This window comes from Perca flavescens, chromosome 1 (assembly GCF_004354835.1).
Source record: "Perca flavescens isolate YP-PL-M2 chromosome 1, PFLA_1.0, whole genome shotgun sequence".
Lineage (NCBI taxonomy): Eukaryota > Metazoa > Chordata > Actinopteri > Perciformes > Percidae > Perca > Perca flavescens.
In genome coordinates this window covers 24246489-24318577 of record NC_041331.1, presented here as the reverse complement: position 1 = coordinate 24318577, position 72089 = coordinate 24246489, and the positions used below count along the sequence as shown (strand labels likewise).

The following is a 72089-nucleotide window of genomic DNA, read 5'->3' as shown; positions in this document are numbered from 1 at the left end:
TCATGGTATAGTATGTTGAAAAAAGTGAAAAGTGTCATAGTAAAGCATGTTCAAAAAAGTAACAGTGTAGTATGTTGTAAAAAGTGATAAAAAAAGTCAGTATAGTATGTCAAAAAAAGTCATAGTATATTATGTTGAAAAACTGAAAAAGACAGTATAGCATGTCGAAAAAAATCATAGTGTAGTATGTCGAAAAAAGTCATAGTATAGTATGAGAAAAAAGTGATGAAAAGACAGTATAGTATGTCAAAAAAAGTGAAAAGCCATAGTATAGCATGCTGAAAAAAGTCATAGTGTAGTATGTCGAAAAAAGTGATATAAAAGTCATAGTATAGTATGTCGAAAAAAGTGATATAAAAGTCAGTATAGTATGTCGAAAAAAAAAATCATAAAAAAGTCATAGTATAGTATGAGAAAAAAGTGATGAAAAGACAGTATAGTATGTCAAAAAAAGTCATAGTATATTATGTTGAAAAACTGAAAAAGATAGTATAGCATGCTGAAAAAAGTCATAGTATAGTATGTTGAAAAAAGTGATATAAAAGTCACAGTATAGTATGTCAAAAAAGTGAAAAAAGTCTTAATACAATATGTCAAAAAAAGGCATAGTATAGTATGTCGAAAAAAGTCATAAAAAAGTCATATTATAGTATGTTTAAAAAAGTTAAAAAAATCAGAGGCATGTTGGAAAATAGTATATATATAGTACTAAATATAGATTATGTTGAAAAAAGTCATAGTATAGTATGTCGAAAAAAGTGATCAAAAAGTCATAGTATAGTACGTCGAAAAAGTGAAAAAGGTAATAGTATAGTATGTCGAATTAGTGTAGTATGTCGGGAAAAGAATCATAGTAAAGTATGTCGAAAAAAGTCATAGTATAGCATGTCAAAAAAATCATTATTATAGTATTGAAAAAAGTGATAAAAAGTCATGGTATAGTATGTTGAAAAAAGTGAAAAGTGTCATAGTAAAGCATGTTCAAAAAAGTAACAGTGTAGTATGTTGTAAAAAGTGATAAAAAAAAAGTCATAGTATAGTATGTCAAAAAAAGTCATAGTATATTATGTTGAAAAACTGAAAAAGACAGTATAGCATGTCGAAAAAAATCATAGTGTAGTATGTCGAAAAAAGTCATCGTATAGTATGAGAAAAAAGTGATGAAAAGACAGTATAGTATGTCAAAAAAAGTGAAAAGCCATAGTATAGCATGCTGAAAAAGTCATAGTGTAGTATGTCGAAAAAAAAATCATAAAAAAGTCATAGTATAGTATGTCAAAAAATTTGAAAAGAGTCATGGTATATCATGTCCAAAAAAGTCACAGTATAGTATGTTGAAAAAGTGAAAAAAGTCTTTATACAATATGTCGAAAAAAGGCATAGTATAGTATGTCGAAAAAAAGTCATAAAAAAGTCATATTATAGTTTGTTTAAATTGTGAACCTAAACTGATATGCCTGCCGGATCAAAATCAGCGAGGGGCCGGATTTGGCCTGCGGGCCTTGAGTTTGACACATGTGGTATAGTATCTCGAAAAAAGTGATAAAAAAGTACTATTATAGTATGTTAAAAAAAAGTGATGAAAAGTCATTGTATAGCATGTCAAAAATAAGTCATAATATAGTATATTGAAAAAAGTCACAGTATAGTACGTTGTAAAAAGTGATAAAGAAGTCATAGTATAGTTGGAATACAACCTTTAGACTACCAGTCCCTTAGAACTTTTCTCTTTATCCCTGTAAAGTAGGTCTTGAAACTAATTGCACCCTATAAGATTTGAACACTTAACCTTCTGTCTTCTAATCATGCTCTTATCACCGTAAGCTATCTGACCTGACACACAAGTTCACGTTTTTTGTCATATTTGGACCTCAAAACTTAATGAAATAATGTAACATTTAAACACTCAATCATCTGTCTTCCAATTGTACTTTTATCACCCTAAGCTGACTGACAAAGTTTATGTTTTTGTCATATTTGTCTCTTTTGTTTAGTATATTGGACCTCAAAATTTACTTAAACATATAGTATCTGACACTCAACCTTTCACCTTCCAATCATGCTCTTATCACCCTATGCTATCTAACCTGACAGAGAATTGTATGTTTTTGGCATATTCGTCTTTTTTACGTAGTACATTGGACCTTAAAAGCTAAAGGTCCAATGTGTATGAATTTCCTTAGCGTTGAGATCATATATCGCAATCAACTCTCTCGCACCACGCAGTTCAAAGTACGTATTACAGCTACGCTAGACTTCAGGTTTCAAAAAGCCGGTCTCTTGCTCTTTTCAATATCCGAAAAAGGGTGAAGAAGAAGACTCCTGTTCCTGAAATTTGGATTTTGAATACGTGTGGTCCTCCATGTTTCCTTCTTCAAACTTGCCGGGGCTGGGAAGCTACAATACCCGTTAGCAGCATTAGCAGCACCTGTGATAGATGTGACAGTGAAAACGCGAAAGGCGGAGCAGTATGTCCTGTATGTCCCTTACCGGCTAACGTATTTCAAGATGGCGCATGAATATGGAGCGTCTACCCCAGTTCATGCGAATGCAAATGTAAAATTTCAAGCCAAATGGAAAACTTGGAATTGATGGTGGTGGTAAATATTCATGAAAAAAGGAAGTTTGTGAACGGGCAGCACAGATCTTGATAATGAACAACTAAACAGGTTACACACTGGACCTTTAATAAAGATGTAAGATTTAAACACTCAACCTTCTATCTTCCAATAATTTTATTATCCCTCTAAGTTATCTGACCTGACGCACAAGTTCATGTTTTTGGCATACTTATTTCTTTCACTTAGTATATTGGACCTCAAAACTTTCTGAAAAGTATCAGATTTGAACACTCAACCTTCAGTCTTCCACTCACGCTCTTATCACCCCAAGCTAAGTGACCTGATGCAAACTTTATGTTTTTGTCATATTTGTCTCTTTTGTTTAGTGTATTGGACCTCAAAACTTAGTGAAACATATAGGATTTAAAACATATAGGATTTGAACACTCGACCTCTTATCTACCACTCATTTTCTTATCACCCTATGATATCTGACCTGACAGAAAATGTTATGATTTAGGTGCCACCCCAATCCAAGGAGAACTGCGAGCCGAGAAAACATCCTTTGGTTGAAGTTATCAGTATGCTGCAGTGACGTAGAGGTACATCACTGTTGACCACAACCATCAGTATTGCTGGGTGTGGTCAGAGGTGCAACAGACACAAACAAACAATGCTTTCCAGCTTGATAAGCTACTCTTTAATATACAGGACGCACTAGATACGAAATATATTGCAGTGAATATTGTGTGATGTGTTTGTTTAGCAGCAACTGTGCTCCATAAAAACACAAATCAAGACGCAAAACATTTTTATCAGCATGCACAACTACCTTTTTGTTTGGCCTCTGAAGCCAGTTTAAAAGACCAGTGCAGGATTCTTGCCAATGTATGTGTTCATTTGATCAAAAGTAAATTATTATAACTGATTCCTACCATAGACACAGTAAATATCATCCTTAGTAGTGGTGTGGCAACATCGTAGACTCTGACCTGAGCCAGTACATGATTTGGTGACTTTGGCTCTGATCATTCTACTCTGTTAAACTATCATAGGCCGAAGACTTCACTTCTCCTCCAAAGGAGGCTGCAAATCTATACAAGCCTGTGACTCCATGTTCTCTGCTTTTGCTCTGGCCAACTCCAGAGGCCGTGTCAGTGACAAAGCAGTGAGCTTTCAGACAGAGCGTGAGTGTTTCTGGAGTGGCTCATCTGAAACACGGGTCAATACAAACACTCACCAGCACATCACAGACAGTATCACTGAAAAGCAAAGCTGCTGCATAACTTCCAGGATTTTATCGGCTGTCATGTTGATTTTGCTTGTTGTGGGATTAGCATAGGCCTTAGTGTGTTTGTGTGACTAATGGTCTGTGTTTTCTGGCTGTGAAATCAGTAGCCTGAGAGCCCTGAACAGCATGCACATCAGTGTTTGAAGTGTCCCCCCCGGGTTGTGCCTCTGGGTCCTTCTGCTAATGCAGCCCCAGCACATTTTGTCTCTCTATCTCACAGAACAGAACCTCTCCTTTACATAGAACCATGTTTAGCATTCTCTCCTCCTGCACCCAGGATGACCCCCACTGTAATCTGCTCGACTCTGCACTTGTCGGCTTGTCATCCCGGTCATCCCGACCTGTGTGGCCCAGCCTCTACTGATGGCTTAACCTTGTTAACACATTTGTGCAGTTAGCTGGGAGATGTTGCGGGTGGCAAAGGGAGTTTGTGATCAAAGAACATGGTGCAGCAAAGGAAGAGGTCTCACCTGCCTTGCACAGTTTAAGTTGGCAAACTTTTCACCCAACTGACCCAAGGACATGCTCTCCTCTGGCCAGACAGACAGATACATGTTACTTGCTGTTAGTGTTCACCTAGACCACACAGGGCACTTTTAAGTAAGCATGTCACTCAAGAACCACCATGGAAACTTCTAAAGTTGTTTTAAATAAAAGGTGGATTTTATGTGTTGCTTGAGAAAGGGTTATTTGCTGGTGGATTGGTGTCCTACAGTGGAAGCCATCTCATTTTTCTCAGCCAATACCACCTCGCCTCAAAGTAAGCCAGATTTGTGTTACCTGGCATTTGCCTGCAACACATTCCTATCTGAGATCCTCTCAGATTGAAAGCAGGGAAATTGGGGCTGATTGAGGGGATAAGTTTTGGTGGTGGAAGGACAGAGGCAGAGCGAGAGCAAGGGGGAAAGGATGTGAACCCAATCTGCCATGTGTTGACTGTACTGATTAGGGGCTTGTGCTAAGAAGAGCCTCTCTATCCCCTCATTCCTTCTGTTTACTTTGAGCCTCACCCCCCTTCTCAACACAGGCATCGCTGCAACCAAAGTGCCCTCCTCACCCTTCTCTTCTCTTCTCAGCTTCAGCCGTATCACCTGCATCACTAGAGGCACAAGTGCTCCTTTGTATGCCACACCAGTCCAATTGAAAAGATGACAGCTTAACTAGGGCTAGAAGGGGTTTAGTCAAGTTTGTTAATCCATTAGAGGAAGTGGAGTAAGCAGTGTGATTGCTAATTAGAGGATATCTGACATATCTAAATATTTGCTGGATTTACAGTGTTCCGACAGCTCTTTGTGTATGTATATTCGTGGAGACCAGTGTAGAGCTGATGCAAACTCAGCCCATTAAGGGTTGCAGGGTGACTGGAGCAAAGTCAAGCTAATGTTTTGGGACATTGAAAAACCTGCAGGAAGCCAGGAATACAGAGGTGGGCTGAAAGCAAACCAGAGACCCAGGGAATAATAATAAATAGATAAATAAGTGCATGAAATGGCATGAGAGAAGCTAGGGAAATGGCACATTTATTCTCATGCAGTACGTTTGTTTATTTATGGCATCTGATGGCCTGGTCTGGATGCCGGGTGGGGGCTGGCGGAGCACAAGCACAGGCTTTCCCTCTGAGAGCTCAGCTCCCTAGCTTTCATTAAGTGTCATTACCAGTACTTTCAGAAATCTGGCCAGGCTGGGACCTGACATCTCCTCTACAGATAGTTGGCCATGCATATGGATGGATTTCTGATCCCTCTTATCCACCGCTGAAGAGGGGGGAATTAGGCCAGCGAGAAGGAGAGCGGGGGGCTTAAAGGGTGCGTCCGTATCTGACTTAAATGCCAAAGATGGAGCTATTACTTCAATCGAAGGACAGTGTTCATGCTTGGTTTGTTGCTGTATATATGTCAGGTTATCAACATTGTGAGTGTTTCACTTAAGATTTTCCTTTTTTTGAACGGGTCATGGACACCCATGTCTATATCATCAAATTAATTTTACGCTCTTGTGAACCACTTTTACATCATGCCCACAATGCCATTTTTAAATGTGCATTTTTAGCAGCATGGTGTTCATTAGCAATTTGCTCTACCAGTTCACTTACTTTGAGAACATCCCCTGATGGATGGGGGTGTGGTCTTGTTCTGTTTATTTGTCAGTGAATGACATATTCATATTGTATGCTTTTCTGAACAGAAGTTATCTAGATTCAGTGTATGGTTTGGGATTAGATTTTCTCAGCAGATTGCTGTTATTAAGGGGAAAAAGCCAACTCCTTTGAGCAGTCATCTTCCTGGGAGGCAATCTATTTCTCTTTCACGCAGCAAGAGTGCTGGACCAGGCTCTTAATGCGCTGAAGCAAAAGTGCTTCGGTCCGCAACCTTTCACGCCTTCAGCTCTCCTTTATGTGATTGAATAGTTAATAACTATGAGTCGCCTTTGAAAGCTCTGTGCAGTTAGTCCTTGTGAGGCACTTTTCTTCTTTTTGTCTGTTTGGCTGCTGTACCTGCCCATTGCTCTGCCTGCATGTCTACTTGCCCCAGATGCCAAGCCGACTGATAGCCAACCTCTTCTTCACCAGCCCCTCTTACTTTTGTCTTTGTCTCTCGCCTGACTTGCCGCTTGTGTGTCTGTCTGTCTGGCTGTCTTAGTCTGTACATCAGAATTTTGAGGGTTTAGGGATCAGTTCTTCATCTCATACTTCCTCTTTCTCTTTCTATACACATTCACACAAACAGACAGACACACACTCTCGCTCACACAACTCATTAGCCCATCCCTCGCTCACAGCTCTGGCAGAATGTGACCCTGCCTAATTGTGTACCGTGCTCATTTGTTCTCCCTGCATGATGTGACGATTGCTTATTTATTCTCCTCAGGGCTTCCATCTCACATTAAAATGATTGACTCATTTCATTCACTGCACATTTTCAAGCTTTATTTGATAAGCTCATTTCCCTTGGCATTCAAATCCCTCCTTTTCCCATGCTTAAAAGTTATAATGTTACAGAGGCACATTATTATTCATACTCTGGATTGTTTCTTTCATCTAATTATCTGTGTTAGAAAATAATTTTGCACATGTGATTCTGTTTATTCCGGTGGAATTGAGCAGCGCAAAAGGGCAGACATTAACAATGCTGTTGGAATTGCTAAGAAGCCAATTGTTTACACCACGCTGGCAGACGCGGTCAACAAGAAGCTTAAGAGAGATTGGTAAACTGTGGAAGCTTGGCCAGAATAAGCAGAGCAAATTTGCATTCTGTTAGAATTTACATCTGGTTAGAGACCTGTTTTACAAATAAAAAAGCCATCAATCATGTAATAAGGGAGTGTTTTGACACAGAAAAGAGCATAACAAGCAATTGCTGATTGGGGATTTGGTCAGCATTGTTATAGCAGGATTTTAGCCCTTGTGGTTTTGCCAGCTGACAGTCGATGTTTTCTCCCCCCAGCTACTGTATATCGACTAGGCCTCAGTGACACAGCAGCTGCTGGAAACCTGCTCAGTGCACTGGTAGGTCAATTCAAAAGGTGTGATTGGCTGAAGACACTAACCTCATACATATGAGGCATCATTAGGGCTGGGTATTGGAACTTGGTACAGACGGAAATGCCTAAGTTCATAAACAGAGCAAACCTAATTGTGTTTGGTTATACTTCACTTAATCTTGTACTGATGCAGGTTAACAGCATTTAACATTTTTTGGATTATTTTGATTAAGTGGGACTCCAGCAATTTAGTTTTGCACACCCATAAGTTTGGATGAGAGAAAAATGGTCAATTAAAGCAAAGGCTTTGAGTATGGGTCAAGCTCCAGAAACACTGGATCCTGCTTTTTCCATAATACAACTTAATTGCATCTTTCATTAGACGCTTGATGGCATCATCAGGGTTATTTTGTCAAATTTTGGGAAGCTACCTTCAGAGAATTCAAAAGAACTCTAACCGTCAGCAGTCTAAGCATCATCTTGTTGCTTTATAACAAAAATAATGATTAAGTGCATTGTAACGTCCCTTGTTTGTAGCATTTTTAATGCTCTTTGATCATCAATTCATTGCATGTATTGTCTGAATGAAGTCTCTTGTGCTTTAGCTGCGCTCTGTGCTGATTAGTCAAGCAGAGAGCTAACAGATGAGGAGTCTTGGTTGCCGACAAGCCTGTGTGTCCCAGCAGCCACACGTTTAGAGTTGGAGAGTTTCTGCAGGCCCATGAAAGAGCACCTGAGCAAATTTGGAAGTCACTTTGATTGGGCGGATGCCACCTTTCCCGATCCCAGGGACGGACATTTAACTGTTAATGATATTAATTAATATGAATATGAATGAACCACTTAAGACACATATAAGGAGGATTTGTTAAACCTCACCAAGTTTCATGAGTAATTTTACTGTACTTTACTCCATAACTGTAGTGTGTAGATTACAGTTTTGTTATTTTGTGTCTTTGTTGAGTTTGGAGTCACATTCGATGATTTAACAGATGTGTAAGTGCTTAGATGGCCAGATTTGACTGTAATTACACTTTCAGAATGTAGGAATATTAATCTATATTTTATAATTAAGTTTCTTTTTCGTTGATTTATGCAAAATAAAAGTAGAGCACTTGATTTGTTTTGAGTCACATACAGTAACTACTGCTAGTCCCAAAATCTTAATGAATATGGGCAGATAGACAAGAAATTGCAGCCAAATAAAAGAATAATAAAGGCATCTAAACCCTAACAAGTCTGCCTTTGTTCTTCCGCTCCACCCACCACAAGTTGGCTGTGTGAAAGCAAGCATTGTTGCAGCTTTGAGGGCAGCTCTGAGAGTTCCATGCCCATCGGCCTTCAATCACATGGGATGTCTGAGTTTGACAGTATAAAGTCTTTCTTCTAGAACAAAATAAGACCCCTAAGCAATAGTGGATGAGCTGTTAGTAACTGTACAGTCCACAGGGAGGTAGACAAGCATGGTAGTACAGTATACACAAAGTGTTGGTTAGGGATAAGACAATGGGCCAGTAAGAATGCTGCAACCCTCTTAAATTTGTTGCATTTACTAACAGAAGTAAACTCTATCTGTTTTGTTTGGTAAAATTCCATTTTACTTTATACAAACCAAAAACAAAGTCCATGAAAACGTTTTTAAAAACTCAATTTAATTGTTGTTTTATTCAAATGCTATTGAAAGTATTCTCTTGCAGGAGTTGAAGTGAATGATACATTTTGGAGCAGCTATTGTCTTTTCTCTTTTTCTTGCACCATGCTGTAATTCAATGCATTCGGTTGTGCCCATCCCTTGTTTTTCTTTTTCTTTTCAGAAAACATCACTGAGAATATACCGTGAGCTCACAGAGAGGCAATGAGGTGGCTCTCGAGTCATGGGATCCTAGTACATGAGTTATTTACTCACTGGCAGCATGTAAGAATTAATTCCAGACTTACAGGAAGAATCGGTTTAAGCCTTGACCAGATCAATAGGAAAAAAAAAATGTCAGCATAGCAGTCAATACGCCAAACTTAAGGTGTCTGAGGAGACTAAAGAACACCAATAATTGTTATTAATGCCTTGGATGTCCCCAAGCATTACATTCAGAGGCATTCCCCATCTAAAAGACATTCAGCCATCACATACTGTACATATCCCACAAAGGCCTCCTAGGCTCTAGGAATATATCTGTGAATGCTCTGTACAAGAATGTTAACACAAATCATTTGTTTTCCAAAATGCCTGATATGCCAGCAGTGTCATTCAGGGAGATTTTTTGTCACGCTAATTGGATGGCAATGTTGCTTGGTCCAAAATAAAACATCGTAGATGGATTACCATGAAATCTTGTAGGGACATTCATGGTCCCCAGAGGATGAATCCTACTGACTTTAGTGATCCCGTGACTTTTCCTCTAGTGCCACCGTGAGGTTTGGTTTTACTGAAATCTCTCAACTATTCAATTGATTACCATTACATTTGAACAGAATTGTACACTTTGGTTCATGACCATTTTAACAAGTATTTTTAAATGACAACTGCTTTTTAGACTTTGGAGGAGGTTGTGTTGGTTGTGACTTATTGGCATTACATTTGATTTAAAGTGGTGGCACCTGTCCATGTGTCCTTGACAAACTGACTTTTTCCCAGAAAAAATATTTTTTTTTTTTGTGTTTTAACAAGAAAGTGTTAATGATCAACCATAGAGTTTGCCTTCAGTACAAAATCGATTAAAATAAATATCCCATCAGTGTTTATTCCGTCCAAAAACCCCACTATTAACTGATTCTAATCTCCTTTCACAAGTCCTCACAATAATATGCTGCATGTTGCAGGGTCACAACACACAAAGATGCTTTAGTGCACCAATTCATGCCACCCATTACACGTTTTATACAAAGCCACTCTATCAGTGTAAGCAGTGAAGGACAGCCAACAACAAGCATACATTGCCTCCTGCTTCCATCATAAACAACATGTGGGTTCAGAACTGGTGAAGGTAGGAGACTACAGAAGTGTGTGTGTGTGTGTGTGTGTGTGTGTGTGTGTGTGTGTGTGTGTGTGTGTGTGTGTGTGTGTGTGTGTGTGTGTGTGTGTGGCACGATTGTGTGGGGGGGTGTAACATTCAAAATTCAATCAAGTGAAGGCCATCTCCAGCAGGGTAACAGGGAGTGGAGGCAGGGGGGAGATAAGGGGAAACTCAGCTGAAGTTTCCACTGGGCCTGCTGTGCTCCTAATGCAGCCTTGGATGTAATTGGGTCCCAGAAGGCTGTTCATTATCGGGGGTGAACGAGGCAACAAAACAGAAAGGGGTGGAAAGAGAAAGAAAAGTCTCATTCTTTGCTCAGTGCCTCCATCCCGGCACCATTATGGGACAAGAGTTAATTAAAAGAGCAGTTGATGCCTCTGTTTTTCTCATCAATCTCACTTCTGTTCTTATTAAGTTTGTAATGACAGCATAGCTTGTCCATGTCTGCCACCAGACACACACCAAGGGGGAAGAATGAGAGGAAGGCAAAGGCGGGGCAGTTAATGTGAGGGACAGCTCATCTTAACAAATCGCACTGGTGGTCAACAACAGAACATTCACCCTAATCCCTCCATCAAATCTCAGGGTAACAACATGTAGTCATCAGAGGAGAGCTGTACTTTATTTAGGGTGTGGCAGAAGAGCCCATTTAAGAGGCGTGGCTTTGCACCCTAATCCTGTGGCTCCCATCTCTGCCGCCTTGGAGGCCATTTTAATTCCCTCCATCATTACAGGGACATCCCTGGAAAGCTTTGGTAAAGGTGACTGCTGACACTCATTCATTCATAAGGACTATTTCAAAATGTCAGCCCATAGCTGAGATTTGTCTCATTAAAGTTGGTGGAGTCCATTATATCCATCCCCTCCTTCGCCTGCCACACTCAATCAAGAAAACTTGCAGAATTGATGGGGTCGAGGGAACGCTCATAATCATGCTTATTTGCATGAGGGTTACAGTGAGACAGACTAGCACACTGATCAACAAGAAAGGAGTATTGCAGAGGGATTCAGCTAAGAGAAAAACACTGCACACTACATTTGAACAAATCCCAGGCAGGCCAGCTTCTTTTCTTTCTTCTTTTCCCTCCAAATTGATGCCAGCTAGTAAGAGCGATTTCAGCTGGAGATATCAAGAAATGTCAACCTAACTGTGATGAAGACACTGGAACACCATCCAGGCTATTGTGACCTGAAGATTTACATACAGCTTCAATAAAGCCAGACACAAGATCCACCCACGTATAGCCTGGCTCTTCATCTAAAGCATACCAACGTCTTTACAGCTGAGGGGTTTCAAAGCTCAGGAATCACTCATGTAGATGTTTGACATCTGTGGGTGCGAGTGCCTGAGTGAGGGACAGACCCCGGCTTTTTGATTCTCTCTGATCAGTTTCACTCGCCTCAGCTTGCAATTGTGAAGCTGACAATGAAAACATCCATTCTGGGAATTTCATTAAGACCATACTGTATGTAGCTCACAGGACTTTGCTGTTTTTGGGTTGCTCCATTATTGGTTGAACAAAAGGAGCAATTCAAAGTGAATTCATTAAATTAGTCAATCAACAGAAAAATAATTAGCAACTATTTTGATAGTTGAAAAACTTCAAAAATATGGCTTCAGCTTCTTGTGAGGATTTTCTGCTTTTCTTGGCCATATATACAATAGTAAACACAACAGCTTTTTAGTTTTGGATCGTTATACAAAAACATACATTTGAAGTACAGCTAAATTAATCAATCAACTTTAATTAATCGGCAACTATTTGGATAATTGTTTAAGCCAAAATGTCAAACGTTTTGTGATTACAGCTTCTTAATTGTGAGGATTTGGGTCTTAGGTTTTAGGCAAGTTTAAGATGTTACCTTCTTTTTTATGACTGACAAATGATTAATCGATACTAAAAATGATCATTAGTTTCTGCCCTAATTTGAAGAATCCCCTTTTTTCACTAATTTCTTTAAGGTTATGTAAAAACTATTAATCCAGAAGTAATCAGCAGATAATTGTATATTGAAAATAATTGTGTTGCTACCCTAAAGTTTTTTTTTCCTTCTCAGTGCCTGATTAAATCTCTCTCTGGCTGTATAAAATTATTGAATTGTAGAGATCCTGTATGTCTACAGGATGTAGTATGTAGCTGAGAACTTCTAAATGAACCATTCATGTTTTGTTTTCATAGGGAGACTCATGCCACATATAGAGAATGTATAGCCTGAACTAATTTGCATCATTTCCACTTATTGAGCTATCATTCATGCCACTGCAAAACTAACTTAAAAATGTGCATCTAAATTACATAATTATGTAAGGCACTTGGAGCGCACAAAGACACATTAGTGACTATAATATTGAATGAAATCACCTTGAATTATAAAAATAGCTAACATTTATTTTTTTAATTTACAAAAGATGTTAAGAGGGAAACGGAATCCATTAGCAGGCCTTGTGCTGTCTCAGATCCATGTAAAAAAAAAAAAAAAAAAAAAAAAGACAAACAGAACCACCGTTACTATCCAAACAAGGCCCTCACTAAACCCTTTTGTTACAGATAGTCTATCTGAAGCTGCACAATATTCTGATCTGCTGAGAGGGCAGGAGAGGGCATACAGCAACATTTGTTTAGAGGAAAACAATAAAAGGAAACTATTTTTGAACACAAGGACCATGAAAAAGAAAACAGTTGATATGTTTAATCCAGCGTGATGTTTTTTATGAAGCAAAGCTGTGGTACATTACATTGGTGGAACAAGGTTAACAGAGAGTAGAAAAAGGTCAATTGCCTAAGCCTGCATGAGTGTTGTGTGTGTGTGTATTGGGGGATATTACAACACAACTCTAGAGTCTGAAGACACTCAAGCCACAAGCACAGTTTGAATAGTGCTTCAGTCCGTAGAGGAGCACTTAATGGTCAACTGTTCATGTGGCTGCTCAAGCCACGACAGTACAATAACTAGTAAATGCAAGGACACAAAGACAAGTAAAATTCAAATTAGAATCACTATTTCCCTCTGATAATACACTCAAAATGGTGAAAATGCAACAGAACATGTTCTAGCTCAAGTAAAATCATTACTGTATAGAGACATTTGTAAAACACTTCAGTAATGACAACATAAATACTGAATATACAAAAAAACAACAGTCCTTTATTCCTTAAAATGTATCATGGAAACAGCTATCAGCTGATGAAGGTGGAGGGAGACATTTTTTTGATGGACCAGGCTACGTCTTTGACTCTTGTGCCTTATACAAGTTCTCACTCTAGTGGTCTCTACATGAACTGCAGTTGATTCTGGCCATGCTGGGAGGGACAAATGGCAGCTGGAAGTTACACTGTGTTGCTTGTGCTGGTGTGGTCCAGGTCTGGATGATAATGAGTCTAGGGGGGGCCAAAATGGTTTGTTGGTTAGTGGAATTTAACCTCCAGGGGGAGTTCTACAGTCCAAAGCGGGCAGGGGTCCTTCTAGGCGTCATGGGGGCCTCTTCTTTCCTTCCTGGTGTGACGATTTTCACAGCCCTGAATCAGAGAAAAGTCAGTGGGAAGACAAGTTTTATCCACTGTGACAACATACTATTCAGCCTCATTCTTCATTGCTCCGTTTAGTCCAATGCTAAACATCTTTTACATTAAGTAAGCAGCTGTGGTTAGAAAAGCCTGAAGGTGAGGGAAGACTGGCCGGTGCAACTGGACGTGAACATAAAAGCAGGACTGCAGGAGAGTGGGAAAAAAAAAAGTATTGGGACGTAGAGCGCCTGACACCTCTGACAGTACAATCTATCATCTTTAATTACAGCAGTGTGACACCCTGACACTGCCCACACTTACACCTGTCACTGTGCCCCTGTTCACATCAGAAGAATTGTTGCGCTTCCCTCAACAGGGTATGTACATTGGTTTTAGACCATTCACTAAAAACTTTGTATTTTACATTACAGCAAACTATGCTTAGAATGTTTTTTTTTTTCCTTTTTACAAATCTAGGGATCCATTAGTTTTTATTCATTTTTGTACAACAAGAAAATCTCAAACTCTCAAATCAATCTGTACCTAAACTGCATTACCCCTGCACACACACACACACACACACACACACACACACACACACACACACACACACACACACACACACACACACACACACACACACACACACACACACACACACACACACACACACACACACACACACACACACACACACACCTGTAACTTTGACAAAAACCTTAAGAAACATTTGATGCACACAATGATGGATTACACAACTTAAGCCAGTTCCAGAAGTCCAATTGGTTGCTTGATAAAATGTCAGGAAAAAAAGTGAATGAATAAGGCCCATTACACTTTCCTAAATCCCAAAGTGATGTCTTAAAATGTCTTGTTTGTCTTCTTCTTACCACTGATGTAGTTCCAAAAACACTCCCTTGCATTTCCACTTTTAAACACAAAACTACTGACTGGGACATCTACTAATTCACACTACTGATCTGTGCTGGTGAGCAGGGAGACAGGTGATAAGCAGCTGGCACATGAAGGCGTACCCAAAAAAAATATTTCATCTTGGTCACACTGACCTCTTAAAGGAGACGGTTGCGACGCCTGCCGGAGGACAAAGGCAGCGAAGAGCCCAGGAGAGCCGACGACATTCATTATTACACATCCAGCTCCCTCTACTTAAATCTAATTCTTAATCCTACACCTCCAGTGTGATTATTTTCAACAGATCTGTTACAGACGTAGTCACGCAAACTCCGACAGATAAACCAGCTGATTAATTAACAATAAAAAAAAAATCTGTCTTTATAACCTTATTTCTCTCTGTAAAGCTCATGGATGGGTGTGAAATTAATTTTTTGGTCTAATTTGAAATTGAACGTTCCCCTCCTTTCTCTGCTCTGCTATGGCACAATTTAAATTGCTGCAGTAATGGGGGTCACCCAGGAGTCAATATTATTTCTTTTTGTCTCGTCTAGAGGGACCAGAGGTGAGAAAAGCTCATCATGAAGAGTGAGAGAGGTGGAGTAGAGTGAGTGAGAGAGGAGGAGAGGGAGGGACGGGTGAAGATAAGGACTGGCAGCGAGGTAGGTAAATTAACTGTTTCCATCTATTAACTGTTTCAATCTTGTATGGAAAATGAGGGCCACAGGGAACTATTGTTAGATGAGGACCCATGTGTGATGAGGAGGCAAAAGGGAGAGAGATGGTCGCCGACTTACTTAACAGTGCCAGTGATGCTCTTCTTCTCCTGCTCCTCTCGACGAGCTCGCAGCTGCTCCTCAGCCATGGACATCTCCTCTTCCATGTTGCTGATCTCCTCCTTGGCCCGGCGACGGTTCTCCTGGAAGAGCGACACAAACAGATGAGAAAGGTATATCGAGAAAAAAAAAGAAAGAAAGAAAGAAATATCGCTTTTTAGTTGAACCGGCTCATAACCAAAGGTTATATGCAAACATTGACAAGAGGTCACAAGTAGTAATTTCTTTATTCTAAGAGATTACAAACCAAAGTGTTTTGGAACCACTGGTCTAAGGGACAAAGCCCAAATTATGTAATCAGCCACGGAACAAAAGTACACAGACATATGTGGACATTCCAGTCTACATACTTTTGGCTGTGTTGTGAATGAACCTAATGGCCATTGAGCAAGTACCATCCTTGTCTTGCCTTACCTGTCTGCTTTTTCCTGCATGTTTGATGCTGTAAAACATGGGCCCAAGTTCTGCCAGCCACTCCCCATCCACTGCAGTCACACACTGCATGTACTCCTACAACACAAAGAGCAAGTTAAACATCAACAACACATATATCTATAATTGTTTTCATGCAGGCCGGGTTCTGCAGCCGGCAGACCTTTTACCTTGGTGGTCATGACGAGCTCATGGTAGATGATGTAGTCGGGAGTGTAGCCCATACCAAACAGGGAGCTGGTAGGATGGAGGTGACATGGCATGCCTGTCCTCACGTTCACATATTCACCAATGCCCTGGGAGCAAACACAGGCATAAATAACTAATTAAATGTGCAACTCAGAATTTCTGAATAGGAAAATAGGAACCTGTGTGTAGTTTTTTGCAGTTTTGCTGTGTATGTTTGTGCCTGCATCTATAGGAGCACTTTAAGGTCAGAGCAAAGCAGGTCATATGGGCTAATTTGCTTTTCGACCTGGCTTAGACAGCAGGAAAATAAATCGGAAGTATATCCAACATTGCTACAATTGCTTGGGTTACCCGGCTTCTCATAAGTCAAACGGAGAACCTTGATTATACAGTCATGATTTCAAATTCCCTTTCAGATTTCAGCGCTGTATAAACGCGAGGCCAGAAGGGATATTTCACCACTCTGTAATTATGCTGCTATAAATCTGCCACAACCAATTGCCACTAGGCGTGACATATTAACTGAGGAAAGTGCAGGAAATACCTTGAGCTTGGCAGCCTGGTGGAAATATGCAGCACAGATACACTTCCTGATGATATCCCAGTCCGACCCACAGGAAATCAGGTTCATCCTCTGCTGGACCATGATGTCCTTTAACTGGGAGCGCACCTCACGTACCTGCACAAAAACAATATGAATTGGAAGTTGAACCACATAGAAACACGTCAACCTGTTGGCTTGCAATCAATTGTTTTAGGTGAAAATATATCGCTGATGTTAGGTGAAGATTTGTCAATCTAAACCAAAGCATAACAAAACATATTCAAACACCAAATTAAAAGCAAGAAAACAAAGCACAATTTAAACTGTGAAATTTCCACATGATCATCTTGCTGTGCTGCAGTTCAAGTGAAAACTGAAGGAGTGGTTTCTATCCAGGGCCAGAGGGTGTTGATAGAGAGAACAGGTTAAGCAGCAGCAGTGGAGTCTGACCTTGCGCATGGCCTTGGTGTGGATAAAGTGGTCGTTGCACCAGATGCTGGAGTAATTGTTGTTCTTCCACTGCATGTAGACGTTAAGGTAGGTGAGGTGGTCGCTCTCAGGGACTGAGAACTTCTCCCTCACCTGGTCACTCTCCTCCTCACGACCCTGCAGCGACACACAGATCGAGTTTCCATACATCACTGGAATCATTTTTGATTTCAAGGTTGTTGTTTTTTTTTTTCCATTGGGAAATATTGTTACACAAATTATTTCATGAATTTAAAAAGAGTCAATTGTTAAATACAGTATTTAAAAATGCAAAAACAATTTTTTGGGCCATGCAACTGAAAACACGCAGCAAATACAACATAGTTAAGCATATTTTAAATGACCTTTTAAGCTGATATGGCAAATTGTTAGAAAACATAAATAATAATAATAATAATAATAATAATAATAATAATAATAATAATAATAATAATAATAGGGAGATGAGTTTCAGCTGGCGAATTTAAGTCCATTATTTATTTTCCTTGTAGCTCTTTTTTTAGTCTCCAAAACAGAGCTAAAAGGCTCTTAAACTGCTAAATGTTGCACTGTGTTCACCAGCTAGTCTCCAACTGTGGTGCTAGACAGTTAGTGTGCTGCTTGCTTTTTTTTTTTAGCCTTTTCACTGGAGAAAAAGAAAAAAAAAAGCCTTCTTCCACCAAAAACAACACTATGAGAATGAACTAGAACAGTCAATGTACAGGCTGGAAAACCAATACAGATCAACCAAACAATCTCCGTGGGGTCATCGCTTCGAGTGGACACACACACACACACACACATGAACAGACACTAAAAACATGGATATGTTTTCTTCTGATCTTTAACACAACAGAATAAATTAATAGTATCTATAAGCTGGAAGGGCCTACATCTTACATTTCATTGTGCAACATTGTGTTGTAAAATGACAAAATAAATTAACCTTGTAATACAAATGGATGGAAATATAGATGTTCGAGAGTTGGAAGCCTATTAATTTCACACTGACACTTCGTATGTTTATACTAAACAGTATGTGTTTCAATTATACAGTAACTGTATCAAATGAGACTTACCTTAGGTCTGTAGAAGATGGCCGGCACAGACAACATGGAGACAATGATAAGGATGTCAGCACTGCAAGCCATGTCGCAGGACACAATCAGCATCTTGGAGAGGGCGGGGTCGAGGGGAAACTCCACCATCAGACGCCCCGTCGGTGTCAAAGCACCTGAAAGGACACAAGAGAACACAGTTACGAAGAGTGAGACGTGAAGAATGTAGGAGGAACAAGCACAAGACGAGTGAGTGATAAGCTTCTTTTCCATCGAAAGCCTGCTGGCGTGAGGAAAAAGACAGCATAATGTGACACTTAATTGTCTATCACCGTGAGAGGGGAGGATGAACTGCTGACAGTTGAGAATACTTGTAAAGGAAAAAAAAAAAAAAAGAGTGAGATCAAAAACTTTGCCAGTTCTGATTTAAATGATTAGACCAGCGTCTAAGAGGCTTATGAGGAGGAAAAGCAGAGAAGCAGAGCAGCCAGTTTGGGGCAGGTAAGCCTTAATCAGAGATAATCTGCTGTTAACACACGGTACAGGGAATCATCAAAAGTCCCCCTCCCCCCCCCATCCCAAAATCCATAAATCCCCTGGAATCTGGCTAAGGATGAGACAAAAATGAGAGCCGACCAGTCAAATAAAACACAGGATCAGTTACTAGGCAATTACTCCACTGGCTCAACCTCACAACTACCTCCTCAAGGCTTGTTTGCTATGTCTGCAGCATCCTTTAAACAGCTAGTCTCCTGCCTGTGTTTGTGGTATGTAGGAGCTCAAAGCAGTGCTGAGGGGGAAATAAGACCCTGAAATACCCAATATTCTCTGTCACAGCTTTATCATCTCAAAAACCGGACGATTTATGTTGTCTGGCCCCTCTGTATTTAAGACTGGTCTAGGCCTTGTACTACGACTAGAGAAAAAGACAAGAACAGAGTAGTTGAATGCAGACCTTTTGAAGCTGTATTAGTTTGATTTATATGTGCATGCTGCAAATATGGGTACTGATTTTAATATTTTTAACTTTATTTGTATTCATATTATTCAAAAGGGTTTCATGTTCCATCTCATGTTAGGCATTCTTTGTTTTCTATTTCATCTTATTATTGTAAAGCACTTTGTGCTGTATTTCTTGTGTGAAAGGTGTTATACAAATAGTTTATTATAATAATTTTTTTAAATATTATTATTATTATTATTATTATTATAATTATTATTACTTAGAAGTAGTAGTAGTAGTAGTGAAAAGATAACTAAGTTAGGTGTCTAGTTTAAATGAACACTTTCACAAAAAGGTAAAAAAAATTACAGTATATTACAATACTCAGCATATTAAACGTCTATTAAAAATGTCAATGCCATGTAAATGCACACTTAATAAAAAAGATATCTTATCAACATTGTGTTATGATGCCTCTGGTAATTCCAATTCTTGTTCACTACCCACCTGTGTTGTCCAGAGCTCCCAGGATCCAGAGCTGGTACATGGAGTTGAGCATGTTGTCCTCAGGTGGTGGATCCATGAAGTGAAAGAGGAGCAAATCCTGAACACCCAGAGACTTCAACAGCAGGACTACATTGGCCAGGTTGGTCCTCTGGATCTCTGGTATGGTGGTAGTCAGCATCTCGTTCTTATAGGCGCTCTGAGTGTACAGCCTGGACAGAGAGGAGGTTCACGGAGACAGGCACGGATAGAGACAGCGAATGTGAAATTGAAGTCACCAAAAATGATGTTAAACCAAAATCAGATTTTTCTAAACAAGAAAAATGTACAGATATTTGTACAGAGAAATTAGGAATATGCTGTCATGGGCAATGTTGTTCTGTCACACTGAATTATTTTGTTCTCCAATATGTGCAGACATGTCAGTGGGATTCTAAATAAGCAAAAGGTGCCAGATGTAGATCAGCTGCAGAAGAAAATTCAGGATGCTACAATTTATTAAAGGGAAACATCCAGAGCCTGAGTTAAAGTAAAGGACCCAACCAAAAAAAGCTCTCGCAATAATTACAGCTGTCTGAAGTGAATGATTGTAATGTATATGGAGGTTTTGAGCTTGTGATTGAGTGCAGTCACAGCTAAAAGTGTCTTTGAGTGGGGAATTCTCCACGCAGGCAGAGCAAACCAGTGTGACTCACTCTCTCTGCTCTCTATCACATACACTCTAACACCTTGACTGTACAAAGTGTAAAGCTCCTCCAAAACTGATTCTTCATAGATTTGTGTGAGCTTGTGTGTAGGAGCAGCTGGGCAGGATTAATCTAGAAAGATGTGGGCTTTCATAAGCATCCACACTCTTTAGCAATGCAAAATGTATCACCCTGTGTGTGTCTTATCGCTTAATCTTTCCTTAAGTAAATATGGCAAAACAGGGAGGTGTCAAGTGTATGTTAATGAATGAAGATAGTGGGGAATTACTGTTATGTCCCTGCTCTCAGTAGTGTAAAAAGAATGACAAAATGAAAATATCCTCCTTTTGTCATATCAGGAGAAAGTCAAGTTTATGACTAGCTTTGCAGGAGCCTAAATATGGCACATCTTTTAACACTTTTATGCACAAATTCCAGCTCACCACTGATTATGCAGAGAGAACACAAGGGCCATTACCTGTAACACTGTCCTGGTCCTGTACGTCCTGCTCTGCCAGAACGCTGGTTGGCATTAGCCTGACTGATGGGATAAACCTGTAGAGCATCCATTCCAATGCGAGGATTGAAAACCTGTTGGGAATAAAAAAAGAATTGGTTTAAACTTGCACAGAGGGAAAGAACTGCAAAGTGAGTAAAAATTTTATTTTTATATATTTATATATATATATATATATATATATATATATATATATATATATATATATATATATATATATATATATATATATATATATATATATATATATATATATAGGCCCAGGAGTACCTTAAGTTTGCAGTATCCTGCATCCACGACAAACATGATTCCATCCACAGTGAGGGAGGTCTCAGCGATGTTTGTTGCGACAATGCATTTCCTCACACCATCTGGAGCCTAGCAGAGGATAAATCAAAAGGCAGCCAGATTTGTTTTCTCGCTTGGGTTTAATACAAGGACTCATAGATATAAAGTGTAGAAATGCATGCAACATTATGGGCAGTTACAGATACAAACCTTCTGGAAGATCTTGGCCTGGAGGTCGGAAGGCAGCTGGGAGTAGATGGGCAGCACGGCCAGAGCAGGAGCATTTTCCAAGTCCTCCAACCTCTCCACGATCTGATCGGACGTCACCTGCAAGGACAAGGATATGCCTTACTTTAATTGGGAACACAAAATGGAAAGAACCATTGGTTCCCCGTCAACTGACAAAATGTATGTAAAATATACATAAATGAACTATAGACGGGAAGTGGCCAGCAACTGACAGGTTACATTCTGTCTTTTTGAGGAGCAAAAACTACTACTTTACTTATACAGCACATTTAGTACATGAAATTCAGTCATTTATGCCTGAATTAAAATGCAACAATAATTTGAGTGATAATAGTAGCCATGTTGCTCACCTCAATATCCTCCTGCCCAGGCATAAAGATGAGGATGTCTCCTATCAACCCGCTGAGATGGATCTGCAGGGCCTGTTTCACTGCTGCCTCCACGTAGTCCTCCTGAGGAGTCTACACACAAAAACACAACAAATCAGTCCAGTACAAGAAAAAACCACTGAAATGGCAACAACCAAGATATAATTTTGGCACAATGGTGAAGAGAGCCTTTTATTGTTATATGCCAAAAGTTAGTTCATGTCAATTAACACAGTATATGTATTGTCTATAGGGTATTTGATAAACTGAAAGCGGAAATTGCCGGATTGCACCATTTTCTAAACCTAGCCATACGGAGAAATACAGACAGTTTGTGGAGCGGATAGTCTTAATTAGCTTTGTATCAACTCATTTGGCAACGGCTTGAATGTAACAGACTCCTATTAATATAAAATTATTATTTAATGTTTATTTGACAAGGACAAATGCATAGAACATTGCTTTATAAAAAATACAAAGTAGATGCCATGCATACAGGTTTGACTAATATGCAACCACTGTCCCTGGTTAGGCTTTTAAAATTAAAACAGAAATTACAGAGTATTAATATAAAAAATTTTAACTATTAAAATACATACAATAAATACATCCCATACATGAAATAAAATATGGACTTAAATGAATGTAGAAATCACTATAAAACAGAGTTCAGACACATTTAACAATACAAGAACACAAAAGTATGCATATGTCTGTGCATGCTAACATATGCAACATTATGTTTGTATGAATTGTGTTGTATCTTGTTCAATCAGTGTTCACAGAGTTGTTTCAGTTTCAGCCATTGCTTTAAATGTGTATTAAAACCCTTGAGTTCTGTCAATGTTTTAATTTCTAATGGTAAGGCATTCCACAATTTTATGCCTCTTACTAAAAATGATGTCTGACCAAATTTTGTTCTACGTTTTGCCGCTATACAGTTACCACTTATTGTGCCTCTAGTTCTTATTCCACTCTTTTGTTTCGCTACTAGTTGACAGAATATTTGTGGTGCAAGGTTATTCACACACTTAAAAATTAGTTTTAGAAATGAATAATTTACAAAACTGTCAAAACTCAATAAATCATGCTTCCTTAAAATGAGGCAGTTGTGCTATAGGCCTTAAGTGAAAGTAGAATAGAAAAAGAAACATACCTTGCTGAACAAGATGTCTACGGGAAATGTTCTTCCTGGAATGTGGAAAATGGGTACGTTGCCAAAAAATGCAGCAAACTTGTCGGAGTCCATAGTTGCAGAGGTAACTATGAGTTTCAAATCAGTACGTCGAGATACAACCTGATGGGAAACAGTGGACAGAAAGACAGTTGAGTGGAAATACAGTGCTTTTACACTGAAATCAGAAAAGAAAACAACAACAACAACAACCTCACTGGGTCATTTATCATTTAGACACAGCAGATGCAGCTGTGTGTATGTCTTGAAAATAACTAAAAGAAATCTTTAATGGGTCTTAGGTAGTTGTGTACTGACCTCACGTAGCAGGCCGAACAGCACATCAGTATTCAGGGAGCGTTCGTGAGCCTCGTCCATGATAACAGCACTGTAGTGGTCTAAGTCTGACTCCCTCAACGACTCCCTGAGCAGGATACCGTCTGTCATGTACTTTATCAAGGTTTTCTCGGATGTGCAGTCCTCAAAACGGATTGCGTAGCCCACCTGCAGGCAACATTGTCAGTATAATCAACTAAAAATGATATGCATGATCTTAAAGTATTTGCAGCAAAATCTAGTGTATAACATGCATAGGGATTACAAAAAGACAAACAAATCATATCTAATAAAAATAAATACTACCTAATTTCAGTGTTTGCAGTAACAGAGCATTTTTTGCTCTACCTAATATTGAAGCAGCTCCATTGTTTCCCTCTATGTTGCTCCTGAGTTCAAACCCCAGGCCAGCAACAGACATGATATTTTCCCCTTGAACACTAGATGGCGGTGTTACACAGCATTTGACTTGCTATTGAGTGTGTGCAAGGGAGCCCTCATACTGGACATTTCACAATATAGTGTATAGCCAGCCCTAATATCAACAGCAAATCAATTCTCATCACAGATAAAACTGCACACAGACTGCTGGTTCACAACAGAAGGGCTAAGTATTCCCAAATGTAGTTATTGTTTGCTTAAGCATCAGACAGCTGTCTCACCTCCTCTCCAAGATTGGTGCCAATCTCCTCACTGACTCTCTTGGCCACACTCATGGCTGCCACTCTTCGGGGCTGAGTACAACCCACCATGCCATAGCTAGTGTAGCCATCCTCGTGCAGGTACTGAGTCAGCTGGGTGGTCTTCCCACTGCCCGTCTCCCCAACAACAATCACGATGCTATTGTCCCTGCAGATGCCAGTTGAACACATTGAAACAGTCAACGCCATAACTCAGTCAAAGAATAACTCATCACATTTTTTTTGATTGATGTAAAACACTTTTTAGGTGAAAATTGGGAATAAAACTTGAGGAAAGCAATGAACTCTGGGTATCAATACCTTATGATGTTAAGAAGTTGCTGTCTGACAGCAAAAATAGGCAAGTACTGTCTCTGTTCCAGAAAGGTCTTCTTCTTAGCAAACTCACTGCTGGCCTCAGTCTTGTCTTTCATGTGGTCTGCAAATTTCTGCTCTGTTCTGTAAGGCAGAGAGAGAAATCACAAAAAGTTAATATGGCAGGTCAGACATTGCAGTTCTATGAATTAAGCCTGTGCATTATTAAAAAGAAAATATGAAAGGTCATCTAGATCTTTGCATAGACAGTCTGGTCACCTGTAGTCTACTTTGCCGTCCTCGCCTACCACTTTGCCCCCAGGGGTGTCTTTCTCCTCCGTCTTCTTGACGCCCATGATATCCCCCAACTTGGTGCCTGCCAATTCCCAGTGTTTGTGCTGTGCCTGAAAACAATTAATTATTCAAATGATATCATATGATTATGAAGATTAAAGCTCCAGTCAGTAACTTCACACACACATTGCAATTTCGTGCACGTGATGGTGGTTTGCAGTTAAAATGTCATCAACCGACCACTGAAGTGATGAAGTTAGACAGCGCTGGCATTATCAACGAGACCGGTGCACGTCAACAAACCCTATTGACATTTCTCAACAGCAGAGCATTATGATCATATCTGCTTTGTGTTTAGCGCTTCACCACATTTCTCTATACAGATGAATATAGCAATGGTATATGGTTTAGACACAGAATGAATATATATATATATATATATATATATATATATATATATATATATATATATATATATATATATATATATATATATATATATATATATATATATATATATATATATATCAGCAACAATAACATTGGTGTTAGTAATCCAGCCAACCTTCTTGCGTTCTTTCTGCTCACGATGTTTACGGACGAGCTGGCTGCCTTTACGAGCGATGATGGCCATGTCAGAGGTAGCATCTTTCACAGGGATGACAGGCTCTGGCTGCAGCAGGGAAACAAATACACACATTCAAACATTCAGATAAAAAACTCTTCAAGTATAGTTCTGACAAAAAAAAGACACCGACTCATTATTAAATATTTTGGTAGAGCCATTTGTCAACCTAAACGGTAAACCTCATGAACTATTTTGGCCCTGTTTACCTGCTTAGTGAAGACTATTCTTCCATCCAGAAAGGGAGGAACCAGGTTGTGAACCTGCAGGTGAACCTTAGCCGCATTGTCCTCCTCAAAGTCTTCATCCACCTCCAACCTCTGCACCACACCACTGGTCAGCATACGGTTGGTCTCCCACCGCTCATTATCCTGAGACAAGAAACACAGCCGGTTACAAAGATGGACCCCAACACAGACAGATGTACCAACAGGACACGTATAGTACAAACATATAGCGTATATGCCTGTGCATGCAGACACACAGTACCTCATTGATCTGTCGCTTCTGGGCAGATATTCTTTTTTGAGTCTGCTTCTGAAGGATCTGTTCTCTCTTCTTTACATATTCTTCAGAGGTGGTCGTGAAAGGGTTGTGGAACTCATCATAGCCCTCATCCATCATGTACCAATCTCTGTCCGCTTGCTGCAAAACAGTGAGACAATTAGAGAGAAAAGAAAAATAGTAAAATAGAAACAGAAAATCGTTAATAACTTCTATGAGGCATGAATGAGAAATAACTGTGCCACTCACCTTTTGGTCCTCCTCCCACTGGTCTTTCTCATCTACATTATCAAACATAATTCCCCCCACACCATCTTCTTTCCTACCTGAAGAAGAGACAAAATAAGAAATATTATGAGACATTTCATAAATCCAGCATGTGAGCACATTATATATTGTTTTTGGAATAATACCTTTTCCTTGTGATAAACGAGGTGTAGAACCTAAATGCTTTCTGTCATTGGCCCACTCGTTGTACTTGTATGATGGGGTAGGCAGAGGTGTGTCGTCGGGGTAACGGCCTCTGATTGACCTAAGCACACAGCAGACCGATGTTATGTTAGCATCAAGTAGCATTCGTTTCTCAGCAGCTAAGCAGCAGAACTAACAGTGAGGATTTACAAAAGCCTCTTACATGTCTGGAGAATGTTAGTCCAACCAAGTTCCGGTCTTTATCTTTAAGAGAACAATCTCACCTAAGCCTTTATTTTTTATTCTTCAAGTTAGTTTTATGTAGGTATGGATCTGCTTGCAAAATGAGGTGATTTATTTATTCAGACCATTATTTGCATTTTGCCTAAATCCATGAGAAAACTCACAATAAAACTTGAAAGTACAAAAGGAAATAAAACATTGCTTTTACAAATTGTATGCCTACTGAGGACTATACGGAATTTTCTGTCTTTTTTCATTTTCATTATCAATTATTTTAAGTGCATTGAACTATCAGGTATTGTTTGTTATTACAAATCCACTATGTACTTTTAGTACACTTTTCTAAAACTAAGATTTTGGGGTGAGGAGAATAAAATTGTGAGATAAAATGAATGACAGTTGTTTACTTGTCTCTCCTCTCACTCTCTCGGCCGGAGCGATGGCTTCGCTCTGAGCGATCCATCTCTTTGTTAGACGGGGCGGGGGACGGAGACTCCCACTGGGAAAGCCGTGAACTGGCATAACCACTGTCGTCCTCCTCCCAGTTGGAGCGTGAGGGTGTGAAAGAATCTATGTAAAAAAAAATAAAATAAGTTTAGTCAACAAACATATATAATAAAATGAATACAAGGATAATTATAAATAACACACTGAAATAAATAAAAAATTACAACAAAACTACCTCTGGGGCGATGCTGTGGCGTCAGGGGTTCCTCTCTCTTACTCCCCCGGCTGATGCGATCGGACCAGCCATCTCTCTGTGAGCGCTCACTCCTCTCACCGCGCTCCGAACGCTCCGACCGGCTGCCACGGCTATGGCTGCTCTCTCGCTCATCTGACAAGAGACAGGGAAAGTTACTCTCAACAACCATGACTGACCTAACATTTGATTTCATTATCGATTAATCTCCCAATTGTGTTTTTCAAATACTCAATCCACTTTATAATAAATAAATGCATTTAAAAATTAATGAACCATTTGCCCATCACAGGTTGCCTGAGTCCAAAATTGTATTGCTAACTGTTTTTCTTACAACCAAAAGTCTACTTGCAGTAGGACACAAACTACATCAGTGATCTTTAGAATCACCTTTTTCACCTTTTCGGTCTCTCCCCTTATCTCTACTCCTTTCTTTGTCTTTTTCTCTGTTCCTGTCCTCTTTGGACGAAGCGTACACTCCATGCTCCCGTCTGTCTTTCTCTCTCTGCTGGTGTCTGCGGCGGAACTCTTCGCTGACCCCTCCGGGGTTTGAGGGTGTCTCTGAGCCAGTCACACGATACTTCCTACTGGAAAGATGAAAATAAAAACATTACACATTAATAATACTATTTGTGTGCTACTACGGTTAGAAAAATAACAAATGAGTAAAGAAGAACAAAGAAAATACAAGCAATGCATAAACATTAAGGGCCCTATTTTAATGATCTAAGAGCACGGTGTAAAGCGCATGGCGCAGGTGCGTTTAGGGTCCAAATCCACTTTTTGCTAGTTTGACAACAGAAAAAAGGGTTTGTGCGCCAGGCGCATGGTTCAAAAAGGTTGTACTAGTGTCTTCATTAATTCATAGGTGTGTTTTGGGCGTAACATGCAATGAACCAATCAGAGTGTCATCTCCCATTCCCTTTAAAAGCCAGGCAAGTTTGTACCTTGGTGCATTGCTATTATGATGGCGGATTTGCACCGTAATATTTTTATTTCTTTTGTAATCTTTTGCATGTTTGTGTGCTGCTGCGCTTCCCTGTGTGTGTGTAACAAGCATAGTGTGCGCGAGCTGTGCATAAGCCTAGGCGCACTTTATTAATTTGCTGTTAAAATAATGAAATTGACTTTAGACCAGGTTTTTGTTGGTCAATGGCACGATCACTTCCCGCTGCCTCAAGATAGCAATACGCTAAGAACGCACTTGAACACACCTCCCTGTAAGACCAGCACGCCCATGGGCGCACAGATGGGCGCAGGTGAATTTGCTATTTAAAAAAGACGTGGGCGCTGGACGGGAAATTGACAACTGCGTCGGTCTTAAACTAGCAAAGACACTTGCGTCAGGCTTTGCGCAGCGCCAGGTGCAAGATAGGGCCCTAAAAGAAAGGGGTGTTAATGTTCCAAGTTCATTCATGTTTTGCAATGACTCACAATGAGTCCTGGTTTTATATTTGCACTGCTTTAGTGAGTTGGGGTTTCTCTCTGAAAGGACTCTCAGGCTAAAAATCCACAAAAAGTGCAGGGGTATAGAGATCCAAAGAATTGAATATTAAATTAAAAACTAATGATAATTTCCATGTACATTAGGGACAGGTGTTACCTGTTTATTTATACATTATCCTTGATTTTCAATAAATATTATTCTGTGTGAAGCACTTACCTCTCCTTCTTAGCATCCCTGTTGTTATCATCGTCTTCTTCATCAGATTCAGAGTCACTTTTACCTTCCTCCCAGTCCTTGTAGGAGGAAACCTTTGACTTCTTTCTATTTCTGTCCTCGGCACTAGCGTCTGCCTGCTCCTTACTCTCACGCTCCTTCCTTTTCTGGGCTGCCAGCAGATCCAAGCCCAGCAAGGAGGTGCGTGGAGTGGGTGCCCGAAAAACATGGGGCTCTGCAGCAGCACTCTTTTTCTTTACTATCAGTCCACCAACTTCAGCAGCTGGATCAGTCCCTTCCAGCCTATGCATGGACAAATCTTCATCCATTATCTGCGAGGAAATAATGGCATGTGCAAAAGGTGAAAATGTGTAAAGCTACTAAATTGTTGCTCATGACAACACTTTTTGTTTAACATTGTTAAAACTAATGGTTTGAGCTTTGGGGCATAATGAATTGTATAATCTATAAGATGTCAGAAAATAGCAATAATTGCCAATAACAAGATCCCATAGTGAAATCCGACCTCTTCGTATTGCTTACTTTGTCCGACCAACAGTCAAAAACCCAAAGATATTTACAAATTACTTGGACAATTAGTTGATTATCAAAATTGGTGTAGATGAATTTTATGTAAATCAATGGATTAATAAATCAAGTAATTGTTTCAGCTCTAACTGGCAATAATATAAAACAGAGAATAGCAGCAAACCCTTACAGTGGAGAAGATGGAACAAGGAAAGGTTTCCTTCTTAATATACAACTATTGGGTTATCAAATTTGTTGTGATTTCATTTTCTGTCAGTCTACACTGAACCGAGATTTGTGTCAGTTTCAGACCCTGGGCACTAAGTGGGTTGCTCCAATACGTTGTGTATCAAATTTTACTTTTAGTTCAAAGAGACGTCTAGTAGTAATCTATTAACTTACTCAACCCATCAAGACACAGACAGCTTTAACTTATGAAGTGGTAACTCATTCATATATGACAATTACACTATCAACATCTGTTTGGCCATTAACGTTAACTTTGTAGCTCATTTGTGACCTCAACACCTTGTATGTTAACGTTACTCAAAAGTCACAAATGGGCCCAGACTCATCCCAGCTAACGTTAGCTCTCCTGTCTTTTGTTTTAGCTCAACTGTAATTTTGTTTTACAATTTAGCTAGTATTACAAATGCAGAAGTTCACATTGATGCGTTTCCGAGGATGATGTGTTGTAAATCCTAACTAGGTTAACTGTGACTCATTAAAGCATTTGTAAGTTAAATTATTACATTTTCCCTCGTTTAATAACGGATAGATTAAATGAAATGAAACTATTGCGTACCTCAGATAGAGCAGCCAGCCTCAGCTAGCCTGCGAGCTATCAGGTTCTGTCCCGACAAGGCCGGGCGGCAAACTGCGGAGAACTGCCGCTTGTTTATTTGGGTCTAAAATGCAGAAATTCTCACATCAAGTTCCTTATTTGACGTAAACTAATAGACGGGTAAGTAATGGAGGAAATTACGAACCTGTAGCTGTCACTGGAAAATATTTCAACTGCGGCTTTCGTAAACACAACGCGAATGTTTACAGACTAGGGAGCAGCCATTGCAATCCCACAATTCTTCTTCCTCTTCTTCTTTGCGTGTTTTTCGAATTGCAATACCAACTTTTAGGTGCATACCGCCACCTACCGTACGCCGACCTAATCTCCCTCTGATAGATGGCTGTCCTATTTGCATTTGTTGGTTGGGTTGAAGATAGTCTTGCATTATCCGACCTGTTTTCTCTATACATCCATGGTGGGATTGGTTAAGGGTTAGGGTAAGATCAGTAGGCTAAGACCATGGGTAAGACCTTTTATTATAGTCTACACATCAGGGATCTTCAACGGCGGCGTGGAGGGGCGGGTTCTCAGAGTCAAGGGGGGGTGCCTCCAAATAATTGTTAATTTTTAACCCTAACCTTTAAGTTTTTTCGAAAATTAAAAATATGCAACTTAATTTTAGACAATATATGTAGTAGGGGGTCCCTGTTATGTCTTTATTTCAGTTAAGGGGTCCTTGGCTTAAAAAACGTTGATCCAAGGGTAAAACACAGAGGCAGTGTCAGAGTAGGGCAGGACATGCCTTCACCATCCTGGGAAAATAATGCTTGCCTACCGTACCGGAGTATGTAGAACAGGATATAGTTTACATTACATTAGTCTAAAGGCCTAAAAATAAAATAAAACAGTGTTTATTAAAACATATATCTCCAGTTCTCAAATCCCATCCTCGTCCAACCTTTCTCATCCGTTGTTATGGTTGGATAATGGGCAATACATGTAAACAATAAATATGAAAGAAAATACTTATTACATTTAAAAGCTAAAGTGCACTGAGTAATCAAAACAATAAGTGTATGAACAAGAGAAATAGAGTAAAAGTACAAAAAAATCAATACAAATCCCTAAATGCAGTAGACTACTCCCAGTTTTGAAAAAAGAACATAAAGGCATCAGAACACATGTAACACTTCCCCAATACAAAGTACATGTTTTTGATGATGTACATCTGTATATTATAATATATAATAACTGTATATACTTGGCATTTGCCAACATAACAGGCATAAACAACCGGTTCCTTATGAAAATTACATTCAGACTTGGGGTGGGGGGTGGGGTTGGTGACAGGGTTTGAACTTTGAATCAAAAGTTATGCTGCTTACTGAAAATAGTGTCTTTTTTTCAAGTGTCTCCTAAAAAAATAAGACTTAAGGTTCCCCAAAGGCTTTGACAACTACCTGAATGTATTGTAATGAAAGGTCTTGTAATGAAAAGACCTGCTAAGAGTGGTTTGTTGGCTGAACCATAGACTTTAAATATAATAATAATAAGTCTATGGGCTGAACATACAATAGGTGGGGCCCTACCCTGCCTAAAGGTTATTTACACAAGAAGCTGCCAGAAAAAAGCTAATAAAATTAATAAAGATCCAGGCCAGCACTGAAAGACTCTACCCTCAGGCCACTAGGAACCTTAATCCCCATACACATGTATTATCATCACACTGGTTTAAACTGTTTTAATGTGCCCATCAGCACAGAAAGAGGCACATTATACGTTACAGACTGATTGATTGATTTATGTTTATATTAAATTATGAAGATATGCTGTTTTTTTTCTGGGTTTTGGGGTTGTGAGTGTTTACACCAGAATATGGTATATTTACAGTCTATAATAATATATAGTCTATGGGTAAAGTCTTTCTGGGCCAGCGGGTTGCCAAACGTTGCAATTCCACCGTTGGCCGCTAAGCTCATAGTTGCATCAAAGCATAGCGTTGTTATATACTGTCTATGGCTGTTCCTGGGGGCATGGCAAAAACTCGTATGCGCAAAGACAGTGCAAAATTGACAACCTTTGGATATTTCCCAGTCTCGTGATCATCAAGTGATCGATTTTGATTGGTCACCTGCAAAAGTCACAGTTTCATTGGTCAGTTGTGCTTCTGGGTTAGGGTGGGTTTTTTTCTCTCTATTTCGTAACGTGTTTTAGCATATATGTGCTAGTACAGGTGTTTGTGTCTTTTTACCTCTGCGGTGTAGCTAATTGGAGCTTTTTTTTTTTTTAAACTAACCTTATTCAAACAGTGATACAACTGATCGTACACGTAGCTAGCTAACGTTAAATCCATAAGTTACCTGTATAACAGAAGCTAACGTTAGCTTGCTATCGACATAGTTAGGTTTTTGTATCAACGTTAGAATGGGTGAGGAAACTATCGACAACCCCATTAACACAGGCAGTGGAGCCGCTAATTACACCAATGTTGAGGGAAATGGCGAAACAGTAGAATGTGGTGTAAAATATTACACATTAGAAGAAGTGAGATCGCATAATGTGAGCACTGACACATGGCTCATCATCCACGATAAAGTGTACGACATTACAGGTTTCCTTGAAGAGGTAAGAAACACTTGCTGGTAGCAACTGCTTTAGCAATATTGCTGTCAACTTTAAGTTTGTACAAAACGTCTTTTATTACCTGTTTTGGCTAAGATTACTAACTGGAATTACAAAACGAGTATCAGCGTTGTGTTGACGTGTAACGTTTGCTGACTGCCTTCATTCAAGCTGTTCACGAACAGCGACGCGCTATCCATATATAAAGTTTAGATTTCGAGTTTGTGTTAAACAAGGTCCAGTCAAGCGATAAGTTACCTGGTATAACATTTATTTTACCCCTTAACAGCAATATTCATTTAACTACTTACAAGAACTTAGACCAACTGTGATATTGCATATCGATGGTCCTGTTTCATAGGAGTCTGACACTTAAATTATAGTCAACTGTAAGATAATAGACCCTTTACGTAAAATTAGTAATGCTACAGAGTTTAAATTCTCCATTTAGTGAAAGTTCTGCATTCAAAGCTTTAAAGGGAAGTTTATGGACGACCACACACGGATAAACAAAAATAACTTACTTAACGTTTTTTTTTTTATTTGAACAGAGACAATGCACGCAGAACATTAACCATACAACCAGGAGAGATGTAATGTACCGGGTTTTAGCAAATTGCTATTAAAAGTATTCATTATGCAATTCACAAGTACACATTATGCAAAATGGACCTTCACACATTCTGAAAATGATTATCCACTTTAGTCTTATCATTTAGGATCCTAGTGGCCTCATGGTAGAAGCTCCTGCTTTCTTGCAGTGCCTGGTGTAAATATCCTTTAGGCAGGGTAAGGCATTGTTTGTGTCCTTTAGGAAGGTTAGGGCGTTTGTATCCTTTTAGGCAGGGTAGGGTATGGTATTGTAGATGTTTAAACATGTTAGCAGAATTTTAATAATGGAGTGGAGGGAAAAAGCATGGTAATTCCCTCTAAAATATAGTGGTGTAGGGACAATCTCTAGTTGACCCAGTAGAGTGTAGGCTGCCGTTTTAAAATCCATCCGTGACCCTTTCCTGTCTATCTGTACTGTTTGCTACCCTCCTACCCCTACTGATGTAGCATAACATGGAAATACTCTAGGTACAGTACTTGAGTAAATGTACTTGGTTACTTTCCACCACCAAAACACCATATTGATGCATTTCACAAATGTGCCTGTGTTTTTATTGCGTCAGGTTAATGTGAGTGTGGGGGAATTAAGGAAATGAACATGCTCAACACTGAGTGACTGTGTTGATTAATTCTATGATTTCAGCATCCGGGAGGCGAGGAAGTTTTGCTGGAGCAGGCAGGTGCAGACGCAACAGAGAGTTTTGAGGATGTGGGTCATTCCACAGATGCCAGGGAGATGCTCCAGCAGTACTGCGTTGGGGAGCTTCACATGGTAAGATGTTAGCTCTGAAAGATATGATTCCCTGTCTGTAGTATCTTCACATGATATCAACATCCCTCTGTCAAATACTGAAGTTTAACTGCTATTAAATCATTATCATTGCTTAATTCTAACCAAGCTGAGTAATCAATCGGTGTCATCAGATCTCTTTGAGAAAAAAAACCCCGCTATTTCTTGCACAAAAGTTGCTTGGAGTCACAAGATGGGCATAACGTTAATTTTTCTTTCTTTAAATGTCTCTTCTATGTCCCACTCAGTCTCAGCTTCCACTCCACACATTCATGATTAAGAAATAATGTGGAAATATTGAGGGATGGCCATCTAACTAAACTGAGCAAAACTCATGCTGCAATTAAAGATCTTGTCAGTAGTCTACTTGGAAGACAACACTGTCCTGGGGGACAAAAAAAAAGCATGACTGTGCACCAGGACACTCAATACAGGCATATGAAAGAATGAGGCAACAAATTCTGTTGCGTGATGAAAATCTTTCTTAAAAGAATAGTCTGGTGCCTATATAGACTTTTAAAAGTGAGTTTTGTTTCCTCCCTTTTTCCTATTGGTTATCAAAAACAAGCTCTGTCTTTGTTCCATGTAAAAATACATTCAAAGCTAATAAGAGTTCAGTTATCTAAATTGACAGTTAACCCAAAGGGGGCCCTCCTACAGTGACAGTAAGTGAGATAAGACAGAAAGTTGCACATTCAATGGTTTTACATTTTCCAACTTTATTTATTTAAATTGTGTTTTATAAAGTGTGCCATGTCTGATTCTTTTTTTGTAATTATCAAGATAATATGGTATAGTGAGACAAGAAAACCATAGTGTGTGTGTGTGTGTGTGTGTGTGTGTGTGTGTGTGTGTGTGTGTGTGTGTGTGTGTGTGTGTGTGTGTGTGTGTGTGTGTGTGTGTGTGTGTGTGTGTGTGTGTGTGTGTGTGTGCTCTCATTAACAAAATACAAATTGCAAGATTCATAAGACTATTGAGGGCAGAGACTGTCCTTACTTTCTGATTATTGGTATGGCTCTCCAGGGACTGATTTCTGCAGTTATTGGCACCTTTACAAGTTTGTCTCTACCAACACACCATACAGAACATATTCATTATAACATATTCATATCATCATTCAATCCAGTGGATGCAACCACAAAAGAAAGAATTTGTGTGTGATTATCAGCTTTCTGATGCTTTTACCAGTCCCAAAAATGTCACACTTGTGGTGGCTATCAACAAGATAAATGGTTGGCATGTGTCCATGCTCCAAAATCTAGAACTGATATTTTGTAGGCTAACTACTTCACATTTAAATTTTGTCAACAATAAATATTAAACTGGTAATGCATATGAATACATTTTGATGATCAACTATGGACTAAATAAGAAACTGACTTAATTTTTATTCTTAGCGTGTTTGAGTGTAATTTGTATCAGCCATCACATGAAGATATTAATACTAATTTATTGATTTTATTTGCAGGATGACAGAAAAAAGGAGAACGCAAAGGTAAGCCTGTTAACTGAATTGCAACAGGAAAGTTACTGGAACAGAATTAACAAAGACGATACAGTTTTTGGTTAGTGGCTAAATCGAACAAGATCTTTTTTTAATTTGTATCCTTATTCCTGCTACAGGATGAAGATGCAGAGAACTCAGGGGAGTTCAGGTGAGTCATCGTGATGAACACCGTGTATCTGGCTCATTGTTTACTGTTTTCATACTTGTTTTGATATTCACTGAAAAGTCAAGTTTCTTGCTGCAAGTGAACATTGATCACTGTAGTTTATCTTCCTTCTCGAAATTTTAAAATGGAGAAAAAAAACGGGAAAGTGCAATTATATTTATAAAAAAAAAAGAATCTAAATGTATTAAAATCTAATAAGATTTCTATATTTAACTATTTTAATATTAAAGGCAAAGTTAAAAAAACAAAACATAGCCATAACTATATACAATTCATAGCTGATAGTTGCCTTTCTCAACATTTTAATTGCAATGGCTCAAACAATTAATATATTTTTTTTTTTTTTCCAGCCACTTCTGGACAGCGTGGTTGATGCCAGCTATTGTTGCAGTGGTCGTTGCTGTCATGTATCGCTACTACTACGTGTTTGAACACAAGTCTTCTTGAGTGCTGGCAACCTGTTTCCATCTCATTCTTTTCATCTGGATGCCTTGAAATGTTTGACCAAAACCTCCTCGCACTGAAAGCACACAGCAGTGTCTGCGTCCTCTGCAACAAGAAGAGGGAAGCAGTTTGATAAAGTGCTTTAGTCCTTGTCCCGTCTACATAGAGTGCACCAAACAGACAGTTGGCCAGAGACTTTAAGTTATCTGCCTTTAGTTTCTTTGTATTCCATTGTCACTATGCACGTTGTCATTAATGTTTAACGTTGTCTTTAACTTAAAGTTTCATATGCATTTGACCCATTTTAGTCTGTATGTTTATTACCCATTTTCCTGCTCAGATAAAGGTTATGTGAACAGCCTGGTATACAAACACCATCATTACACTGATAGACAAAATGGAAACATTGAATGAGATCTTAGGATGCAGAATGGTGATGCCGTCAAGGTAATGGTTAACCGTGACCATTCTACTTTTTTACACTGAATTATAACTTCCAATGCATTTCTTTAGCAGTTTTTACTGCTACCTTAATGTCAATAAGAATCAGGAGTTCATTTCATTCACTACTTGCTGCACAATCCTAGTTAAGCATTTCTTTATTGCATTTATCACTTGTTGTAATGGTTGTAAATGCAAAATCTTTCCAATTATGAAATTGCGGTGTCAAACTATTCTGTCTGTTCTTTTTGAAAATAGTGAGTTATATTGTATCAGTGATTATTTAAGGTAGAATGTATTCTGACTTGTCTCATTTTTCTACAGTTCTGTTATCAGGAGCTTGTGTAGATGGTCATACTGCCTGATCTGATGTGAATATAAATGTATGTGGTATGTAGTTATAATACCATAATGTTTTATTACCCAGATACAATAGCTGACAGTGAATGACGAGTGAATACCCTGAAGAATATAGTGAAGAAATATTTGTTATTCGACAGTTCCGTTTTAAAATCTTAATGTTCCTCACTATGCCATTTGTCATGTAACTGGTGCTTTTTCACAATTTTGTTATAATTTTAATGCATCTTAATTTTATTTTTTGGGTGAGTGCAACTGTCATTTGGCTTGTATTCAATGAAGTCTGGTGGGTGTTTCAGGTCACAGTGCATACATATTTAGTAATCTATTACCTTGAATTATCTAGGTTGCTGTACAGATGCTGGCACTGAAATATGTAATGATAAATTTAAGCTTTTCATATAATTTCTAAAATCACTCCTTTTATTGAACATTCTGAAATAGGCAATTTTTTTTTACCTATTACTCTCGAAACAAGCATTTTCCAATTACAAAGACAACAACTTAAAGTCCATTTACCACCTGAATTCACAAAAAAATTAAATGTATGACTATAACTTGCTATTTTTACATAATTACAACATTTCTTGCAGATGTTAAAATCTACTTGGTTGACTTTAAAGATGCATTTATCATCTTTCCTCTCAATGTCCCTTTCAATAAAATTAATCTTTCAAAAAGTAAGTGGCTGGTCACTGCTGTGTGAATAACTTCAGATATATAAATATATGGTATGCTATTTATGTATATTCATCATATGTGTGTAAAGGGTGAAATGTGTTATCACTCTTAATGTTTAGTCAACTGTCCTTTTAGAAAGTCACTCTCTGCCTGTGATAATTGTCAGACAGGAAGTAGTAAAATGAAAAGAAAATGCCCTCCAATATGATTATTACTGTTACATTAGTGCCTGAATGAAACATTTTTTAAATACTTTTAAGAAAGATGAATTTTAGAAAACGCCCTCCCCTGAATATTTCCTGCATAAATACTTTTTCAGCTAATACCCTTCACCTGGATTCTTGCCTATAATGATAATGGAATGGAGTGGAAATGTGCTAAATACCTATTCATGCTGCAAGAAAAGTTTTAGTCAGTGGAAATTGTGAATGTGGCATGCTTTAAAACTAAAAAGGATGGATAAAAACTTCTGCTCCTGATGTAGTTGCTCAGCTTCTGCAGTAGTCTCCTTCAAGACAAAAGTCTGATCTCTTATTGTTGAGGCCAGTCACAAGTTTAGAAATATGGAGGAAATATTTATTCATAATTCAAATTGAAAGTCCAAAGAGAAATTGAAAGTCCAAAGGGAAAACAAAGCGAGATCAAATTAAAAATATTATTATTTTTTAAATTTTCCATTTGGCTTTGGCTTTTGAATTTAATATTTGGCTTTTGAATTTCAATTTATCATTGTCTTTTAATTTTCATTTAATATTTGGCTTTTGAATTTCAATTTAACATTGGATTTTAATTTTCATTTAATATTTGGCTTTTGAATTTCAATTTAACGTTGGATTTTAATTTTCATTTGGCTTTTGAATTTCAATTTAACATTGGATTTTAATTTTCATTTAATATTTGGCTTTTGAATTTCCATTTAACATTGCCTTTTCATTTGGACTTGACACATGTCAATGTAAATGAGGAGGCGTGGCCCAAAGGCTGGTGGGAGGGTCTGAAACGAAAGGGGTGCAGAGGCACCTTATGAGCAGCAGGGGGAGCTTACTGCTGAGGAGCACACTGTTAAGCATCTGTCTGCAGATTCACCACTAGGCTGGATCTTGTTTCACATGATAGAAATGATGATGTAAGCTAAACACAAACCACATTTCATGCAACAACCGTGAAGTTTTCATGTAGTTACTATAATTGGGCCCGTGTTAGTGAGGACTAGATTAGGACTGGATTTAAAGCTGATTCTGGTTCCCAACTTTGCCCCAGGTGTGTCTGTTTAAAACACGACTCGGACAACTTCTCTCTTTCGATGTTATATTTAATTAACTACTCACAACTATCACTCCTGATTGACGGCCTTTTGTACAGCCCGTGTAGGCTACTTTTTCAGACTTCCAGCTAACAGCGGTGTCTGTGAACATCACTGGTCGGCCAGCAGGGAGGCGATCCCGGCCGCCACCAGCTGGCTGTCCCGTCAGACTGAAGCTTCTGACAACATCGGAGAAAATGTGCAGTTGGCCATCAACGTTTGTAAAACTGCCCATATTCAAACTCTACACAGTTAATTTATCGCATAAAAAAGTCTCAATAGTGAATTTAGTGGTGGAATAGCAGATGAAAATTGTAAAAAGTTTCCAGTTGTTTGCTGCTGCTAATACGGCAAACTCCCGATCTAGATTATAGAATCGATTGCTTTTTTATGTGAGGAGGCTCCATGTTGGAGAATAGCGCGGACACGCACCTCACACCGCGCGCACCACCCGGAGAAAAAAGTGAGAGAAAGAAAAAGGAGAGGTCGCAGTTCGGACGATGACTATCCGGTTGAGATTGTGTGTGTGCGTCCTCGAGATCTGACCACACACAAACCCACGTAAGCAGAGCTACCCACACCCATGTTTCTACTGTTGCTTAATTAAATATAACATCAAAAGAGAGAAGTTGTCTGAGTCGTGTTTTAAACAGACACACCTGGGGCGAAGTTGGGAACCAGAATCAGCTTTAAATCCAGTCCTAATCTAGTCCTCACTAACACGGGCCCAATTATAGTAACTACATGAAAACTTCACGGTTGTTGCATGAAATGTGGTTTGTGTTTAGCTTACATCATCATTTTCTATCATGTGAAACAAGATCCAGCCTAGTGGTGAATCTGCAGACAGATGCTTAACAGTGTGCTCCTCAGCAGTAAGCTCGCCCTGCTGCTCATAAGGGGCCTCTGCATCCCTTTGGTTTCAGACCCTCCCACCAGCCTTTGGGCCACGCCTCCTCATTTACATTGACATGTGTCAAGTCCAAATGAAATTAAATGGAAATTCAAAAGCCAAATGAAAATTAAAATCCAATGTTAAATTGAAATTCAAAAGCCAAATATTAAATGAAAATTAAAATCCAATGTTAAATTGAAATTCAAAAGCCAAATGAAAATTAAAATCCAATGTTAAATTGAAATTCAAAAGCCAAATATTAAATGAAAATTAAAAGCCACTGATAAATTGAAATTCAAAAGCTAAATATTAAATTCAAAAGCCAAAGCCAAATGGAAAATTTAAAAAATAATAATATTTTTAATTGGATCTCGCTTTGTTTTCCCTTTGGACTTTCAATTTCTCTTTGGACTTTCAATTTGAATTATGAATAAATATTTCCTCCATATAGAAATGACAGGATGATGCTGGGAACGAGGAATATGCCCAAACACAAGCATATGGGAGTTGGGGAACAGGTGCAAATGTTGCATCAAAATAAAAATGCATGAACTCAATAGTATGTCACGACAGTACTGTTAGAATTTAAAAGGAATACAGAAATGAAAAAATACAGCTGGGTTCAATTTCAAACCTGCTCTTGGCTACAAAATCTTAGAAGGGTGTTCATTTATACTTTAATGACCAAAGGCCGTCAGCGCCTTTAAAAAATGGCATTAAAACCCTAACTCATCATGGTTGTAGGCAATGAATTAAAAAGAAAGGTCAGTCTACTTTTCATGCTTTACACTATGGAGTTATATTACTGTCATTAGTCAAGAGCGCATTATTTCAATTTGAGAGCATTTCTCACTGATATTACGTTCAGATTTCTTGCTCTCACACCCAAATAGTCACTGCTCGCACTCAAAACCTTGCTTTCACACTCAAATATTCACTGCTCGTGCTTGGATTTGCTCTGCTTGTGCTCAAACTTTCTGCTTAGACTCAGATATGTTGTTGTTTGGACAGATTTCCTGCTCTCAGCTTTGAACCTTCTCCTCGCACTCAGGCTGATTCTGCTCGCTTGCTAAATTTCTGCTCTCGGATCTCTCCTGCACGCTTGGATTTTTTTGTGTTATAACCCTGCCTAAAGTCAACAACCAATAGAATGCTGTAGTGTTGACCAATGAAATGATCCCTGCCCCGTTGAGGGTGCGTTTGTTTTACTTTAGAACGTCTGTTGAGGGCGGCTGCTCTGTAACCAAGTTTATATACCACCGCGCCGTTTATAGCTTTATTATAAGTATATGTCAACAATGTGCACAGAATGGTCGACGCACTTTCACCTGCACCCATCAGGAAACAGGAGAAAGCTTTGAAGAGGGACGTATGAAGTTATGTCCACAACTACGAGGGTGAGTAATAACATAACTTAAGCACCTAGCTAGCTAGCATAATGGCGCTAGCATATAGCCTAGCTTGATGTCCATAAACAAATAGATTTTCCTTATTGTAGAAAATGTCAGCGATCAATGATTACCAAATTTCTCTCTCATATTGCTCCTCATAACCACTGAAAACTGTCAAAAAATCTAACCCAAAGTCAAATTATTATGGATGTTATGTGACTGATAACTGACTGATATCTGATTGATCATTGTTTAGGTACATTAAACCACGTTAAGCTTTTTCACGTTAAGCGTTAGAATGTCCCGGCTGCAGTTAAGGGAAACTGTAGCCTTCACATAATAAATATGGCTATGAAATAGAACATGAAATACATAAATGAGGCAATACATATATAGGCATTAGTCATTATAGTTCAATAGCCTAAATACATATGTATGTATATACTGTATATACTTATATTTATTTCCGGGGACTTTGATTTATTCCGTCTATTTATATGCACGTTATATTCAAAGGAAGTTTGGTTATCTCACAGACTCAGACTAAAAGCAGCAGCAGCAAGCCTGTCTGACATCAGTGCATCATAGCGTATCACTATCTGCAAAGAAAATAAAATATGAATAAATCACGAGTGCGGCAGATTCCCAAGTCCGCTAGAGCGGGTAACGCCAGCTCTGCAGACGGACCAGAGTCAGTCAGCACTGGGGAACGAACCGCGGGGACCGAGGGCACAGGGCTGGTGGCTAGTTGCTAGCTAGCTGCAGCAGCTAATATTAGAATATTCGACCCAGCACCGGAGGTCTGATCCCCATGATCTGATCATCAAAAACCAAGCCTTTTTTCGTTTCTATTTGAGTGTTTTTTTTTGTTATGAAATAGAAAATGAAAATCACAGCATATTTTAAATTTCTCCCATCCCCTTTTGGCCATGAAAAGGAAAAAACGCCTTGTATTTCAATTTCAAATTTTGTATTTTAAAACAAAAATCAAATAACAATTTGTTTTGTTTTTTAATACCTGTTTATGAAATGAAAATCGAATGAACGAAAAAGTACACAGACCCAGTCTGTTAAGTACAATTTCACCACTAACAAAACAGATCTAGAAATGATATGCTTTATTTTCAACTTAAATATGTTATTTCTTTAATTAATACAAAGCAAACTGAGCAGAAAAGAACAAGTATTTTGTTTGTTTGTTTCTCTTCTTCCAGGTGTGACTGAAGTACCCCTGTTGAGCTGCATCACAGCTGCACTATGTGCATGGACCAGTGTTGTTCCAGTCAGTACATTACTCACCTGTGTGCAGAGGACAGGCAGCAGTGGCACAAACCAAGAAGATTGGAAAGTCTGATAATAATGTAATTGTAAAAAAAATATAATAGTAAAATCATGTTACATAAACTTATCATTTGTGTTTCTTGCTTAAATTCACAGGGTGCACAACCAGGCCTGGGAGAGAAAATTACTGATGTCCACAAAACCAAATCAGAGAAGGTAAGGTAAGATAGTAATGATGTTAAAGAAAACTATGTACACCTAATATATTATGTGTTGATGTCTATGAATTTGTCTTTAATAGGAGCACACTATACAAAGACAACAGTGGAGGGTTCCTGGATCGGTCTGTCCTCAAATTGCCAGAGATCTACAAGGACTTCACCCTTTTCTGCACCATCACCTGCATAATCAAAGTGATAAAAGAGAGAACAAACTATTGTTTTCTCTGTTGACATGAATAGGTGCCTGTAATGTCTGCCCATATATTCAATCAATTCAATAAATGTTGATAAGTATCATTGATATTTAAATCATTGTAGTTTTTCAGAGCAATAAGATACAGATTATTAAAACAATGTTTATATTTGCAACAAATTAAAACCCTGATCAAGGCAAATTGTTTTTTCATTTTCCATAACATTTATAAAAAAAAAAAACAGTACAATTAAATTAACCAGAGCTGACACTTGGTAAATAGCTTTAATTTACCTTGTCAAAACAGTGAGTAATTCATAACAAATTGCACAATATTTGACACAAAACCTAAAAAGTGTAAGGTTCATACTATGGTGAAGCAGTACACTTTGCCTGTAGGATTTACTGTAGCAGGAACATTGATATTGGCAAACAGATGACCCAGGTTCAGGTGAGTTTGTGAGCAGGGTTATGAATAAAGATAAGCCTAGTGTTCATAAGAGGGATGATTCAGGTATTGCAACACAAATTAAGAATAATTCAATTAAATAGGAGGTATATACAACTAGTAGAAGATAAATTAACTACACAAGAGCAATTAAGGTAAAGTTATGAGGTAGTGGCAAGCTAAAGTGACGTATAGTCAATAGCATGGAGTCAAGTCAACAGTGTACACCAGAATAATATATACTGTGATTATGTAATGATACTGTTGTCTGTACTAACATAACAAAACAAACAAATAATATAGTGTATGATGCAGTATGGAGAACAACCGAGTCCCATATGAACCCAAGAGACTTTTATTGCAGCTGTTTAATGATGTTCACTACAAACAAAACTTGCAGATGGTTGTAGTCTGTATTCAGCCATACAGTAGGTAGATCTGGACCAGATGGTTGTAGTCTGTAGTCAGCCATACAGTAGGTAGATCTGGAGCAGATGGTTGTAGTCTGTAGTCAGCCATACAGTAGGTAGATCTGGACCAGATGGTTGTAGTCTGTAGTCAGCCATACAGTAGGTAGATCTGGAGCAGATGGTTGTAGTCTGTAGTCAGCCATACAGTAGGTAGATCTGGAGTAGCAGGGTGAATTCTAGCTATCATGGGTTGGTGATATGACACACACAGATCAACAGGGGTCGAGCCCCTCAGCCCCACCTGGATGAAAAGAAAGTAAAACAAAATACTTTTTTTTCAGTTCAGTTTGCTTTGTATTAATTAAACAAATAACTGCTATTTAAGGAGCAAATAAGAAACCATATAATTTCTAGATCTGTTTTTGTTATAGTGGTGAAATTGTACTTAATGTTACAACTTTTTAAACAGACTGATATGAATCCATCATTTTCAGACTAATGTTATATGAAGGAATGAAGACTAAATTCTGATGAACAACACAACAGTGATGCAAAAACTGACACAAACAATCCAGTTTCTGGTGTTCTTTCAGTTATATTACAATTTAGGTTTTACTCCTGGCTCTAACATGAAATTATCCAAATCCCCAGGAACATGGTTAACCAAACGAGGAAAAAATACAAAGTGAGGTCATCACATATACACATACAGTCCATCATATGTCGTTCAATCTAGCTATACAATAAAGAGCATCTATTTGTTTATGGACATCAAGCTAGGCTATATGCTAGTGCCATATGCTAGCTAGCTAGCTAGGTTATGTTATTACTCACCCTCGTAGTTGTGGACATAACTTCATACGTCCCTCTTCAAAGCTTTCTCCCGTTTCCCGATGGGTGCAGGTGAAAGTGCGTCGACCATTGTTGAAGTAAATAGTTAAAACTATGCTTACGTTTTGAAAACAATGTACTTTAAGGTAAAAAATGTAACTTAAAGGTGCAATATGTAATATTGTATGTAATACTGGCAGCTAGCGGTTAAAATAGTTACTGCACTACCAATTCAAAATACTGGAGAGTCGTTTCCCCCGCCCACACCTGCCCAGACTCGAAGTTCACGGGGGTTGCCAGGCTGAGACCGCAGCATTCACAACAATGTTGCTAGACGCTTTTCTCACATAGCCAGACATTACTCCACAGCACAGCGGAGTAGCTAACGTTAGATGCTAGTCTCACATAGCCAGACATTACTCCACAGCACAGCGGGGTAGCTAACGTTAGATGCTAGTCTCACATAGCCAGACGTTACTCCACAGCACAGCGGGGTAGCTAACGGTAGATGCTGGCTATATTGACATTCATAAAAGCCCGTGCTCACGCGGAGCTCTGTAACCAACTGACAGACACACTTTTTTGACTTAAAATTACAGTATGAACCGCTAAAAACACAACAACCTCACTGTCCTCTCCACACGCCAGTCAAGCACACTTCCTCGGCTTAGAATTACAATACGAAACGCTAAAAATACCACTACCTTGCCGACGGAACACACTTCATTGGCTTAGAATTACGGCAACAATCGCTAAACACACTGCAAACTCACAGTCCTCTCTTTCCGATTTACAGCCCCCCTCTCGTGGCTTAAAATAACTCACCGTTGTCGGCTCCAGCCGCTGAAGAGGCTACACGCTGTAAACAGCCATGGGCTGCTTGCCTGGTCCTCCCGGTAACGTTAACAGTTAGCAGGGTTAGCATGGCGGCGTTAGCCAGGACCAGTCGGGATCACTTTACTGGCTATATCTCAATTGTTTTTGCGAGTAACCAACTCGGAGACTCTAGCTATATAATTCAATGTGAGTACACAAATGCCCATCCCTAGTAGCTGTGATAAATTAGCCTGAAGCTAATGCTTACCTGTTCAGGAGAAAATATGCCAACTCTGCGTCCTTTTAGGGCTCTAAGCTGTCTCCATCTTTCAAATACATCTCCAATATTTACCAGGGGGTTGTTACGTCTGTGGTCACGCAACTGTTAGAAACATGCTGTTTTCTTTTTTTTATGTCACGTAGAATCTATCTCCGTTGATCCTGTTCGTTTGTTTGCTGCTTTCATGGCTGTACTACTGTTACAACTGTAGCGTGCTGGGTTTACGTTTTTACAGGTATATCTGGCAACCCGGCCTGCCTGTCAAACTGGGCCGTTGATAACAACACACAGATCAAAACATAAACATAAATTCCGTCACGGAATGTAAATTTCAAAAAGAAAAAATACTGACATTAGCATTGTTGTCAGAAAAGATAGTATTTCAGTTTAACATGTTTCCTTAATATCTGATGAGGCATTGGTGTCATTTCTGGATTTATTACAGTACAAATATTACATATTGGACCTTTAAAAAATGTAAACTGTTGTGTAACTGAGTGAAGGAATGTTTCAATACTGATTAAGCCTAATCAGCATTTGTCTGGCTCACACCTTCTCAAGCTTCTAAAGAATTGATTAGGTCATTGCTGATTTAGCATAAATGTAAAAGCGCTAGAAAGACTTATTGTTTAAACAACTTTATGAGCCATTGCCAGTTGAGCCAGACGTGATTAAGACAAAGAACGAGTATTGCTGTAGTTTGGAAACAATTGACACCATCTCATTAAGATCCTGTGACCGGGTGTAGCCTCAAGACACTGATTGGGAACATACAACTTTTCTTTTGAGAGACATCTGACCAATAGGGGAAGATTTCATTTGAGAAACCACCCAGATGTAGGGGAATAAATGTATGATCCGGGGAATGTCACAGGACTGTTTCGATGTGACTCCACAAGGAGATGCATGGATTCAGTCTGCTGTCAGCTGCAGTGTAACATTTGTTTTGTCATGTCACAGGACTTCAGCTGTGACCCCGCAAGGGGAAGCTGCTGTAGTCCGCTGGTGACAGTGTATTGTTTGTCATGTCGCATAGCTGCAATATGTGTCCCGACAAGGGGAAGCATGTTTGCAGTCTGCTGCTGGCAGTGTTTCATGTTTTATGTTTGATTGTGTCTTGACTGTCGTTTTTTGTGTTGTTTATTAAACCTTTTAGTTAACTTTCAATTCGACCCCAGCCTCCTCCTTCCTCCAGAAATCAGAACGAACACGTCTTTTAGACATTTCTTAACACCATTCTGTGCACATTGTTGACATATACTTATAATAAAGCTATAAACGGTGCGGTGATATATAAACTTGGTTACAGAGCAGCCGCCCTCAACAGACGTTCTAAAGTAAAACAAACGGGCAGGGATCATTTCATTGGTCAACACTACAGCTGGCATTCTATTGGTTGTTGACTTTTGGCAGGGTTATAACACAAAAAAATCCAAGCGCGCAGGAGAGCAGAAACTTTGCAAGCGAGCAGAATCAGCCTGAGTGCGAGGAGAAGGTTCAAAGCTGAGAGCAGGAAATCTGTCCAAACAACAACATATCTGAGTCCAAGCAGAGTTTGAGCACAAGCAGAGCAAATCCAAGCACGAGCAGTGACAATTTGGGTGTGAGAGCAAGAAATCTGAACGTAATATCAGCGAGAAATGCTCTCAAATTTAAATAATGCGCTCAGTAATATAACAGTGACAGTAATATAACTCCATATTACACTTACAGGGAGGTGAGCCAAATTATTGAATAATCACACTATGGTATCCTTGTGTTACAAATGTAGTGTAAACAGGTTTTAGGTACCTGATAATGTGGTTACGCGCTTATACACTGTTTGTTTTTTCCATTTTATAGTGTGATACCAGCACAAAGCGAAATATAATTGAGTCCTGCATATGCCTGCTTCCCTCAGCTACATTTTCCTGTCAAGAGGAGCAGGAAGCACTGATTGAAATTAAAGCCTTCCCATCTGCAACTTCCACAAGAGTGCCCATGACCAGCAAACTGCAGAAAGCACAAATTAACACCCATTGATTCATTCTATTTTAACCAGGCTGGACTTATCAAGAACTGGATGCCCTTTCATTACATAAATTGATGATTTAAAAAGAAAAGAAAAAGAGAATAAAGCGTTTTAGTTTATCCGAAAAATATTCCAACACTACTTCAATGTGCATAAACACCACAATTTTAGCAACCAACAAACTACATGGAGAAACCTTGAATAATTAAAAAACAAAATACACACTCAATAGTATAGAATGGCAGCAATTCATTCTATTTAGCACCACCACGACCAGTCATAAATGATTATACATTTTATGATGTTTAAAAGGCCATGTCCATGTTGCCATGCCATATTTAGTAGTAACACAAGGTGGCACCACAGCCTCAAGATGTTATTATATGGTGTACCAGTCATTTCATTTGGCTTTTACCGGAAACAGCGAAAATATATATTAAAATGGCTACTCTGACAGGTGCACCATCTCTAATAAATTAATCGCAGAATTCAGCCGTGTTCCAGGTTTTCATGGGCATAGATCAGCAGTGAACTCAATAAACAATTCTGTCACACATGGTGGCAAAGACATGCAATGATGAAAGACACCATGCAATATTCTTACTGTGATAGTGTGATACTGCATGCAATGAGATGGTTTGAAATAATGTCTAGACACAATATACTGACAAAACTGACATCTGTACTTTTTTGCACTCCTGTCTATCTGTTGTATAGTAAGCCAAAGTAAGTTTTAGAAATGTGTTGTAGATGTGTGAGACCAGAACATGCATGTTAAATAGCGGTGTCTTGTATTCCATGTCAGATGGGAAAAATGTTTGGCATAACAAAGAAATAAAAAAGAAATAAAATGTTTGGGAGTATACGAAACCCTCAGATAGACATCATTCCCCATGACTGGATCGCCTGTCATTTCTATCTGTCATCCTCAAAGAGGGCTGAGGCTGCTAATGCACAACACTCCAATGTCCTGGGAGACTAGCTTGGCAAAAATCTCAAACAGCTGGAAAAACACTTAGTTTGGATGCTGCAGGAATAAACATGATGCCTGATAAGTGGTTTCACTTAGTCCAAAAGGTCACCTATTTGTGGAATACATATTCAGTATCATTTGTTTTACTTGAGACTGTGGTAAAATCTAATTCCTGCTTCGTTTTCATGCACACGATACCATGGAAGCAGCGATACATTTGTCAGTGTCAAATTCTCTGTCTGCAGAAGGAATCCCGAGAGGGTTTTGAAGCTTTGACAACTAAGGACTAAATTCACTCAAGTCACAGACATACATACAGTACATACACCTGCTGTGGCCTACTACTATACACATGTGGCCAGCATGGGTAATGTATGTGAAACAAACTTTCATTTCCAAGCCAGTGTTATTACAAACCTCTGAATTAAATTTCTGTACACTAGGGAATGAGGAAACATTGCAAGCGTTAAATGCTAGGAATTTTGCTTTCCAATTCCATCTCCAGTAAAACAAATCACCAACAGCATCTACAAGTGTTGGAAAGGTGTTTGCAGTCCCACTATCAACTTGGCCCAAGACATATCCACAGCATACTAAGAAAGTGATGTTTACTGGAAGGAAACCATGCTTTGTCTGACAAGGCAGAGCAGCTTGTGCAGTAACATGCCGTTATATAGTAGGAGTGAACTATTCAGGTACTATGAGTAAGTTACACTGCTCTTTATTGGTCTTTTTACAGCTCTGCTTCGTTATTTAGTAATGTGGAGAGCAGCAGAAAATTATGAATCACACTGATTCGTAAACACTAATGCCATTATAAATCTGTAAAGCAATAATGGGATATTTTCACTAATGAAGAATTTGTAAATACCTAAATCAGACTAAGTGAAGACAATTCAAAGGCATAATACTTTATTTCATAATTTATCTGTAAACCAAAACATCAAACCTTACTTGTTCATTCTTTATAAAATTAGGAATTTAGAAATAACAAAATGCATGAATACAATACAAAACTCATTTGAGTTGGTCATTGTTCTCACATAATTTATGACAGACCTTCTAATGCTCAACACAGTTTAATCATTTCTACAAGTTCATGGAGGGGGCCACCATTTGCATTATGCACAAACATGAATGATGGGGACACCAAACAGCAACCCAAAGGCTAAAATAAGTTGCATAAAATGTTTCTGAATTTCAAGTTTCTTTTGATGTATTTGGAAAACTATAAACTTGATTGACTTTAAATCTGAATCAACCTTCACTGTTGCAGTTAACTCTATTCAGACAAAGATGACATGGGCATTGCCAAGTTGAGTCCAGTAGTAGATGATACTGAGAGGAAGCTCATGAGCTTAATATCTCAAAACAAACAACCGCAGCCTCAGCTTACCAAAGTTATCTTTTGCCGTCACACATGTGGTGACCTTTCTACAGTGTAGCTGCATAATTACTTTTCTCTTTACTTACACTCAAATGCCTTGACTCAAAGGTTAACTTCTCCTAGCTGTTATATGCCAAGGTCTTTGTTGCACTGTTTAAATTGAAGAACAGGTAGATGGCCTCAATCCTTCAAAGTGTCCGTAATCGGATAGTGATGTTAGTTCACAAATGTCTCACGAATTAAAGTCTAAATATCAGTTTCATGTTTAAAGTTCAACGTTTTGACCTCAGCAACAAGTCTAATTATGCAACAGCTGACACTATTAAAATATAGCTGTATGCAGAATAATGATTGGCATTTCTGGGGCACAGACAAGGTTGATAACTATAAAACAACTAAAAGGTGGTTTAAGAGGCCATCTCTGACAGTACATTAAATCTTAGCAAGACTGTGTGCATGAGTAAAAAATGTTTTTAAAGTTAAATAAGTTATAAGTTGAGCCTGTGTTCCGCTCAATTGAACACTATTTTTAGACTGCAAATTGATAAAATATAAGAAAAATGTATAATAATCAAAATAACTCAAATTACAATGATGTAGTGGTTATTTAAGTACTTGCCATCATAGTCTGTCTTAGTATCAACCTGTTTGCATTGCAACCCATTACAATGAGTCTACATCTTACCCTTGATACCTTATGTTGGGATATGTCAATAACTTGGCTTCAGTTGATCCGACAATAGAGAACACCAGAGGTCACTGACTATGTCCATTCCAATGGTGCTCTTCAGGTGCAGATGTTCTAAGCCAAACTCAACAGGGTGCAGGTGGAGGATACGCTGGAAGAACGCTCATGGACACTGTTTTTATCCAGAATTCCTGACACAAACTGTGTATTTGAAGTGTTGCAGTACCCTAGGCTGTCAGCCAGTTTGGGGCAGAGGGCCAGAGCCAGCCTCTGGAGGACAAGGTGGAATTTCCTGCGGAAGCTTCGGTTAATCCAGAAGTAGAAGATGCAGTTGAGGAAACCATTGGAGGTCGGCAGCCATACCACCACAAACTCAATCCACTCTGGTACGCTGCTACCTGAGACTGCTGTAGTGCAGAAAACATGGGGATTTAACTGGAGCAAGAAGTCAACAGTTAACACAAGACAGCGGGTGAGACAAGTTGTTGACCTTTTTTATGAAAGGGTCACAAATGACACAAACACAGTCTAGCTATGGCTTGTTTATGAACATGTCTATAAATTGATACATCTATTTTTTTTAGTACAAGTACAATTAAAGTACAAAATTAACTGGTAGATTTGGTGGAGTGGAAGCAACCACTTTACAGTGAGAATCACTAGCAGATCACTTTGAAGTTTTAGTTAAGACTGTCAGCTTCATTTTGCAGGGATTTTCATCCATATCAGATGAATTACGCCCTCTTTGGAAAATGTCTTCATCACTTCTAAAAATATTCAGCTGTGACTACACTTTCAGTCTTGATTACTCCAAGACAGCACGTGGCAAGAAAAAGTTATTAAAAAAAAAAAAATATGGCCTGAGTCATACAGCTGGCCCTGGATCAGTATATCCATGCCCAGAATTACATAAATAGCGTTGACAGCCATTTCTCACAGGCACAGCTGAAATCGATGGAGAAATTTGTTGAGGGGGAAATAGCCATAAAACTTGCCTTTAAAAAATAAAATAAAAAAATTCTTACAGTAGATATTCAAATCCTTACTTTGAGTTCTCTTGCTACCTTTGAACCCAGAAATGTGATTTAAGCAGAACAATTACTCCAACTAAAGCTAAAAGCCATACACAACGATGTAGCCATTGCACACTAATTTTGCACTTCTTTGATCATTGTAAGATCAACTGGGTAGACCTGGCTACACAAAAAAAGTGTGATCCAAGTGCACTTTTCATATATTTCACAACAGTTAACACTATCTAGTCTAGATATACACCAACAGGAGGAATCAGCTACAATATTCTCTAGTTTTCTTCAAGATATGACTTCCTCAGATGATTCTAGGCCCCTTTGTATTAGTTTACTTAGTGACTAAATTTAATTAAAGTAAATGAGTGAAAAGGAGCCAAAATGTGGTAAACAAGATGTTCTCACTAATGAGCAGGTCAATTTGAACCTTTATCATGATGCTAGGGAATTTGGGTCTGTAGGAAAGCCTTAGACATCCATTCATTCATCCAGTATGTATTCACCAATATCCACTTTGACAAATAGGCTGTATGTTAGAAGCATTGTTTTTAAATAACAGTACCATCAACAATATCAGAAGAATAAGGGAGTCATCTATGGCAGGCCCTTTCATTTATTGTTTAAAGGAACATGCCGACTTATTTATCTTATTCACCGTAACCCCCAGAGTAAGACAAGTCTATACATACCCTTCTCATCTCCGTGCGTGCTGTAACGCTGCCTGACGGCTCCAGCATTAGGTTAGCCCAGCACAGATCCTGCAGGTAACTGGTTCCAACTAGCCTACTGCTCCCAATTGTGACAAAAGTGACAAAATAACGCCAACATGTTCCTATTTACATGTTGTGATTTGTATAGTCACAGCATGTACAAAAAACAACGTAACATGAGACACAGCCGTCTTCTAACAGTAAACAAACCGGGAACTATATTCTCAGACAGGCTTGCTGCGAGCATATCACTCCGCCCAAGTACTATATTCTTCCGCCTGAGAATATAGTTCCCGGTTTGTTTACAGTTAGAAGACGGCTGTGTCTCATGTTACATTGTTTGTTGTACACGCTGTGACTCTATAAGTCACAACATGTAAATAGGAACATGTTGGCGTTATTTTGTCACTTATTCGGAGCAGTAGGATTGCTGGAACCATTCACCTGCATGTTCTGTGCTGGCCTGATGCCGCTGGAGCCGTCAGACAGCATTACAGCACGCACGGAGATGAGAAGGATATGTATCGACTTGTCTAACTCTGGGGGTTACGGTGAATAAGCTAAATTCCCAATAAGTCGGCGTGTTCCTTTAAGCTTCCCCCGCACCTCCTATAAATGTGTATAAATGTCGGATTCATTGCTTACCATTGTAGATCATAGCTGCCATGCAGGGTGTCCAACAGGTGTAGTAGGCTGCCACCACAGGCACAAGCACTCTGGATGCCACATTGTGTCTGCTGCGACGCGCACAGTTGTATTTGCGCAGTTTCAGTCTCTGTCTCTTGGCTGCGCACCACACTCTCAGGTTTGCATATGTCATGATGATGGAGCAGGGGAAAAATATAAAGCAGGTCAAGCTTAGGGTGTATCCAACATTTGTGGAGTAGGACGGATTGCAAACCAGGGACGCAGTAGAAAAATGAACCTCGATGATGCCATCTGGAAATGATATTGGCGACAGTAGAAAGGGTGGGAAGCACCAGGCGAAGGCAATCAGGAGCAGTGTCCTTTTTCTTGTCAACATATATGAATATTGAAGCGGGTAAAACACTGCAATGTACCTCTCCAGGCTTATCGTGGCCAGTGTATACATGCAGGTGGAGTAGACGGTGGCATTACAAAAGGCCACGATATGACAAAGAGCGTCTGGCCCTTCAGTGTAGTCCTTTAGCAGACTCACCCAGAGATTCAAGGGCATGACCAGCAGTCCAAACGCAGAGTCTGCAGCAGTGAGAGAGAGGAGAAAGTACCGAGAGTTTCTTGACCAACCAGCCACGGAGGAAGTAATAACCAAGAGAACGGCAATATTTCCCAAAGTGATCATCACGCCCAAAACGATAATTATGCTTACTTTGACGGACCGGTGAGTCAGCTCCTGCAGTCTCTGAGGGTCAACAACTGACATGTTGGAGTCGTCAGAAGTTGAAAAGTTGAGCGTTAAATACATTTTCCCTCACAGTATAATGGGTGCGACAAAAACATAAGGCACGAGAGGCAAAACAAATGGTTTGAAAGACAATTAAAGTAGGCTACGCAAAACTGTAACCAAAAATGTGGAGTTACATTAGAAAGCAGCACTGCTGCAGCCGCTTGTAGCTTTTTTACCTCAACAATCAGATGCACACCTGGTCCAATTAGTGGTGATAGTCTACCTCGCCAAAAAGCCTGCAACAGTGTCGCAATTTCTTTAACTGGTATCTAAATCATTTCTTTTTAACTAAGGTTATAAATGTAATTTTATAAATTGTATAATGTGTTGTATAATATGTCTCTCATTGATAGTCTATTGTGTGTTGTTTAATATAATACATTAACTGAGGTACTCTTGCCATTGGCTTTACGTTGTACAGTATATTGAGACAGTAGCCTACAACTTAAATCATTTTCCAAAATATAAATATAGAAATTGCTATTTGTATATTTAGTTTAAAGTACTAAAGAGGCAATTGAGGTTATATTGCATGAATTGCAAATGGCAGATGCAATTTTGCATCAGTCCAAAATGGCTTGTATTTATTGTATAAGTGATATACTAATGAATGTGCATGTGTATGTGCACATAGTAAGATTGATATGCAACCAATATAAAACATGTAACTTTAGGGCAAATAGCTTAGGTATCAAACAAGAGGGGCTCATAGTAGGCCTTCTCCGGGATAGGTTGGTATTATCTCCGGTACATCTTAATACAAATTCCCATGCCATAAATCATTCCTCCTGTCTTTATTAGCTATAAAGCAATCTCGTCCTAGTGTGACTACTCTCTGAGAGATGGCACAAAGTTCACAGCCCTTGTTTCGTGCAAAACCAATTTTTTTTTATGTTAGTCCTATGAAATTTTAGCAGTCTGAGTTAGCCATAATCAAGCAAACCATAACTCCCAAAATGTATTCATGGCATTTGAATGTATTGAGGTAGGTATACTCTGCTATTTACTGCTTTTTGCACTTCTGGTTAGATGCTAAACTGCATTCCGTTGTCTCAGTACCTGTCCCCTGTGCAATGACAATAAAGATAAATCTAATCTACAATAGACAAACTAGATAGAAATAATCTGAAACTATACTTTAAGGTAGTATTTAGGCACACAATCTAACAGGAATCCATCAAATCTATACAGTGAGGTTTTATCCATTAGTGTGGTGGCTGCCAACTTCTCTCCTTCTAAAAAAAATAAACTCCATGACAGGGCAGATAAAAGGGCAGGAAACCACTCAGGTAACCATCTGTTTCAGAGTTATTCTTCTGTGTAACAGTCAGTCCATTAAATAGCACATACCAACACACACTTCCTGGGCACAGTCGCCCATTTTCCTGCATCCCCAGGAACACTAATACTACCTATGATTTATCATTCCCCTAGCAAACAATAACAATTTTTACACATCTTAGTGTCTTTCATTTAAATGAAGAAGACAATTTTAAACCTTTATATTACAGTAAATTCATCATGAGACCCAATTGAAGAAAAATAGCCTTTATGGAAATGAATGTATTATTACTTAATATATACATCACCAGAATGAACAAACATGGCTCTGCATTGTGCAAAAAACATTTAGATCAATGAAAAAATGTAATATTTGTATAATAGAATTCAGGTAATGAAATCATATTTTAACTCCATAATTACATCTCCCTGCAGAGTCCTACAATATGTACATATGTACTGTAACAGCAGTGTAGCAGCTGCTACAGTTTGCTAAAGGAGGAGCCTTTCCTGTAAAAAGTATAAAGCACACACACAGGATAGACTGTATACAGTATATAGCTCAAAGCCACACAGCTTTTCTGTTCTGCTACCATGGCAGGATCCCCCAGAGGAGAACTGACAGCTATCTGTGTTTGATATGTGTTTCTTGCCGTCCTAATGGGCGGATTTCTCTTGGTGATGTCTAACACAATGCTTGGAGGGCCTTCATGTTCATTGCACAGTCAATTGCATACTTCTTACCTGATTCTGTTTCATTTTGAAAAAAATGTGAAAACAGCAGAGTCACAGATATAGCACAATACTATATGCTACATATATTACTAAAGGGTAAAGAGTGAATGGTAGCCTATTTATTTTCGGGAGGCAAATACCAGATCCATTTTTTCTTCTCCAAAAATGTTCCGGTTTTGCTCCATTAGCTATCCTCATGATGCTACAGAATTGATTTACAACCATCAAAGTGATTTGTCAGCCAATGTTTGTTTAAAAAGAGTAACCTAATGCACATTTTGAAAAAAAGAAGAAAGTGCACTCTGAGCCATTCTCTTCTCCACTCATTTCATTCATAAATCCAGCTGCTTTTAAAATATTTCTGTGTGGCACAAAAATCACGAGATGTTTTTCTGTGACAGAGAGTGAGTCTGTGTTTCTATGTTGGTTCTACATGTGTGGGTGTGCACACACCAGCAATACTTGCCCAAAGGTGCTTGTGTAAATGTACTTGATCCCATGCGAACATGAGTGAGATAGAGAGAGGATGAATTCGTACATGCTTGCAATTGACTATCCTGTGAGTGGGTGGACTCCTCCATTGGCCAGCTACAGTACAGCACTTCCTCATGTGGAGGTAGTTAGCCATTGATTTTATCTGTCTCTGTGTGTGTGTGTGTGTGTGTGTGTGTGTGTGTGTGTGTGTGTGTGTGTGTGTGTGTGTGTGTGTTTGTGTGGGCAGCAACACTATCTAATTCTACCAGTAAGGGTTGATGCAGGATGTTTAGGAGAGATTGTATAGCAGGGTGGTTTGATGGCCGATTTTGTGAAAACTTGATGTCTTGACAGTCTGTCCAACTGATAAGGGGCCGCTGTCAGCACAGACAAAATCAACCTGGCAGGTTGGAAGTTATTAAAGTGGTGTCTAAGATATATCTTCTTTGTAGGTACACACCAATGTGTACTCCTGTGGTACTCCAGGTGTCAAATAAAGCAGAGCATCACCATGCTGTGTGCAGAGAAAAGTGCAGAAGCTGAATTTAGCAAGTGGACTGCTTATAGATAACCATGCTTTGCATATCAAATACAGAAGAAATGTAAATGAATTCAGATTTGACTCCATACAAACAATCTTCATATGCTGCTGTATCTTTAATCTAAAGACTGTTTATTGTTAAATGTTTTTGATGAAAATGGGGACAGCATGTGGAAGGTACCCTTTGTGTTTGGAAGAAGGTATACCAGAGATGAGACAGAAGCAACAAGACAACTGTAGGAGTTCATTGATTAAGTTCAGTCTAACAAAACAAGCTAATTTTAGGGATTTGCAGAAAACAGGCCGCATTCCTAAATGCTGTTTGTGGACTGAAAGATAGCAATCTGGTGCTCCACATTCCTAAAACAATCCTGGGTAATTTAAGCAGCACATATTGACCCTGTTACACAATGTTTGTATGTCATAGTGCCTCTGCTTCTCTCCCTTGTACAGAAATACCAACAGCGAGGTTTAGAATTTCCACCTTGCATAACAGCTATTCACCTCTCATTTAAAAGGTCTGGGTAATGAATATCATTGAAGATCTTATTACTTTTAGTATTTTCAGAAAATTATCATTGAATTGAATTAGTGTATCTCTCAGTAGTTGATATTATGCAACAGGGGTTTTATTCTTTGTCTCCTCGAAAAAAGGTTGTCTGACATTGGAAAAATGACCCGCTGCCAGAGAGGGCAAATCTTGCTTTCGTACTGCTGTTATACAGCATTGTACTAGCTTTTAACAAAATGGATGAATGAACAAAAGTGTGCTGTATGTGAGTCACAGGGTTTCTTCATTAAAATTTCTACAAATATAATACTGTGTTTTTTGTGTGGTAAACATTTCTACATTGCAAATGTAAGCTGTTTTACTGCCAGAAAGGCTGTACCCATTGATTTGACCTTTAATGTTTTGCCAGTAGTTGCAACTTGCACACATCCACACAATATTTTGGTAGCCTTGCTGGTCAGCAACAAAGCAGCTTTATTTTGAAGTTCCCCACTGACCTGAAATAAATGCAATGTCAGGATATCAAGTAGATGTTTGTACTGCTTTTACTGAAAGTGCATCATACTGTACTTTCTTTAAGTTCTTGGCCAGTGTCTACAGTATAATAATGTGTAGAAGAGGCAGGCATTTTAATTATTTCAACATTTTAGTTTAATACAAGACCAACATATAAAGTGTCTCTCTTATCTGCTGTCTTGGCTTGAACAAGATAAGACAACAAATTGAATCCTGAGGCTGAATAAACACCATTTCAACATTCTGCACAGATTTTCAGCCCTTATAGCAAATGAGCAAGTCAAACACAGTACTTTGTTTAAACAAAGAATTGTGTTCATGACCTGTAGATAATTGAATTTGTTGTCTTTGATGGGACATGACATTTTAATGTGCTTTCAGTCAAATCTAAAATAAGATCAAATGTCAGCTGTAGTGAATGAATGAATAATATTTTATTTACGGGCCATGCCACTAAGTGGCCCATCCCACACGGAACACAATTACATTACAAAAGACATTTCATCAAAAGCTTCCGGTCCAGTGTCCACATACAACATACTCTACTTTGCACAAATTAAAGAATAAAGAAAACACATTACAGCAGTCACAACATGATAGTGTAACCCATAAATTGTCCAACTAAATTTAGAACTGAATATGTCATATATAAAACAAAACTACAGCCACAAAAAAAAAAAGTAAATGAATAAATAAACAGGGAATGTCACTTCCGGACAGAGAATCATCGATACAAAGCTTCTTTTAGCCCATGCTTGTTCTAAAAAGTCTGCAAATAAAAATTGTTGTACACTTGTTAAATCTTGATAATATGGACAATACAAAGCAAAATGCACTTAATTTTCAATTTCATTGAGATCACATAAATAACAGTCTGTCTTCCTCACTAGTGCCCAACCAATGTCCTGTTTCAATATGGACAGGGAGTATACCAGACCTGAACTGAGCAAACAAAGATCTTTTCACCTTTCACAGATTATATTTCACATATTTCTCAATACAAAACTCATTTTTCATCAAACTATAGGTTTTAAATTTGGGCTTATTCCAAATCTCAACAGGCCACTTCTCTTTTAACTGCTGAAAAACAGTGTCTTTAATCACATCAATATCTACCTTTTCTCTCATAAAGTAAAATTCTTCAAATCCTGTCCTCTGAAATGACATGTGGATATGCTCAGCCCAAGGCCCACCCATCTGCATGTCCCATATTAACATTTTCTTACATAATATACTGTCACTCATATCCAAAATTCTATTTCTATTCCATAATCTGCACATACTACCCAACGGAGTTCACAAGGTTCCCAACCGACGTCTAATGGCTAGTGTAGGGGCGTACTTATTAACTCCCAGAAAATACCTTATTGCTCTATTATGGACTTGTTCACATCCCTTTTAAACGTTGTATCCCCAAACCCCAGCAACATAATCCAACACAGGACAGACACAGGCATGATATAGTAGTAGAAACCCACATCTTTTAAAGGTCCAGTGTGTAACGTGTTTAGTTGTTCATTATCAAGATCTGTGTTGCCCGTTCATAAACTTGTCCTTTTTCATGAATATTTACCACCACCATCAATTCCAAGTATTCCTTTTGGCTTGAAATTTTACATTTGCATTCGCATGAACTGGGGTAGATGCTCCATATTCATGTGCCATCTTGAAATACGTTAGCTGGTAAGGGACATTACAGGACATACTGCTCCGTCTTTCGCGTTTTCGCTGTCACATGATAAACTCACAGGTGCTGCTAATGCTGCTAATGGGTATCGTAGCTTCCCGGCCCCGGCAAGTTTGAAGAAGGAAACACACGTATTCAAAATCCAAACAGGAGTCTTCTTCTTTTCCCAGAAAAAGAAAAAGGATATTGAACAGATCAAGAGACCGGCTTTTTGAAGCATGAAGGCTACCGTAGCTGTATTACGTACTTTGAACTGCGTGGTGCGAGAAAGTTGATTGCGATATATATGATCTCAACGCTAGATGGGAGAAAGTCTTACACATAAAAGTAAAGTGCATTATTTGAGATTTCCTAACATTAATTGAATAGAATGAATGTATGTAGTAATAGTGTACAACATAGGCAAACATGTCCTTCCTTAAAATACCATCTCTTTTCTTTCTAGCAATTTTGTGCGAAAAGCACATAAAATATTATCTCCTATAATAATATATCTTAGTAATTTGTTGATGTGGACTTTTGAATTTTGCCAAAGTGTGTTTTGAACTAAACAAAACACTGCAGTTAACTTTACAAGTAAAACAAGAGCAAGCAGGAGAGAACGGTGGTTTAGTTCAGTGAAGAATATGCACTTGCCTTACCAGTAAGTTTTAGTATTGTAAAATCTGTTGATGCACAATGTTGTTTAGTCGCTGAAATGAAAACATTTGTACACTTAGCCCCCAGAAGCACATAACGTGAGATGACTATTCTCTCTGTGCTAGTGGAGGTCACCCATTGCTCTACAGTCTGTCTCTAAAATCCGACCCTGCCTGGTTCACTCCTCTCCAGAGGAAATTGTGATTAAAAAATACGTTTGTGTAACTGAAATACTAAAACTTTGTGTGTGAATCATTTTGATCACTGAAAAAGTTACCAGAAGTAAGGTCTACAAATATTGTGGTTGTATTCACATACAGCAGGTTAAATCTTTGGCCATCTCCAAATTTATTTAAGCCATAAAATATGACTGATATTTGGTTTGGTAAAGTTTAACAGTGAGATGACACATTTCATGTGTGAGGGTGAATATATGCTCAGTCATAAATGGAGTGTAACTGTCTGAAAATGTGAATTGGAAAAAGCAGGAGAAAGTATTAACGTTCTTTAAATTGTTTAATCTCTGAATATTCCATGTAATTGTCACCACCATGTCAGGGTGGCCAAAAGGTCAGGCAGGAGAGAAAAAAGTTTGCAGCACTAGATGTGTTCCAAATAGTGAATAATAAACCAGATGGGAATTGAACATGACTGCCTTTTATGTACAGTAGTACCCTGTTGTAGCTAAATTCACAAAAAAGATGACAATACTGGCGAGCTTAAGTAAAAGTCTCCTTCCTGATTGCCCTTTCTGCACAGCTGATGAATTTCTCTTTTATCAGTTGGTTCCTGTTGATTATGCAGGGAAATGTTTATTATTTGACGTCATCCATGTGTGCGTCAAACGTTTGATGCTGACATGCAGTGAATGACAATGAGCCACTGAGTGGCTAAAAGGGCTGCTTGTTAAAGTTATGGCAATAACTCAGTATAAAAAATGCAGAGTTTAACAGCCTAATGAGCTCACAACAAGAGAGCCATAACCAAACATTTGTGTTTACAAAATTACGTGTTGGATGTAGCTTATAATTATGATGTAGTTACTTGTGAATCCCAGCCTATGGAAACATAAAATACTTCATTTATTCAAATGCAGTCAAGATCATGTGCATGTCAATAATCAAACCAAGTCCTGTGAGAAGAATAAAAGACTACTTATAATAAAAGCCTTAGCACATGAGAAAAATAAATTCAAAAAGAGATCTTCTTCCTCTGTGGACAACAAGGTGTGCAATGAGAACTGTAGCTTGGAAAGAAATATTACAAACAAGACTAGAAGAGTACATACTAATAGCTCTGTGGGGCTATACTATGTGCTAATTTCTAATGTTCTAACATGCTCACAGTGACAATGCTAACATGTTGATGTTTAGCAAGTGTAATGTTTATTATGTTCACCATCTTAGTTTTGCATGCTAACATAGTAACAATTGCTAGGAATAAATGCATGTGAGGCTGAAGGGAATGTCATTAGTTTTGTGAGTATTTGGTTATAAACAAAAGTATGTACAAATGAAAATTTCGACCACGTGGTGGTGCCAGATGAAAGGTCAGGGGATCACCAATGTCCTTAGAATCCATCCGGAGGGGAACATGAATACCTGTGAAAACTTTCATGGCAATCAATCTCATAGTTGTTTAGACCTTTCACATTTAAATACTATGAAGACTACAGTACAATGTAGTTCTCCCGCTACGCACGCACGCGCGCACGCACGCACGCACGCGCGCGCGCACACACACACACACACACACACACACACACACACACACACACACACACACACACACACACACACACACCCTTGCACATAAAGTATGTTGAATTGGCAGATACAGAATGGTTTATTTCACCTTTTGAAGACCACATGAAAAGATCAAAAGCAGTATCAATGTAATGCATGCACCATCAACTTTTTATCAACAGCCTCAAGAACGCTCTCAAGCTTAATAATGAGCATTTATTAAATCCGTCTGTTGGGTAAAATTACTTAATTTACAATGCAAACAGAAAGTCAGATTGTAGCAAGCACAGATGAAATCTTGCTGCAGAAAACAAAAACACATCTAAACGACTACTGAATGCTCATCTGTTGCCCGAGTCTTCAGCACCAGACTGTGATAAGAGCTATTTTCAGGATTCATCTGCAGGCTTGAAATGAAAACGGTTATTTGCTTTATTACCTGATAGGATGGCTCCAGTTGTTGTCAAGATTCAGTAATGGTGTTCAGTCAATAATGGTGGTCAGACAACACAGCTTGTATTGCAAATAACATAGTATCTAAAAGGTTTTACCAAGTGGTGCCATCAGAGTCGATAGATTCTCTGTAGTGCTGGTATAATGGCAAAGATGTTATTCATTTCTACACCTAGAGTATTTTGTAAATTTCATTTGCATTAAATTAAAGTTTAAAGAGTTGTAAAAGATCTTTTACTAAAACCCAAGGATGCCAACCTGATGGTGTCACTAGAAAACCCAGGAATCACCAAAGTCAGCAGGGTTTGGCTCTAGAAACTGGATGTACTTCCTACGGAGGCTCAGAGGCTTCAACGTCTGCAACAAGATGCTGAAGATGATCTACCAGTCTGTGGTGGCCAGCGATATAAATTATGCTGCTGTATGCTGGGTCCGGAACGTGAGGGCGAGAGACAAGTTAGTTAGAAATTCTGGTTCAGTGATTGGATGAAGAGTTGAGGTGGTATCTGTAGAGGTGGTAACGGAGAAGTGAATGCTGTCCAATTTGGTTAGCATCCTGAACAATCTCCCACCCCCTCCGTGACATGCTGGTTGAGAAGAGAAGCATCTTCAACTAAAGACTTTTGTCCCCAAGGTATTCCACCGAGCGTCACAAAAGATCATTCCTGCCAGTGGCTATCAAACTTTACAACACACCACCGCTTTTACCTTTTAAATTATTATTAATTTAATTTTCCACATTTTTATGCATGCACAAGCTTAAAAGGCATACTTTTTTACGCCCCCCGGGCATAAATAAAGTATCATCCATCCATTCACCATCCTCTGGAGACCAAAATTGCATGGCAATCCATCAGACACAGATATTTTAGTCTGGATCAAAGCAGTGGATTGACCAACTGACTGACTGAAAGACATTGCTCTCCAGAGCCATGCTGCTAGTGTGGCTAATAAAAAAAACTGTATTCAAGTCGGTTAGCCCTGGGGGCCCCTTTTCACGCCACGTTTCACATTTGTTTACACACAAAAAACACATAACTGAGACAACAGTCACTTGATGATGATTTTACATTTTTGCATATATGCATTTTCTATTATTATTGTGTAAAAATCAATTTGTCACTAATGATATGGTTGATGCAAGAGCAGGGTATGATATGTTACTTAAATCATCTTGTGACTACTAGTATTTGGTTTTTGATGATGTTGTTTGGATGATCTGTATTGGCTGGTTGGTAATCAGGAGCAGGTTCCTGGCTGCTGTTTAAAAGGGGCCACACCTACAAATATTTCAGAAACTCTGAGAAAAGCCTATGAAAAGCATCTGTTTCCCTGCTGCTGTGCATTATTAAAAGTATTACATATTAGTATTTACGAGTGCTGACGACTTCATGTGCTACTTCATTGGCTCCTCACTGCAGCCTTTCAGGGTAGATTCAAAATATTTAAAGATTTATTTATTTTATTTTTTTATTTATCTCAAACAATCAACAATGTTGCAACAATTAGAATTTAACAAAAACCAAAAATATAAAAAAGGATTAGTTTGAGAAGGAGCAGGTGGAAGCAAATAGCTTATTTGGTCCTGCCCCTATTTCACAAAATCATATTATTACAAGGCAAATAGATATGCAATTACAGCATACAATTTGTCAGGTCTTACAATAACTTAAAACAATACAACAATATACAACAATACCTTTACATTACAATTGCATTCCTGTGTTTCAGTCTATTCTTTTCTGTATTGGTCAAGTAATGATTTCTTTAATCTATTTTTTAACTGAATGATATTATGGCTCTGTTTGATGTCATTGTTCAGTCCATTTCATAAGGTCCACAAACTGAAACACACATGCTTTTAACAGCAGTTCACACAAGAGGTTGTTTGAGCATACAATGTCCTCTTAGATGATATCCCTCGTCTCTTTCATTAAACATTGCGCGTATGTTACATGGTAAATTATTTTCTTTAACTTTAAACATAAATTGTGCAGTTTTAAATATAACAATGTCCATACATTTCAGTAAATGTGAATTAAAAAACATATTAGTATGCTCATAATATCCGGTGTGATTTACTATCCTGATTGCTCTTTTTTGCAGTGTGCAAATATTTTTTGTAAGTTGTAAGATCTGACGTTGAGGTCTATTCATTTTCCTATCCATTTTACAATAGTTCTACCATCTGCCATTGTTGAATGATAGAGCACTACATTCATGGAGAGCATACATCCCTCACTATTCTTCTTCCCCTCCCCCTCAATCTACATCCCCTCCTGTTCTGGATTCACTGCTGTTTATCTAAATAGGAGCAGGTTGCAGAAAAATACCCCAGGATTTCATCTTTATGTAAATCTTGTTTACCATTCACATATTGGTGCCCTGTTCACTATCAGTATGTAGCTGATGCCTTAGTGTGTTGTGGAGAAATAGGGAAAGATGGATTTCTGGTATCCAAACATTACAAAAAACAACACATTCTCTCACTGAATAAAAGCGAGACTGACACTGGCCCATTATAATGTGGTTGACAGTTACATTATGGAGTTGCCAGCCCATTATTGAGAGAGAGCTTGTCAGAATGACGCAGTTTTTGCTAAATCTACCTGGTTGGTTAAGGAATGACACTGGGTTTATTGTAGTTTTGTTACTATTCTTTCTCCATCCACCATTCTTTCAAAACCACTATCTTTCACTTTCAGGTTGCACAAAACCACAGGCACAGGATGTCTGTGTCTGACCTGTGGAGACAACAGACTGTTCTGAGTTTGTTTGGACCTTGGTGAGTCATACAATATGGGAGGTCCCTTTATTCCAAAAGAACCATTGGTAAAGAATTGATTGCACTGTGTATAGAGATTACATAAATTCATATAATGAGTATTGCAAATCTCAGAGGTTGCATAGGCTGTTATACAAAGTATGCTGTTTTCCTAATGGAATATTTTCCCCCAGCTGTTGATGATTGTGTACACCACTCAAAAAAACATGACATAATAGAATCTTTTAGAATAGATATGTCTTTATTCTGGTGAATCAATTTAAGAAAGAATATGAGAATGTTAACCCATTTAGAATAATCGCACACAAGGAAGTGTGTATGTAGACATCTGAAATTATTTATCCTTTTAATATTCTCAGAGACATTTCAGGCAAACATTCGCTTAGGTACAGCTGTTTTTGATTAATTTTAGATATAAACTTTATTTACATAGCATTTTGCAAAAACAAGTTTACAAAGTGCATTACCAAAAAGAAAATACATATGCAATAAGAATAAGAAATAGATAAAAGACAATGAATATGAATCTTAAGAACAAATCAATGAATAAAAGCATAAAAGAAAAACCCAAATTAAAATCCATTTTATAAAAATGTGTTTTGAGTGAAATGAGTGAAATTAAATAAGTTTTAAAACAAGACACTGTGGTAGCTTGTCTGATTCCCAAAGGTTATTTCCAGTTGTGGAGCCCTTACACCCATTGCCCTACCCTCTTTCTCAAGCTTTGTCCTGGGGGCAACAATTGGTCTGCAGATCCCAGAGTTCAAGAAGGGGTGTAAGGGGAGATGATTTTTCATGTTGTACTATAATATCCCAATCCCCATTCCTCCCAAACATGTAGACTCTGCTACACCATTTATGTTACTTTAAACGTACAATATGTAACTTTCTGCCGCTAGGGGTCTCTCAACCAAAACAATGGACGGTAAAACTGGACTTTTGATGACGTTGTGAAGTTGCGTGGAATTATGGGAGTTTTTAGTGTTAAACACCTTCGCTGTCGGTTAGAACGCATCAGTTCACGGACGAGTTTACCCATTCTAGTTTATTCACGTTACGTTTATTCATGTTATTGTAATAAAATAGCTGCAGTTTCCCCAACATAATTACGTTTTTCTTGATTAGATTTTTATTTGTAGCTGACCAGTTAGCTAGTGAGCCAGCAAGCTAAAAGTAGCCAGCAGCTAAAACACAAAATATTTCACATATCAATGTCACCTTTTGGATGGTTTCAACAACGGGGCGGACGGGGTTTGTTGTAACGCTAGCTAGCTACTAAACGAGGCTGAGAGACGGGTGTGGGTGGGGATTGTCGGGGGGGGGATCTCCCTGACGGCGAGGACGTTTGATGCCTGTTGTGCAGTAGCAGAACATCTCCCAGCTGCCCGGAATTATCTCCCCTTCACTTTTCAGTAATCTTAACTTTTCGTTTTGGTGCTTAACCCACCTTTTGTCGGGTTAATTTAGCTAACCGTAAAGACAGCTAAACGCGAAGGTGGGTGAAATTCGGCAGGTAGGAGATTTTCGGCACATACACCGGTAGCGCTACGGACATGTAGCTATAGCTACCGCTATGGATGTTGCCGCTGTTGTGACTCGGTGCTGGGTCTGATATGGTCTGTTTCCCGACGTTTAATTAAACTGCCGTTAGCGTCGTAAGCACCAGGCACTGGAGATAAGTTCTGGCCGGGGGTTGCTGTAATGAAAGTAGCTGGCTGATAGCTGACTGGGGGCTAACGGTAACTAGCTGGCTATATGTCCCAAGGCTGTTGTCAGCTGTCATCCCGACTGAGTCTCTCTGCGCCGGGGGAGTGAGGCAGACAGACCGGGGTGTGCTAGCTGGCTAAATTAGCATTAGATTAATCGCCTATCTATACAGCTAACGTTAACGTTACTAGTGAAGTTATTCGTGGGTTAGCTCAGTCCTGTTAGCTGTGGTTGAAACAGTCATACTAAAAAATAACTTTATTAGCGTGTTGAACGATGTTGTAACCTCATAATGTTACCCACAAAGCATTAGCATCAACGTTAGCACATTTTAGTAACGTTAAGCTGGTATCGATATTGAACTTACAAAATAGATAAGGTCTCTGTTGTATTACTGTGATAAAAAGTGTATGTATTTTTTTTCTGTGACATTGTATGATTTACAATTACTCCTGAACGTATCATCTTGCTGCCAGTGTTCTAACGGAAGTTACGAGTAACTACACAGTGAAAGGTTATATGACGCCACTGACGGGCGACTAAAGGAAACGTGCCGTGTCTGAAAATAAAATAACAGATTTCTCTGGGTTTGACATTTGGTGGAAACATTTGGGATAGTGTAAGAACACAACTCATAAAAATATATAACATAGGTATGGTAGTTTTTAGACATTTTAAAGCAGAAATGTTACATTGTACCTTTAAATACACATCTAAAACAGAGTGAAGAAGTGACGTTGTGTCAGGCAGCCAAGGTGTCACAATTTCTGACACCTTGGCTGCCTGACCTGATCCTGACCCTGTCTGATTTAGAAACATTGGTCCCAATAAATTGTCCACTTTAGAAAATAACTAGCTTTTCAAGCATTTCCATGAATGGAATTCATCCTGGATAATGAGCAATAGATTCAAATATTTTGAGAAAAAGTCAAAGACAGATTACTGCTGTGATGGTTGGGCCATGAACAAACTGACAAGGCAACAGGACACACGATACTGGCTCCAATTCATATAACATTATACTAGAACCACCTGAGCTGTTGGCTATGATTCCCTGTGGTTTTATCATATAGGCAATCAAAAACAATGCACTATTGATCCAATAATATAACGTTAGTTCCCATGTGCAGAAACTGTATGAACAAGTTAGTGAATTAAATTTGTTTTGGTTCTAGATATTTTTTACTTATGAAACACATATTAAAAAAGCCATCATTTTATTAAATTGGACAAAACATGTATATGTTAAAGGACAGATAAATGAGAAGCAAAAACACTGAAGCAGATTTTCTTAGAATTTAGAGAATTCAACTAGTTTTGATCAAGGCTGTCATTCATACACACTTCCCGTCATGAACATCATCTCAACACAATCAAAAAATAAATCAATTTAATTTGTTAATGTGTGTCTATTGTTAACCACATCTAGCTGCTGCATTTCTTTTTTTAAAGGTTATTTATTTATTTTTTTTATTACATAGAGACAGTGGATAGGCATGAAAGGGGGAGAGAGATGGGGGATTACACGCGGCAAAGGGCAGCAGGTCGGATTCAAAGCTGCACTCAGCCAACAATACCCAGTAACTCTTACTGCACTGTAAACCCGAACGTTCAAAGTACTTAAATAGATTAAGTGTATGCTCAAAGTTTTACAAAAATTTCTACTAACTTAATTTTTTCAAGTTGGTGTAACATGTTCTAAGTTAAATACAACTTAATAGAATTGAGTAATAACATACTAAGAATGATAAAGTCCTGCACTGTTAATTTGAACAAGTTGACTTTACTTAAAAAATTTATGCAAACTCATTGCCTTGAAAAAAGTAAGTTCAATGAACTTAGTAATGGTAAATTAGTGCAGCTTAATTGTTCTGAGTAAACAATACTTAATAAACTTACATTTTTTAAGTGAACACAGCTTGTTTATTCTGAGTAAGTAACACTCAATAAGCTTATACTTGTTAAGTGAAGACAACTTGTTTATTTTAAGTAAATGACACTTAATTAGCTAATGGTTTTGAAGTTAATGCAGCTTGCTTTTTTTAAGTAAATACTTAATTAGCTCACATTTTTTAAGTGAGCACTACTTAATGCTACCGACTTGTTTTCTGGTTCAGTTTACAGACTGAAAATGACTATACAAGTAGCATATACATCTATTTAAAAAAAATCTATCTAAAAGAATGAAATGAGAAGGTTGTTTTAGATGAATCACATAATTTCTTTATTTTTAATTACCTGGCATTCGCATAGAAAACCACCCTGCCATTTAACATATTTATAGTATTTCTATTGTTTAAAATAGGGATGATTTAAAAAATAAACTCACAAAAAAAATGTATATAGCACATGTTAAAATACAATAAAATCTCAAAGTGCTTCACCAAATAAGTAAAATCGATCATAATACATAAATTGCAATCAGCAAATGGTCTGAAATGCATTAGACATTAGTGGAGGACAAAATGTATTTATTTTTTGCTTTTTTATTGTCATCAGTTTAATGTAGCCTATATATTTTTTTATTTTTATTTAAGCAGCTGCCGGGATAATTTTCTATGGCAAGTTAATCTCTGATTCAACGTGAACAGAAGGTGGCGCTAATTTGCATACTACACTGATTCCTTACAGCTCTTTGGAAAAACACAGAAGAAGAAAAGTTTGAACAACGCAGCAAGGCGGGATGCAACAGACAGTAGGCTTGCAGAAAGTTACTACCTACGGAGCAGCACTGGACTTACTGTAAGTTTTGAATGTTAACATTCCTTCACTTTTACTTCTTTTATACATGTTTTTATGTGTTTGTCTCAGAGAGCGAACATTTTCTTGTAAATCTCCTCTGGTAATTTGGCTAATTCATACTGTATGTGCAGAAAATGGATCTTATGTTTTTCAACTCTTACAATGAGACCCAGGTCTCTTTTGTAAAAGATGTAGGGCTATTGGATTTCAATGGGACTTGGTTAAGGAAAGACAAATTATGTCATCTGTTCTGTTCCATGTGTTAGTTTGTGATTAGTATCTCTTTTTTCATTCATTCAGGATGAGTCCGATGAGCCAGAGCTTGATGGTGTTTGCAGTGGGCTTCATTACTTTCATCAGTGACTATGACGCAAGTCCAGTTTACTACCACCCTGTGAGAATCACTGTTGTCATTAAAAGGGATGCCGTGGTCAGCCTCCCCAGACTTGGCGATGCCTTCCTGGTAATCTGTGGAGTGATCTATGCACTACACCAAAGCACTGACCAACACTTTTGAATTCACTTAAAAGATTTAACTTGGTCTAGAAAGTGGTAAACAATCCCCTAGGTTGCAGACCCTCAAGAATGAACTAATGATGTAGAAACTCATCTGAAAAAAGGCTGCAGGGTAAAGCATTATAAAAGGCTAGTTCAAAGTTATCTCCTTTTGTCTAAATAATGCCTCAAAAAGTTACTGCACTACTGCAGGTGTTCAGCCAATAGGCCCAAACTACACAATATTCCTTTGTTCTCATTAATATAATGCAAAAGTAACGCTAATGTTTTGTATGTTTTAATGTTTTTCTTAACCATTGTGGGCTGCGCAAGATGACCCACATTTCACTGTGCATTTGATACTGGTTATGTAAAACATTTACATTTTAGAGTTTTAAATGAAAATGTTCTTAAACTCTATAGAATTTTTGAAATTCCTTCAAAATGCTGCCCTGTTGCCTTACTCAGGAATTAGCCAGGAAGCCAAAAGCAGTGTTTTTTTCTTTTATAGCTGTAACGAACGATAATTTCATTTTTGTATTATTGTTTTTGATTACACCGACTATCTGATTAGTTGTCTGGTCAATATCAGAAATTTGTGATAAATATTTATTTCCTAGGGCCTTAAAGAAACATGCCTACTTATTGGGACTTATTCACCGTATCCCCAGAGTTAGATAAGTCCATACATACCCTTCTCATCTCCGTGCGTGCTGTAACTCTGTCTGACGCACCCACCGCTAGCCTAGCTTAGCACAGATCCTGGAGGTAACTGGCTCCATCTATGCTCCTAATAAGTGACAAAATAACGCCAACATTTTCCCGTTTACATGTTGTGATTTGTATAGTCTGGCGTGTCGAATAACAAGGTCACATGAGACACAGCCATCTTCTAACCGTATGCATACTGGGAACTATATTCTCAGAAGGCAAAGCACTGCTACTTGGGCGGAGTGATTTGCTTGCAGAACTCTAGGTGAACTCTCTGCTCCTCACCACAGGGCTTCTCAGGTGCAAATCACTCTGCAGAAGTAGCAGTGCTTTGCCCTTTCTGAGAATATAGTTCCCAGTATGTATACGGTTAGAAAATGTCTGTGTCTTATGTGACCTTGTTATTCGTACAGGCTGTGACTATACAAATCACAACATGTGCTAAGCTAGGCTAGCGGTGGGTGCGTCAGACAGAGATACGACACACTCGGAGATGAAAAGGTTATGTATGGACTTATCTATCTCTGGGGGATACGGTGAATATTGAATTTTAAGTGACCAGGAACACATTTGGAAGGATAGGATCAGAGAATTTTGAGTTGTTCTTCTTAAAAATCTCTCAAATTTATTTATTTAATATACAATTTATTTAAGTATATTTTAAAATTATTTTTTTATTTTAATTTATAAATGTTTATTTATTTTTCCATTTCATTTTAAGATTTAACTGTTCGAAAGCAGACGTTCATGACTTTTAGATATATTAAGTTATACTTAATGTCATTTGTTTTAAGTTTTGAGTCACATGGTGTGGTTGTGTACTTATTTTTTAAAGTTCTGTGAACTTATTCCTGTGGTTTGAAAACTCAAAACTGTAAGTCATAATAACTGAAAATAATTTGAGTTCTGATAACTTATTCGGGTTTACAGCGTACTATAAATATGTTAAGTGGCAGGGTTGTTTTCTATGTGAATGCCAGATAATTAAAAATAAAGAAATGATGTGATTAATCTAAAAGAACCTTCTCATTTCATTCTTTTAGATAGAT

At 38.4% G+C, this 72089-nt stretch overlaps 3 protein-coding genes across 6 annotated transcripts; 1 reads left to right on the top strand and 2 right to left on the bottom strand.

The window, feature by feature from the left end:
* Window positions 1-13019: 13019 nt before the first annotated feature.
* dhx38 (DEAH (Asp-Glu-Ala-His) box polypeptide 38) lies at window positions 13020-30598 on the bottom strand. Of its 4 annotated transcripts, none has more exons than XM_028577724.1 (28): window positions 30303-30598; window positions 30119-30221; window positions 28789-29117; window positions 27516-27712; window positions 27108-27260; window positions 26833-26995; window positions 26185-26303; window positions 26021-26097; window positions 25757-25912; window positions 25477-25638; window positions 25208-25315; window positions 24628-24752; window positions 24355-24492; window positions 24016-24202; window positions 23336-23521; window positions 23000-23140; window positions 21826-21936; window positions 21437-21553; window positions 21209-21316; window positions 20900-21012; window positions 19739-19947; window positions 18310-18464; window positions 17213-17368; window positions 16763-16897; window positions 16200-16325; window positions 16012-16107; window positions 15559-15680; window positions 13020-13861 (listed from the first exon to the last, which is right to left on the bottom strand). In XM_028577724.1, exons 3-28 carry the CDS (start codon window positions 29112-29114, stop codon window positions 13780-13782), a joined length of 3768 nt encoding a protein of 1255 aa, XP_028433525.1. In that variant the 5' UTR covers window positions 29115-29117; window positions 30119-30221; window positions 30303-30598; the 3' UTR covers window positions 13020-13779. The 4 variants fall into 4 exon arrangements, with proteins under 4 accessions (XP_028433525.1, XP_028433547.1, XP_028433541.1 ...); XM_028577746.1 differs by having other exon boundaries at window positions 27525-27712; XM_028577740.1 differs by having other exon boundaries at window positions 27516-27709.
* Window positions 30599-32260: 1662 nt separating this feature from the next.
* On the top strand, window positions 32261-37213 carry cyb5b (cytochrome b5 type B). The gene is made up of 5 exons (XM_028576697.1): window positions 32261-32725; window positions 33978-34106; window positions 35593-35619; window positions 35748-35779; window positions 36148-37213. The coding sequence occupies exons 1-5, from the start codon at window positions 32525-32527 to the stop codon at window positions 36242-36244; spliced, it is 486 nt and encodes a 161-aa protein (XP_028432498.1). The 5' UTR covers window positions 32261-32524; the 3' UTR covers window positions 36245-37213.
* A 12458-nt stretch (window positions 37214-49671) lies between these two features.
* Window positions 49672-54233, bottom strand: zgc:162592 (adenosine receptor A2b). The gene is made up of 2 exons (XM_028579430.1): window positions 53235-54233; window positions 49672-51258 (listed from the first exon to the last, which is right to left on the bottom strand). Exons 1-2 carry the CDS (start codon window positions 54034-54036, stop codon window positions 50966-50968), a joined length of 1095 nt encoding a protein of 364 aa, XP_028435231.1. The 5' UTR covers window positions 54037-54233; the 3' UTR covers window positions 49672-50965.
* Window positions 54234-72089: the final 17856 nt, after the last annotated feature.

Coding starts and splice junctions, on each gene's coding strand:
- cyb5b (XM_028576697.1), top strand. CDS start 32,525: ATGGGTGAGGAAACTATCGACAACCCCATTAACACAGGCAGTGGAGCC. Junction 32,726..33,977: donor TTACAGGTTTCCTTGAAGAG/GTAAGAAACACT, acceptor CTATGATTTCAG/CATCCGGGAGGCGAGGAAGT. Junction 35,620..35,747: donor GAAAAAAGGAGAACGCAAAG/GTAAGCCTGTTA, acceptor TTCCTGCTACAG/GATGAAGATGCAGAGAACTC.
- dhx38 (XM_028577724.1), bottom strand. CDS start 29,114: ATGGATGAAGATTTGTCCATGCATAGGCTGGAAGGGACTGATCCAGCT. Junction 27,261..27,515: donor AGACCGAAAAGGTGAAAAAG/GTGATTCTAAAG, acceptor GTCTCTTGTCAG/ATGAGCGAGAGAGCAGCCAT. Junction 19,948..20,899: donor GGACCAGGACAGTGTTACAG/GTAATGGCCCTT, acceptor CTCTCTGTCCAG/GCTGTACACTCAGAGCGCCT.
- zgc:162592 (XM_028579430.1), bottom strand. CDS start 54,036: ATGTATTTAACGCTCAACTTTTCAACTTCTGACGACTCCAACATGTCA. Junction 51,259..53,234: donor GGCAGCTATGATCTACAATG/GTAAGCAATGAA, acceptor TCTGCACTACAG/CAGTCTCAGGTAGCAGCGTA.